Here is a 72,089-nt window from a genome sequence, read left to right as displayed (position 1 = left end):
TATTTCTGTCGTGTGCGTGATTCATATTCAATTCAGCATACGTAGGCTATCTGTCACGTCTGCAAGCTAATCAGGTCGCGTGCTCAATACGGGACATCAGAAAAGCGAGATTCACCCTTGTTATGTCATTGAGGATAAATTTCACGGTCTTCGCGATGCAGCTCAGGTAACTGGTTAATAAATCAGGTTTCTGATTCAATTCTTACAATCAGACATTTATAGGGTCTATTACTTGTTCTTTCTAATCGGGTGTAACAGAATTGAAGAACGTGGAATTCGAAACTAAGGCTCCGCGCAGACTATGTTGTGTCGACTACTTACTACGACTTGTTGTTTCGTTTCGTAGCAGAAAGGAGTCTCGACAAGAAGTTACCAGCGTCTTCGTGGCATCTTACTTTATATTTTGGTGAGGATGTATAGGGTTTTAACTCCGTGAAAAACTTAATTACGAGAGAATAAAAGCAAAATTGTAGGTAAAGTAGGGACACATATTATTACAAACATTTATTTACAAACTATGTATATATGTAATAAGGATTGTAGTGTATGTATGTAATACCTTTAAAAAAAATATGCCTACACACAAGTTTTCGCTATCAACATTTATTACAATACTTTGTCATGACGAAATAAAAGACGTATTTAATCTAGTTAAGAGACGAAACTTCTTGTGATATAAAAAAAAGTTAATAAACTCCTGAACACTCCTCAGCGAAAATACAAACATTTCTTATAACACTTTTGTTTTGGAAGCAAATGTGATATATAGGAGTTTACCATATAAATGCGTTCTAACACAACCAACACGAAGTATATTACAAATAATAAGGATAAAAACTATACCTCCGGTGCTAAATCACGTTTATATGTGGTGCTAGAGGAAAATAAGATGCCTCTAAGAATTTCTATGTAGCGAATTTATCGCACCTTGGGTGCTAAACTTTTCACTATTTCAACTTTTTTATTCAGTCACTATTGCTGAAATATCTATCTGCGACGCTGGACTATATTCTGTTTGACAATAAGGTTATTCCCCGAGCGAAACCCCCGCCAGTGGAATGTAGTTAAGAAGTTCAAGTATATAAACAAGTTTGAGTATACGACACAAATAAATAACATGTACAATAAGTTTGATCGATCATATTTTATTTAATATTATCTTTAGAGTACAACACCACAACTACAATTTATGATAAATTCATTGGAAGGCGTTTACTTTTGATTTTAACGGAGCTGTGACGGCGTTCCTATTATAATTAATGCCAACTGCAAATTCTCAGGAATTTTGTATTTATAAAGTAAAAGTACAAAATACTGGTAGCTTATCAGAAAGGCCTCATCTGCATTTCATCGCCAGTCGCTCCCCACATAAATGAATGGGGTATAGCGGTTTGATTACTATTCATAAAGTGCCGTGTTCAGAGTACATTAAATTGTTTCGTCGCCTAATAGAGCCAGGAGGTACTCCCGGCTGCCAATGCCACGGTGTTGCGCGAAACTTATTTTCCGGTTCCACAGGTTCATATTTACATAACAGATTTCAACATCGCGCTAAAATGGCCGCAGAATTTTACATAAAAGCTTTGCAAAGTATACAAACGGGTAACCAAATTGCATATTCGTGATTACACATAAAGTGACATGGTTATGGTGTTCAAATATATTACGCAAAAAAATCTCGGTTTACTGGATTCAGAAACACGTTTTGCTAATAGTAAATATAAGTTTCACTAAAAAATTATCGTTTGTTGGTGACAGTTAGCCCATGGTTTTAATTTATTGTGCGACAGATCATCTGATACTAATTTTATTTAAATGATGATGATAATCAATATTTTTATGACCATGATTTGAAATGACTTTACCTTACACCGCAAGCAAAGGGACATCGTCACTTATTGACTCTAGGTTAAACAGGTGTGTATGCATAATAATTAGCTAGAGACGTCACACTAAAATGCTTGGATGAACTCTACATGCAAGTCGTAGATAACGCAGACAAGCTTCTCTTGTAAAACGGTGCTAGCAATTTTATTATGCACAAACATTCTCATATTACATAAATTCTAGTGTAAAATAATGCAGATTTGTAAGCAAGTTCGACGTCTGTGTCAACACACACAAAGTGGTAATTTGATGAAGGATAACATCGCTCATTTGCAGCTGCAACGAGTTGTGTCAAAGCGCGCAGTATCTGATGCAGCTCGTTATGCAAATTGCCATGTGATTTCTCCAAGTTACTTAGGTGTCATTACCTGTACGCAAATTTCGTATATCACTCGGTGACTCGGCTTGGGGACTTTATTTATAGCTTATTACCTTATTACCGTCAGCTAAATGACATGGACGTTGAGAAATAATTTAGCGTATCGTTCACGCCTCTCTTTTCGAGTGCGTGAACTTTATGGTCATTATTTTTCTCTTAATTAGCATTATTATTTGCTGATACTACGGAACGACTAATTACATGTATTTCTTACACAGTTATTATTTAAACAGCCTTCAGCTGTGCAGTGGTTGTACATTTTTGTTTAGAAAATAAAATCTGACGTCTTTATATTATAATCAAGTTTAATGCAGCGATAAAATTAAAGTCAGTTAGCTATTGCAATATTAATTGCGTTATACAATCTCGTTTTGACATCTGTGTAATAAACCAAGCACTACACCGGGAGATTCACAGCATGAATGGCAGACGTCCTATAGTCGTATTCATCCTTTTAACTAACAGACCAAATAGTCACTCGGAATCAGTCAGTAGAATTTTACGACCCTCCCTTAATAAAGAGAGCGTTAGAATTCTCAAGTCACCGCTCCTCAGCTTATAAATTAATTTGCCGTAATGTTTAAGTGTATAGGTTAATGAATTTGACGTATTTTTGAGGGGCGGGACCGAGGTAAATTGAAAATTTTTCTTTTATTTTCTCTATAACAATAGAAAAGGGTGTGGCGCATCGAGCGCAATAACAAGGTTTCCACACAAATAGCAACACGTGTGTAGTGTCTAATGGATCGGGCTAGCTCCTCTATCCGACACAGACGGCAACAATTCGACTGATTTAGACGTAAGCTCACGGCGCCCGAATCATGTAGGTAGGTAAGGAGTGTTCAAACACTAATTTAATGTAGACGTTTGAAGAGATACTATACAAACAAGGAATAAATAAAATTAGGAATAAGTGAGATAAACTATTCATTTATACGATCTGAATATTCTGCTTATAACTATCGTGAGTTATTCATGATTCCAATAAATTGTCAAAGTATTGTATATCTTTAATGCTAAGCAATTTTTTCATTAAATGTACTAAGTTAATAGTCAAAATATCATGAGTTGCAATATCAAAATGTGTTAGGGAATTAAGTGCTCGCCTCGCCATTCGGTTCTAAAATGAATTATTTATGTACGTGAACCACAGCAAGTTAATAAATGTATTCAGTTCCACCTCCTACACCTATCAGTCAGTGTTCACTTTAATGTCTATTACCAAATATTTTACTACTAAGTTAGTGTGACCGAAGATAACTCGTGTTTTTAGTATTTTTTTTTTTTTTTATAAAATGATATGAAGATTTTAAATATTTTGCGGGCCATCAGTGGTGCCCTTACCTTATTATATTATGAAGTTATAGAGATAATTTATTCTTTGAGCGCCCTAATCTTTGGAATAACTGCTTCACTTCTGAAAATAATTTTGCCATGATGCCTGAGTGCTATAGGAAATTAGGCTAAAGGCTATCTTGCCCAGAAAATACCTCTAAGCGCCCGAAACTCCGAGCAAAGGGTAGTAGTCCCTACATAAAGTGAAATTAAAGATATTGGTTGGTTGAATAAATAAATGTCCAGTTTTTTGTAAAATGTTTCTAGTTTAAAAATAAGATCATATTGCTGGATCGACGGAATCAGGTCAATGGAAGACCGAAATATCTTATCAAATGAACTCCCATGAACTGGATATAGAGTAGTTTAAAAATATTTGAGTATTTTGCAACTTTTAATCTACACAAGTGTAGCCGTGACTTCTACATTTATGTGAATATGAAATTTAAATGAATTTGGATGATATTTGACACACAGAATGACTATTATTTATTAAAGGTTATTTTTATGCTGGAAAATTGATCAGTGCGTTTTTCATTTTTAGAAAAAACATAGGTAACTATGTACGAAACCGAACATAAGGGGAATCGGAAATAAATGTTCAAAATCAAAATGTATATGCGTTTATTTTCCTTGAATTTTCGAGAGCTTTTGATTTACTACCTTAGTAACAAGGAAATATAACTACGTGTTAAAGGAAGCGCGGATGGTCTTAGAGAGGGTTAAAAATGTCAATGCAAACTTATATTCAGAGTTTCAAATGCAAGTGATAATATTTGGAGTGTGCGATTTCAAAAAAAATATCGTAATACAATTTGAGTTATTTTTAGTCTAACGAAAGCGGCTTATAACCTAATTTGGACTTCTATTTCTGTGTAGAAATAAAGTATCCGTATAATATTTATACAATTTATAAACAAATCCAGCTTGAACATTAACTATTATATTTATTTTATATTAATATATTTATGATATAAATGTACTAAATCACCATTAATTTATTCATGAGAAAATCACTCCAATCTTCTATCTATATATTGATTTCTGCGCAAATCGAAAACTCTAATTTTCTGTAATGGGATAATAACTATAGTGGGCTTCACACTAAGCCTATATGGTATATAGGCTTAGTGTAAAGTGTAGGTAAATAAGTAAATACGAACATTTATAAAATAAACCTTATATCTTATACCACAGAATTTTTATAAACATATTCAACTAAGTGATAATAATAGTTATCTTTATAATTTACTTCGTTTGTATCTAAATTTCAAGAAATTAAATACTTTGAATTTATATAGGTACAACACAAGCTACTTGTGAAATGTTTAGTAAGGGATTTGTTTAAGTTTTTATATAGTCTAAAGGATACTATTTATTACTTCTTTTATCTTATATCTTATTTCTTATCTTACTAATATTATTATAACGAGAAAGTTCCTGAAAATGTTTGGATGTTTGTATGTTTCTTAGAAGCAAACGCAGAAACAACTGAACGGATTTTGATAAAATTTGGCACATAGGTTATGTCCTGGATTAATACATAGGCTATTTTGTCCCGGTAAATTACTGCTTTCGGTAATAATTCATTTAAAATAATTTTATAATTGGAAGGCGATCGATGAATTTTTAAAACAAGATAATATTAATATATGTATTATCTATTGATCTGGTGTTTTCAGAACAAATTTTCATGCTTAATATGGTTCAATACTTCAAAGTTACAAAAAACGCCTGTACATGCCAAGTTTCAAAGTTGAATCTGCATCCGTAATCCAAGTTGCAAATGCTTAACAAGTAGCATAACTACAAGTTGATTTTAAAACCTCCTGATTTTCTGTGTAAGTTTTAAATTTTCAGTGCAGTAGGTATTTAATACTTTTATTTTGATTTTTCACAAACGATTTTTTATTTTTTTATTTTTTATTTTTTAATTTGTTGTAAAATCCAGATGCAACCTACAAATTAAACACAAACATACACTCACGCCTTTTATCCTCAAAGTAGTAGGCAGAGGCGCAACTGATTCACCCACTTTTTGCTTTGCATATACCGTCGCTTAATGTGATAGGAGGCGAGCCTATCGCCATATCGTGTACAAATTCGGAGTCCGAGCTAATACTGAGTATAAAAACCTAATATCAGTTTTTCCGACCCGTGGATCGCACCCGAGATTCACCACTACAGTCGATCCGCCATACAACTACGCCGCCGAGGCAATCATATAAATTTAAATACAATAAAATATAATTTTTAATATTAAAATAATCACTAGAAGCTGTGAATTTGCACAGTTATTTTATGATTATTCGGAATAAAATTGAACCATTATAATTATTTCAAAATCGTGACGTAACTCGATTCGAATTGATGTTGAAACCGCGCCCGTAATATCGGCCGCATTGACATCGGCTACTATTCCATATACAGTTTGAATGCGTTATATTAGATATATGATGGGATGTTCAGAGCGTGTGCGGTCGCAGGATAACCGCAAACATGTCCTACAGCGCGGCGTCGGTGTCACGGTGTCACCGGCCATTTAGCCTAACTGATATCACGATCCCTTTCCTGTAAAATACGCGTTCAAAAACTGTGATATGAATGGAAAAGTTTCTCTTTTAGGTTTTTAATTTTTGTCCCAATATGTGAAAGTAATCACATAATATAACAGTATACTTCACCATGGATTATTTATTTGAGTAATCATTTGTTTATAAGAGATACAATACTGCTTATTAATAGATAAGTATGAGGTTTCCGACGAGCGACGATAGCCTAGTTGGGTATGGAACGGTCTGCCAAGACGAATGTCCGCAGGTTCAAATCCCAAGGGCACACACCTCTGACTTTTCTAAAATCACGTGTGTATTCTTTGTGAATTTATCGTTCGCTTTAACGGTGAAGGAAAACATCGTGAGGAAACCTGCACATCTGAGAAGTTTCTCTACAGGAATTTCGAAGGTGTGTGAAGTCTACCAATCCGCACTAGGCCAGCGTGGTGGACTAAGGCCTAATCCCTCTCAGTAGTAGAGGAGGCCCGTGCTCAGCAGTGGGCAAGTATATAATACAGGGCTGATATTATTATTATTATTTTTTGTATCATGACTGAATCTCGGCTTTATTATTATGAGGTTTCCATAATCCAAAGCAAATTCCGTAACGCGTGGGCAACGTTGCCGCCGTAGGATCCATTATGTTCAGTATATAGGCTTAATAAAGGTCACGTCTAACATGTCCATGTCCCTTCGTTTAGGGATAACCCACTTTCTAGAATTAATATTAACTTGTTAGTTGAAAGTTACATATACTTAGTTATTATATTCTTCAAGATTTTGTTTCTGAATATAAACCGGCAACAGTCTGATGCACTGTACCTACTGATTTGCATTTACTGTTCAAAAGCTAAAATAACACTAGACAATCGACGTGTCAATATATATATAAAAAGTTATTTGACATATATCAATGCAAGTCTTGACAGGAATGTGTGCTGTAAACCTGCTTGCTGCATTTAGATTTATACAGGGTGAGGACGCGTACGCCCGCGGGTCTGCACCATGGTGTTGCGCCGCACAGCCGCCGCAGCCAGCGTGGCCTTTGATTAACGCGACCATTCGGGACGACGCCGCACCCAATAAACATTACTATAACGATCGGTTTAACTACGACTTAGACGCACTGGGACTAGTCGTGTTGAACCATGTTAAGTCCTCAGATATGTAGCCTTAAATAGCTAAAAGCCTTTAAATTATTTACACGTATGGACGAATTCGTGTGAGTACGGCTTAATTATAAATTCAGTGTTTTAGCTGGAAATATACTATGTGGTTCGTGGATTGTGTTAGCAAACAAAATGGTTCAGAGCTGTGTTTGTGACGTAATCTGTATATTTATTGTATTTGTGTTAGATATAATACGTAGGCTGTTATTAGATTACAGCTTACAACATTCTAAGGCGGAGCGGCTAAAGTGTTTTTAAGAAGAATAATATTTACCCAGATGATTTCAGAAAACGACTTAAATGACGTTGAGTATGTTTATAAATTAGTACTTATTTCCAAGGCACAAAAATATCTTTATCCTAAAAAAGGCTTAGCCTATTTCGTTATGTGCTTAAAACTACCGAAAACGCCCATAAACAATAGTAACGCGACTCGAACTTATTCGACTCGAATTACATAGCACTACGACTGGTATTTAATAATATTGTTATAATTACACTAAGAGACAATTAAACATAATACATATTATTATTATTGTAAGGATCGACTCAAGTTTGTTAAGTGTGCATTGAAATACCAATAATATTGGGTACTATCATATCGGCCATTATCATAATGGTAATTGCTAAGTATTGTTACTAAAATAAAGACGCAATCTGGAACAAGGCTTACTAGAGTTGATATATGAATACTTTTTATAGAATAATAAATGTGTGTGAGACAAAAGACTAGGTATTAATATATTAATCCTAGGTTCACATCAATGACATAAGGATTAAAAATAATTACTTGACGCCTATTAATTAATGAGTCATTATTTTCGCAGCATTTAAAAAAATACGTATTCTATTTATTAATACTTATTGTGTATATTCGCAAGCCAATGTTAAAACCAAGCAATCGACAGTAATACGCAATTAAACGGAGTAGATATGCGTATACGTACCTAATAAAACCAAACGGGAGGCGAAACCGCAATTGCTAATCGATGCTAATATACAGATTGGCATTCTATCTCACTAATTTAAAGTAATGTCTCTGTATAGGAAACAAACTTACTTTGATCATGTATAATGGAAACGGGCAAAGAATAATACCCGTGGTACAGACGTTAGTTCAGTAGTTCAGTTCCGGCTACTAAGTTACGATAATATTATAAGTCTATTCTACTTGAGTCGAAACTACAGGGGCTGACGGGCTAATTAAATTGGAAGCTAGTTCACAAACAAAGTGACTCGTTAATGTGATAGTGTCGTTGATGGTCCTACCTGACCCAAAAGTTTCTCTTCCACCTCAAAGGAACTAGAAATTCACCAAAGCCGCATTATGGGAATTGTTTTACAAGTTTTTTACATTTACCAAATTGCTTCCTAATCTCAAAACTAATTACTTTAGTATTATATCTATTAAGCTATATCGTTTATTGATATTGCTGTTCCTAATGATACTGCATTATACAAGGTAGTTGAAGTGGCTATTTTATTTAAAACTGTTTAGCATTATTGTCGACACTAGAGAAAAACTACGATCATACGACGTACATTATAATTGTTATTATCAGAGTATTAATGCAGTTAGTGTTCATAATCACAGGTAATTATTAATCATAATTGCAACTATTTCAAATTTAATTAATACCATCAGAATTATATTTTGCACTAGTTATGAATAAATATTTTATTGTCATATTAGGTAAAGACTTTTGCGATTTTTTATTTATGTAGTACCGATAAAATAGCTTCACCTACTTTAATTTCATTTATTCCGGAAAATGAAAGGATTTTTGGCTTAAGTTTCAGTCGCGCGTATTAATTAATATGCTCATTTGTACATTATAAAAACACTGAGAAACTTTAAAAATGCTTCGATCATTACAGCAAACATTTTATTAAAGAACTTCAATTCCGCTAATTTGCTAACATCTCATGGCTTAAAGAAATTCATTGTAACAACTTAAGGAAAGGGCACGAATAAAAGGTCCCTCCCACAACACCTGTGGTCGGCTGGTCTTCAGACCGTCTGCATCAGCAAATATTTTAAACACGACACACTTCGTGTCCTGCAGACATTTCAAATAAAACACAACCGATTTATTCTTGTAAAATGGTAAAAATATCATTATTTATACAAAAAGCAATGTCCAATGTAAACATCTCATAAATTGAATACATTTATCTTGTTCAGTAGTTGTGTAAATTTCGAATAAAATGAACAATACAAATTGAAGTTTTTATTTAGCATTTTTTTCTATCATGGCATTTGTAGAAGCGTTCGTGAAAGGACCTGTGGCTATTGTTATTATTCGTGTTTAACTTGTAAAATAAAATATGAATGGAATTTCAGCTTCATTCCGTAGCTTTAACATCTGTATTTTTCTTAAGTTTCTAGCTACCTAAAGCTATAGCTGTATTCAGCGGCATGTAACCAAGGATTGACTTTTTAAATGTATGTCTTACAGTACTTACCTATTATAACAAAGGAAATCTGTTAGTCCGGCTACTGTTTTGCCTTTATCGTGCTGCTGATTCATAAGGTATCCGTTATGGTTACTTACATGTTCATTATCATGCTTATTTCAACCAAAACCGAAACTCCGGGGTAGTTAGAATGGGACGGCTAAAACACGGCTAACAGTGGCCAGTCGCAGGCGCAGTATCTTATGCTTATCTTCTAGAAGATGCTCGACACAGCGATGTTCAGCAAGACTCAGCTAGCAATTTGATATCATGGTCCAGATATCAATATAAATCCATCAATAGCCCTTGAGTATAATGTTCAATAAATTTGAAGAGAGCTTATTTCTTCAAGATTTTCTTCATCAGAGCGTTGAATGACTGTCGGTCGTAATATTAATATGGGGATCTCACCCACCTTGGGTATTGCCAAAGGGCATAGACCTTATTATCTCTCTTTCTAAATTCACTAGTTTTTTAGCTGTCAGTCGCAATCGACATTCCTGGAATCTACACTATCCTTTCGGTCGCTCGGACTGGATAAAACGAATGTTGACTTTATTTTAAACAACTGTTGCTGCTTGCGTTGTATACCTGCCTTACCTTAGTAGTGACCAGATTTCGGTTATATTTCGAGCTTTTCTTTTAACTGACGACAATGTCTGTCACAATGATAAATCTATGCAATATATATAAGACTTTTAAATAATTGTTTAAGAAGTTTTAGGCATTTATATTCGTCGTGTACGCTGGTGTCATAATCCCTTCTAATATCATAAGAAGGTAAAGATTGGCAGATCTTCATTTTATTCGCACATCATAGTAAATATTAATTGTGTATTACGTAATACATAGATCTACTTATTGTTATATTAAATACACACATTCAAAAGTGATTTTCACCGGTTTCCCATGGAATCGAAAAAAAAATATTTAAAACTGTTTCTATTTAAAGCTAATTATAATACCAGAAAAAGAACGCAAAAGGAAAAGAAGACATGAATAAAATAAAAAAGAATGTTCAAATGTCTGAGTCATTGTGCGCGTACCTAAGGTATTCGTGTTGAAATTATTGTACGCTTGTTAGCCTCAATTGTACGGACAATTTGCTGTTACAGGCTAAGCTTTTGTGCATCTGTTTGATTCATTTACTTTCGCACTATGTTTGCATCTCGGCTCTACCTGCGTATGTTTCGGCCAGTCCTGGCCCTTTCGTCTTTTATTATCGCTCTTCCCGTATTGTCCCATACGAACCATAAACTTTTATATTCGAAGTGGAAAGTGGCATACATAAGTTTAACAAAGTCGATTGTTAGGAAAAGTGTAATTAAAATCTCTCTAGCCATTTCCCATAACAAACAGACTTATGTTGATATAATATTGAATATCATTGGTTCTTTACAATGTAGGTAAACACATTGAGATAAAAGCTATTGATAATATGTAAGCAGTTACCATTCAAAACGCGAGATACTTACGCGAGATCTAACGGACTATCAGCACAAATAGAGAAGCTACTTTTTTATTTTACATCTCTAAAATGTATCGTATAATTTAAAGTATGTAAGAGATAAATTCCAGTCTCGTTATAATTTTACATATTATTTGCGTTTTATGCTAAGTTCCTCGGTTATTACGACTGATTGGATTGAACACCTATTTCTAAGTTGTAATTAGAAAACATAGCTCATTTTATATGCATTCAATTAGAGTGATAATAGAACAGCAGAGTAAATGTAATTAATAGAATAAATGGAATATCCTCTGTTAGTATCAAATTATGTAACTTTACCCAAAGCAAAAATAAAATGGAACTGCGACTTAGTATTTACCTTAATATTCGTTACGAGCAAAATTTATACCAATTTTTTTGTAAAGTTAACAATTTTACGTATCTCCAACTCCAAGTAGTGCGCTTTACATTTTATTTTATTTTGGTAAAAAAATAGTTATAAAGCATGACATTTTTATAATGCAATATAAGATATTATTGAGATGTTGAACAAAAAGATTAAGCTTTGAATTGGACAGCGTATCTAATCATTACCATTTAGTGTCCTTACATATTATAAAACAGAGTTACCGTCGCGTCGCGCCTGTCTGTCTATCTGAAAACGATAAATTCAAAAACTACCGAAGAGATTTCGATGAGATTTGGTATGAAGATTGTTTGGAGACCCAGGAAAGGACATAGGCTAAAAGGGAAAATAAAATGCTGGACAGCAGCACCCCGTAAAACTTATTCATTCACTCACACTTAAGCAAATAAATATCAATCAAAAAACATTTCCTATTATAACTCACTATTTCTAAATCTAATTTTAAAAAAGAATAAAAAACGTAATAAAATAAACATATTGACCAATTATAATAAAAAACAGAATAAACCGAAAACGACATTAATTTTTATCTCTTATTTTGCCTTTTTGGATACAATTTGAGTTGAAATGAATTGCGAGACGATTTGAACGTAGTGAGCGTGTAAAGAAAAAAGTAAAATTGAAATTAAGTTAATAGTCAGCAGCAGCCGGCGGTAACCACAGCGCTGTAGAGTAGATTCGAGGCTTTGAAACAAACGGCGATCACTTAAGTTGTTCCACACTTCATGCGTAAACGTAATTAAACTTCATTTGTTTACGAATTAAGCCCTTTCAATATCAGATAAGTTACGAAAACAGTTTGCGATCGATGGGAAAGTAGCTCCATTTAATTTGGACAAATAACCATGCTAACAAAATAACAATATGGACGTGTATAGTGTTTTAATCTTTTGTCTTGTCAAGGTTTTAAAAATATTACATTGTATACAGGTCGCTGTTTTCATGACCCACACATAAGAATTAAATGTAGCGTAGGTAGGATACGGGATCGCTGAGTTAGTGCCCCGTCCGCGGCCGGAAACAGGTGCCACCCCGCCTGCCCTCACTAATTTTATATAAATGTTAGTGTCACGGTTCGCTGGACACGTAAATGTGGCCTCTCAATTTGAACTCATTTTACGTTACAATTTTGTCTATATTTTATGGTGGTTTTGTAATCTATAATTAATCATATTAGTGGGTCATAATGCTTAGTATCTGTATCATTAATTACGTTGTAATAGTGTTCATTTATAAATTAATTAATTATTTGTTAATGTGATTAACAAATTAAAGTTTACGACAAAAAAACATAGTTCAATGAAACATCATCTATTAAAACATAGGTAAAATCCAAGCTCTATCTAGACCAAAATATTGTAAACTTAAGTACCCACTTAACTAAACTCTAATTATAGGTTTAGCGTAAGGAATAGCATTTCAGGTCTTGCTTAGTATAAGCCTGTATTGCAAACGATATAAAATTTAATAATTCACAAATGACAAAATATTCATAAATTGGTCACCTGAATCTCAAAAAATATATTTTCTCCGTAACGTAATGTTTTTATCTAAGTATTATCGACTTATTTTACAAAATATTAAACATTTAATGTATGAGCTGTAGAAATCTGTAAAACCTTTTGGCTACATCATTAATGGGTCGCCTTGTGAATAATCACAGCGTTTGAATACATAATATCTTTACAGATGTACTCCTAAACTAGTATTATTTTTCCTATTACACGAAATTTGAATTAAAGCCTCATTTGAATGTTATAAGTAAGTCTATAATAAGTCTTGATGAACAACTTCAAATAGCCCAAGCTCACTGTCAGTATTTATAGTTAGGGTGGGAAGGTATATACCTACATATATATACCTACTACATATCTAGGTAGTACACCCATATCCCGCAAGCTAAACAATTATCTAGTGATACACAACACACAACATCACGCATTTTATCCCCGGAGGGGTATGCAGAGGCGCAACCATGGCACCCACTTTTCGCCAAGTGTGTTCCGTCCCATGACGTGATAGGGGGCGAGCCTATCGCCATATCGGGCACAAATTCCAGACCCCGGGCTGATACTGAGCACAAAAACCCAAATATCACTTTGCCCGACCCGGGATTCGAACCCAGGACCTCAGAGCGCTGCCGTACCGCGCATGCAGCACAACTACGCCACCGAGGCAGTCAATAGTGATAAATTGACATAATATTGGTCCCGAAGACTATTTTTCTACCTACACTACAAAATATTCACCATAAATAAATAAGATATATATCTATTACTTGAAGATGCCACACAAAAGGCAGTCAAGAGTCACGTAAATTTTACGTAACTTCGTATTTTGTCGTGTAATTGACAGCCGGTCTTGAAATTATCACCGTAAAATCTGTACCAAGCCGCCACAGATTCATATAAGGAATTTCATTAGTTCATTAGCGGACATAACAAAAATGCCACAATTACAGCGACAGCTCTTTCGCAACACATTACTGTAGTTTTGATGTCGACAATTGTACACGTTTTGTGTGTGTGCATGTACACATGTACATTAGGTACGTACGAGTATATGCCCCGGCAGCTATTGATTTTTTATTTGGTTGAAGCTGTGGATAATGGACGCTTTTATGCAAATGCAGCATCCGCACTGCATCATATCCCAGCGAGGTGAGCAAGGAAACCAAATAAAAAACACACATTATAAATGCAAAGCCAGTTATAACTATAAACACAGCAATTTTACATTATCATTTTAATATAATGTAAATTTTGTTGGTTATGGCGTTTAAGTAGTCAATAAAAGACGGATCAGATGAAAACATTTTGCAAAATCTCGAAGAATGTGTTCAAATTAAAAATGTATAAACTATCGTGTAAATACGTACTTCGAGTCGACCTTGCGCGTGAATCTTTCTCAGCGTCTTAAATTGCCACTCTATGGTAATGAATCGGCTGTTGCAAACGACGCCTTTATAGTTGTGAGATTTATAAGATTGCCCTTTTGTATACTTAGTTCCTTTTTCAAATATTTATATTTTTATTCGAAATCCAGTAAATACAACATGTTATTTGCGATACTTTTAATTTTCAGCATCAGAATTATATTGTGATTGTGATAATCTTGATTTGAATTGTTATATTACAGATTTAGTGACAGAAACGCTTTTCTACACATTACACAACATACATTTTGTTTAATAATAAATAAAATAAAAATAACATTTAATAGAGCTATTTGGTGTATACGACAATAGGAGACACACGTAATTTATTTAAAACACTCGGAAACCGCGTAAGGCTGGTGAGACAACAGATCAACTGCCAAAACCAGCGGCGGGACCCTCGGATATTACAGTGAGACGTTTAATTTTCTACGTGAAAGGATAAGGCGAGTGGAATGTCCCAAAACATTCTGAAGTTGCTTAAATTGTGTTTCGACCCGTTATAAACACGAGTAGGCTTCATTTGAAGCATTACGCTGAACGCTTGTTATTCGATAAAATAAAGTGCCACAAGCGATTTATGAAATTATAAAGCGTACACTCAAATATTCATATTTCTCTGAGTCAATTACAGTTTATCGGATATAAAATACATTTTTTATTAAAATTTACTTTTTTAAACCTTACTTAGCTGCTCATAGATATTATGCAGTTTGAAGCATTCACCCATTTAAAATATTTAAAATAATTTACCAATTGAAATTTAGAATTAGTCAAAAATTCTCTTAAGGCGATACCTCAAGGTCCATTTTCATACATTTTGTTTCGGCTTTAATCTGGGTAACTAAACAAGTATTGGCAAGTAAAGAATTTAAATTCACGTCTAGTTAGTGATTAGTTCTCGCAGTTGAAAGAAAAACGTAAAAATAATTAATAATCATGGATATTTCGGCCTTTAAAATTTAATATGACGAAATATTAAAGGCCGAAATATCCATGATTATTAATTATTTTTACGTTTTTCTTTCAACTGCGAGAACTAATCACTAACTAGACGTGAATTTAAATTCTTTACTTGCCAATACTTGTTTAGTTACCCAGATTAAAGGCGAAACAAAATGTATGAAAATGGACCTTGAGGTATCGCCTTAAGTTCTATTGAACATAAAATTAAGAGGTTCAATATATTTCTACACTGCTAATCGAGCGTCTAAACAATCTCTAATATTGCAATGTGTCAAAATAATGCCAGAAAGAATTTTTTCAACCCATATCCAATGGACGCTCTATATGCCCCAAAGGTTGTTAATTTTTTTTAGATTCAAATCAATTTATGTTGCACGCTATTATTATTTACTTACAAAAATATTCTTATGCTTTTTATCGCGGGAGAAGACAGAGCCATAACTTGTACGCATTATAAAAAAATTAACAACCAAAATATGTAATGGTAACATTGCATTATAATGATGCCTAATTATTTTTTCCACATGTACTTACCTATTATAAATTTCGAATGGTACTGGGGGGACCATCCTCCGTCATCATTCATCATTCATCATCCATCCGTCATTTACTTTAACTATTACCTTTACATTTTATGAAACCGGTTGTTTAACGTTTTAAAGTACTCAGATTTAGAAATATTCTTGTTATTTTTGTACTTTATTTTAAATATAAAATATAGAATCGTGTTAAGTATCTGCATATTTTAATGTGTATAAATTAATATTTACTATGTCTAAAATGTGATTGTGAGCAAGATTATCTACTGTATATTATGTAAATTCATACATTTCTATTCACCTAATAAAATTTTAAATAAGCTTAATGAATTCGTTATATTTCTTCGTTTGGAAATAATCTCTATCAAATGCAAGTATAAATTACTAATAACTAACACAAATAAAAATGTTTACACTCCAGTTGAATTGTTTCAACTACAGCATGAAATATTAAGAAGTAATATTCTAAAGAATATTTAGAAGAAGCCCAACATTATTGAATATAAATAACAGGATTTTGTTATACAATTGGCTTGTGTCTGTATAAACCTGTGATTTTAAAATATATATTACAATTTAATCTGCCTGCTTTGTGCTGATACCGTTATAAGGTAATCCCCGTTGTGGATGCAGGCTTTCTCGCGTGAGACGCGAACCCAGGATCCGGAAGCTGTGTACAGACTACAGCCGCGTCGGAATACACCCACCATATTTCCGTCTATAAATAACGTAGTTCTCCGCAATCGTGTTTCAGTTTAATCTGAAGCTTAGCTTGCTTTGGCTTTCGCAAAGTGCTTTTTATCCTGACTCAACGAAATAACTAAACGTGACGGAAAGTTCCATTTGACGTGCCACGAGCAGTGATCACTGCTTACACAACACACTGTGACGTCAAAGGCTGCAGATTCGATTCCATTCCGAGAAAAATATGGGATCAGGTAGTTTTAGTTTCATTACTGAATATCGGCTTCTATTGTATAGTTATCTAATAAAGAGAATTATCGAACAAATAACGTATCAGTTGGGTACTTTATATTAACGGCACAAATTTTACAATTTAAAGAAATGACAGGTACGGGTATCATGACAAAATTAATATAATACAGATTAAAAAGGAACAGGTATTATAATTATTTTAAGATTTAATCGGATGACATAGTATAATATTTACTTATATTCAGATTTGAGATATGAATAACAAAAACGAATATAGTATGAATAATGATAGATATCACATAAGAAGACAAACTTAATTCTGATCCAATATTACTTAATATGACTTAGGTACCGCGCTTCTCGCAATTTCGAAATTCAGTCACGTATAGTTTGTTAAAACAGGTACTGAGATATAACTTGGAACTTGTTGTTTGGATTGCTTTGCACGTTAAATCAATTTCAACTACGGACAAGCTATGTCTTACTAATCTATTATTAGTGAAAAGCTTGGTACGTTTACAGAAAACTGAAACATCGCGACATAATCCAATAACGCAGTTCCAACTTTCAACTCGACCATGGCTGAAAAAACATTAAAAGCCACTCCATTCCAGTTTTTTGCCCGAAACGGCTGATAATTCTATTTTGGTGCTATACGCGAGTGATGTTAACTCGAATCGTAAAATGCTATCTTAAAGTACATTTTTGGGCGGCGTGTTGAGTGTAACATTGATTTAATTTTCAACGTTTGAAAATTTTGTTAGTGTTAAACAGATTTTCTTGTTTATTTTATACGCTTAGGTATGTAATTAAGGTACTCTTAATGTTTCAAGAGTTTAATTAAACAAGCTAAACATGCAAAAGGTAATTAAAAATAACTTCACAAGTTCTTACAATATGTAAGGCTTAATTCTATTGAAATAGATAACTTGGAACTTCTTGTGTATTTAGGCTACAAAATACACAAAGTACGCTCCAAACAAATTCGACTAGGTTTCAACAGTAATTATCGCTTAGATAAACACTTCTCTGTTATTATAATGAACATTCATTTCCTCGTAACCAAACTGAGGATTTTCGGTCACAAATGGAGTTTTCACTGTGACTTAATGACCCTACCGCGTCGGTACGGAAATTAATACACCTATCTACCAGGAAGCAAATGACGAGAGTCAACGAATAAACATTCCGGATCAGCTATTGTGACCATTTAATGAATACGCAGAACATCATACTATAACATGAAGAAAATAGGGAATGGTAGGATATTTCTCTATTGCTGTTATTGGTGATGCTCGCGGTTCCGCTCACGTGAAAACCTTTCTAACTTCTCACTATATTATAAATGCGAAAGTTTATGAAAATATTTAGAAAGTATTTGGATGTATGTTAGAAGCAAACGCAGAAACAGATGAACGAATTTTAATGAAATTTAGCACACGGACAGACCATATCCTGAATTAACACATAGGTTGCTTTATATCCCAGTTATTTGTTACTATAGGAAATTATGGGATTTTTAATCTGATTCTTAAAATGGCGCTGGCGTCGTACAGGCGACTCGAGCGATCGCTACAGTGATTGAGGGACTTTTGTAGCGGGAAAGGTTTTAAGCAACAACAAAAAATAGTTAGTCGGATCACCAAAAGCAATTTTTGAATAATGTATATATAATTATAAAATGTAGATAAATATTGCAACTGACTTTTCGAACGATCATCAACTCAGTCCGCACCGTGATAACGAAGGTTGCAAAGTCTTAGAAACGTCCCGTCGCGTCGCGGGAAAATTATTATATAAAATCCGCGATAATATCTGAAACCTAGTTTCATTTCGATGTTTAACATTCGCGTAAATATAAGAAATCAATAGAAAAAATATAATAACATCTATCCGTAAATAAAATATCACTGAACGTGAGGTAATTTGATCTGTAATAATATAAGGTAGTGGCAATAAAAATAGCGTACCTACTTAAATAAACTCTTATTAAAATTATGTTAATATTAAAGCTTCCATTATCTAGCTATTACAAATGTCAGAAAATATTGCATACGAAGTGGCGACATACAATTGCTTACACGTCTAAAAATATTTTTGAAATATCTCGACAAGAAGCATAAAGGTCAAAACGTACTTGAATATTTCCTGTAGACGTTCTTACGCGAATATCGATCATGTTATATACATCTTTAAACTCACTTCCTTCCGTCTTATAAGGCCAAGGGTGTGAGCACATACGTTCATATTTATGCTTTCAATCTACGCAATGTGTGCTGCATCAAGAAACTTTTAACTTATTCACCGTGCAATGGTAAAAGTAAATTGCGGTACATTTTATTTGTTCATTTACACGGTGGAAACGTGATTACATGAATGTAAAGATTACGAATAAACTATTTATTCATTATATTTATTCTATTCTATCTAGTTATTCATTATTTAAAGAAAAGCTACGGATACCATTTTAAGAACTCTTTACTAATAGAAACATTAGTTACATATGATTGCTATAGGTTATTCTTCGTTACGTAAACGGACTATAACCAGACGAAGCAAGGACAAAATCTAGGAACTTATATATAGAAAATTCTATTTCCAGCTAACCTACATTTTCATCCTTTATTTAAATATATTTGCATACAGAGAAAACCATTATTAATGTATGTCTTCTATTTCAGACAGTAGAAATGCTTTGAAATATGTTTTCCCCATGGATGCTGTTGTTGACGACTGTCGGTTTTTCTAGGTGCATGCGGAATTTCTCCTAACAACGAGGTGCGACACACAATGTTCTTTTGTGCTGTTACTGCCTTCATTTTATATGCATGTATGCGCCATTTCATTTGTTGGATAATAATAAAAAGATGCATACATCCCAAAGAGGTGAATAATTATTTTGTATCATAACTTTTCGACCAAAATATTTCATTTTTGTGTACGAAAACATTCATATAGCATTAGATGCAGCAGTCGAACCAATTGCTTCTTCTTATAGCAAACATGCCACTGGGCCACGGGGGATGACAGACATATTATTGTAGTTTGTAGCATGTAAGGCTTTATACGTAGATGTGAATTGTAATTGCGGTAATGTAATTTCTAATAAAGAGTCTAACACCATTCGTCACGTGTCATATTAAAATTCTTCTCTACAATATTGGATATTATGTTCAATTTAATTAACGTTAGGTATATGTTATTATTATGATAAGTAATCTGCAAATACGTATTGAAAAATACTATTATGACTTCCGTATTAAATTCATATATTACGCCACCTAACCGAACACCATGTGACAGCTGAAATCTATTTAAGTCAACATTAAACAATTTAGTAAGTTATAGATCGGATATTTGGACCAAATTTGTGCTCTAATAGTTATTACCGATTGGTAATAAGTAGTTTGATTTGAAATGTCCGTTTGACAAATGTTTCGGCGTCGTTAGATTTGAAATATGGTAATGTGCGCATTAAAAACGTGCAAATCACGATAGGGGAATAAAAGAATTTTACATTGGTCTTTTGTTATTTTACAATAGATTGAGTAACCATCGCATGAGCGCAAAATTTTTGCATGACAATCTTCCTAATGTCCGCTCTATAAAATTTAACAACTCTTTGATTTTAGTCAATATTTTTTATTGACATTAGCCAATGATTGTGTTCGCTATAATACTAATAAGGTTTTGTTCTTAAAATAAACCTTCCGAAACATTTTTAAATTAAACGAAGGTTTAACATAGGAAAATAAAGCAGATGGTCATTGTAGCCCAGAACGAATTTACATCACATTAAAATATTGTCATGTTCTAGAACGTCGTGCTTTTAAAGAATTAGTTTCGCTTGTCATGTTTTTCTATATAAGAATATGTTTCGTAATTGCGTAGTACAGTTGTTAATGATGGCGCGTAAAGACTTGCAAATTACAATCGTTTTTCTGGCTTTGGTCGGTTTGGTGACTTGTGCAGACAATGTTACTACAGCCCCACCGGTAGTCCAAGCTGCCATCACCAGCACATCTTCTGTTACCAGCCAAAAAGGGGTAATGATTTATAAATAACCCTATTTTGATTAACAGCTGCTGTTCACTTTAATTTAATTCGTTACCACGTCCCATTAAGTTTTCTAGCAGATTAGCTTATATTTTTTTAATAAGGGATTTACGTTACAATTAGTAATTTTATAATTAACAGTGTAGGGCAGTATAATTTATAAATATTTATCATGAAACGAAATAAAATGTTTTATATTATATGCTTGCAAAAGTTCGATGGAAGTGGTAGAGCTACACTATTATAAATGTTGTCAATCTCACTTCTTACTAATATAAATGCGAAAGTAAGTGAAAATGTTTGGATGTTTGTTACAAGTAAACGTAAAAACAAACTAAACGGATTTGAGTGAAATTTATTTTCTTATATCGAATAGCATACAGGTTACTTTTGATCCCCGTAATTTATAACCATAGGAAATAGGTACATTATTAAAAAAAAAAAATACATAATAAGGCGCTGGCGTCGTTCAGTACTTTAGTGACCTTTCTAGCGTGAAAGGCATTTGAATCGGGCGATATCGCGAACAATATCTAATATATTATATATAGATCCCTCGATTTTGATTATGTCTCTGTCCCATAAATATTAGCTTACGGAACCCTTACGTTTGCGAGATGAAGACGTTAGACTTGCTATTCATGCTATTAGATAATATTATGTCTATTGCTGGAGTCGCTAAATATCCCCAGTTTGAATACTGATCTTTCAAGACACTAATCCCCTAAATACATTATAGTTGTTTTTTACCATTAGGTTATCCCCTTAAATTTGTTAAAGACTTGTATAAGCATATGGAAAATAAAAATAATTTATGTTTTAACAGGTATTCCTAGATGCCCTGGACATATTTTTAGGTTTCCCGCGATATATAGCTACGGCTTGTAGAAAGGTGCGTAATAATGTTGCTGTTTTTATATATTTTCACTAATGGTTTGCTGAAACAATTATTTTAACCCAATAATATTCATTCCAGAGTGCTGATGTAATAACAGGTTTCGTCGGGACAACAAGACGAAGATAATTTAACTGCTGTATGGTATAAGCAAATGTGTTACGTAATGATTTACAAGTCCACTTACTTAGGGCTGTATTAATAGATGCTGATGCACTGAAGTGCGATGTCAGCTAAGACTCTGTTTGATTTAAGTCAGTATCTTAAGATGGTCCTTATTTAATAAACAGATATCAAGAACATCTCATATCATGACTTAAGTCACAGCATATAAAGGATTTTAACAACTGATTTTTATTTATTAAATAGCGCCGTCTCAGCTGAGAACAAGCACTTAAGTGACAAGATTTGTTTATTAAAGAATTCAATATATTGAATGTCTACTTGAGATCCTACACAAGGATGAGATTGATTTATTAAAACAGCCATAAGTATGCATAAAGAGCTATTTAGGGACCTATATCCATATGCCGTCTAGGCGAATGATAATATAAAAAATAATTTAATATGCCGCTACAGCTATTAAAACTTGTAAATAATTAAGTACATTTAGTAATTGTATAAAATATATTTTGTTGTATATTTGTGTGTGGTTTAATTTTTCCTCCTTTAGAATAAAAAAAGTAGAGTGGTCATAGTAAAATGAAATCTCAATAAATTTATTTTTAACGTAAAAATATTGGGTTCCATTAATATTTTAGAATAAAACACACCGGCCGTATTATTGGTTAACAAAACTTAACCTTGTTTCCATGGTTGTTACCGTAAGTTAACTAACGTAGACCTTTAACTGTTTAGTCAAAGTAATTAACATACCTTTGGGCATCTTGAATAATTTATCTCTGCTTATTACTGCCTTCATTATTTATGCTACGAAGGAAAATGTATTTAAGTATGCACTGTTTCGAATGTCTGACAGTACGATGGGTAATGTGCGGTGTATATTTTTTAAAGTGGTGCTTATCTTCGGATACATTTGGATAGTAACTGCGGAAAATGAAACCACAACTGGTTACAATATGCCTCCCACGGGGCCGGCGCCGAAACCTCCAGGAGTAAGTTAAACAACTATATTACTTTAACAACAAACAACTGCATTATTTAACTCAAAATATGGAAATTTAGAATTGTCCTTTAAGTTAAACTAATGTCACAAAGGAACATTTTGGTAATTTTCATTGTGGTCATCTTTGGGCAACTAGAACCTACTGCTGTATTATAATTTGAAGTCTTCATGTCAATAACTTTGGTAATATAATTTAGATAATAGATAATAATTTAGATATGTTATGTTTGTTTGTCTCAGATACGTGTATTTTCTATAAAAAATCTTAATTTCAGGCAATAGCTAGCTTCGTAAAAATGATAATGGATATACCAATGGGATTAGTAGAAGCTTTTAAGGACGTAAGTTTATCTAATTACTGAAAATTAAAGCAACTTCGTTGAGTTAAGAGGTACAAATGATCTTGAAATTAAGATCTCAATACCATATTATTATCGCTTTAGTTTAGGATTAGGATTTATTACAAAAAATCGATACTTCATTAAATCAAAGAATCGCCTGACCTATTCTTTACGGAGAAATAAAAAATCTGGTCGCGCTCATTTCATTAGCTCGAAAGATCTTGTTTGGACTCATCACTTCAGCTAGCTAGTCCATTGTTTTTTTTAAAACAACCTAGTTTAATATCTTGTTTTTCTTTTTTGTACCATCATATTTTTATATTTTAAACTAGATGACCCGGTGAACTTCGTATCACCTACATACATTTATTATTGTTATTTATTGTGAAACACAATTTTGCCATACAATACGTATGTTATCATTATTTGTCTCTCGCTAGTCGAGAGTACGGTTTGCACGTGAAGTAGCTCGTCGTACATTTGATTAACTTCGACTATCTAAGTCATCTTTTCCGTGGCATTTTGCGACAATAACGATAAATAAAGTTCTCACGCACTGACAAATTGATGATAGATTTTAATAATAGTCTTGAAATTTATTTATTTATTTCCTATTTTTAAGAACCCAGTGACACTTTTAAACTTTATTTATTTCTGAAATGTTTTGTATTTGAACAAAATAAACCAAAGAAATCGGACCTCATATTACAACTATGAAACAGACTTATTTCTGAATACATCTCTATATATGTTACAGTTCTTTATTTCTAAAAAGAGAAAAGACATGAAATGTTTGACAGGTAGGAACATTTTGTATTGAAAACTTATATTGTCGTTTTTAGTATTTTCCGTTGTTTATTATTTATGTTCGTCACCGTTTAATCCATCCCTGGACTTCCACAAATAATTCAAAACCAAAATTAGCCAAATCGGTTCAGCCGTTCTCGAGTTTTAGCGAGACTAACGAACAGCAATTCATTTTTATATATATAGATTACGTGAATTTTTGGTACAATCACATTATTTTAAAAATTTGACATCTGTATGACGTTCATGTAGGCGAGGCCATTCTTTACCACAGGTACTACTGTAATAGGTACGTACCTATATATCGCATAGTAATTCAAAATTTGTTGGCTACTACGATGCCGTAGTTGTATTACTATACGACTGCAGTGCTGTGGTCTCGGGTTCAATCCCCGAGTGCGACCAAGCGTTATTGTTTTTTTTTCTCAGTATCAGTCCGAAGTCAGGATTTTGTGCCCGATATTATAGCGTTACCCCCTTATTCATAGACTTTTTTTATTTAAGGTCGGAGCATTGCTGTGATAACAAGTCTGTTTCTCAATGCTGACAGCATGGCAGTCTTAACAGTGCGTAGACATAAGGCCGTTGTGATTGGCTAATATTGAGATACAACTTGAATCTAGTTGCATGTCAGATAAAAAAACTGAACAAAGACCAAGCAGTCAGATAAACAAAGCTGAGAAACAGACTTGTCATCACAGCAATGCTCCGTCCTTAGACAAATAACTTCTATGAATAAGGGGGTTAGACTCGCCTTCTATAACCTCAGGAGACACATTGCGGATTGTGCGTACTCTGATTGCGCCTCTGCCCTCCTGGGTGTGTGTGTGTGTGTAATTTTAAAATATACTTACTGCTTTCAGGCTGCCGATGGAATAGAAGCACTTGTAGTTGCATTCATGAGAGGCCTGTTATAAGATTTTATTAACACATTAGAAATAAGTAATAGGTACGTAATTTTAGCGAACTAAGTAGTACTATAAAGTTTGGTTGGATGCAAACTATCTTTCTGATGTAGTAAGAACTAGACTAAAATTTAGCTCATCCAAGATTATAGCAGATAGGAGAATCTAATCCGTTCCAGGTATTTGGTTTATACTTTGATAATTGTTTAACGTTCCCCAAATTAATTTAAAATAAAATAATTTTGAACATATACTGTCTACATATTATTATTTTTAATTTAGTTAAGTGGGATTTTCTATGACAACATACAATTTTTCCAACTGCCCAAATTGGATGTGATAGACTCATGATATTTTTTATCTACAACATCGCCTCCAGGTTTTCTTGATGTATTGTATCAAATTAGCATTTTGTTAACATAAAAGTTATTTTGCCTTCTTTTATTTGATGGGTTCTGTTATATACATATTACAATTATTTATTACATAATATTCACCTACAGCAAGCGTCAGCGTTCAGTTAAACCACTATAAGATACGACGAAAAGTGCTCTAGTCACGTATTTTTCTTTTATAATCAATATAATATCCAAAAATCAGTTGTATATGTGAATGAATATTTATAAATAGTAAAATTCTACACATAAAAAAACACGTTAGAGATTTTTAATATCACATTAATATATTTACTATACTTAATCTCGTACCTGTGCGATACAATAGAAATATAGATATAACATCTAAAACAATAACTCGTCGCAAAGCCCTTAAACCATAATCCATTTTGTTTTCTTAATAACAAAAATATATTAATCTGTAACACCGACGACTAGGATTATTGACTGAACACTAAATGAATACATATTATAAACATGGGTATTATCAAAAATGGTTTTCGTAACACACATATTAAATTATAATTTGTGTTTAAACAAAAACCGTATATTGTGGTACCAAATGTTTGTAAGAATCGTTCGTGCTCATAATATAGATTGTACTCACAGTAATTTAGTTTCTTTTAATTTTTTGGACCCTTACATAAACGTTTACATGTAGCAAAATAAATGCGCAATTCTCATTTGAAATACGTCAAATCAACTAAACCATATAATGCAATACGTATCTGTTTGGTAATTTAGAAGGTACTCTGTTGGCTACTCTATAATGTAAGGTTTAGAGTAAACAGGAAAACAAACAGATGACGGTTCTTGCAATTTGTACTGGCGGCACTAAAAATTGCCCGAACATTGGTGTAACATTAAGAAATATAATAAACTTAGTACTATTATGTTTCTAAGATTAATGCACGCTTTGTTAACTCACTGAAAATATTATACAATGAGGAATGATTATGAAAAGAAAAATTAAATATATTTACAATAATGTCTAAAATGGTGGGGTTTGTATAGCGTACCGGCTATATTTTTATGAATAATATTCTAACAAAATATCACATTTTGTACATTACATGACACACAAAATATCACGTGTGTAGTCATTTGACGGCCATCGTTTTTGGTACGAACGATTTTATTAGTACTACATTTGATTTAAATCTGTATGATAAATGAAAAGATACAATACACAGAAATGAGTGAAGTAGATTGAGGAAAACAGATTGGAAAATGTACTAATCAGACAGTAAACAAACAAGAGGAAGAGATCATCGAGTAACATAAAACGAATATAAAGCGACTTGGTAATAGTAATAGAATACACGTACACAATAAACGACAGAGAATCTACTTGACTAGACCGTTGGGTACTGCGACATTAATGTTGACGTAGCTGTTTAGATCGTGAGGCTTCTTTTCGGCGTCGACGTCGAACGTGATGTACGTGGGGTTGGTGACAGCGGTGTTGTGGTTCTTGTTGGTGTCGGTGTGGAACACGTCGTCGACTTCTTCGTCTATGCGCGGACACGTGCCGAGCTGCGGCGACGCTCCCTCCGCCTCAGACTCCGAGCCACTCCTCGCGGGAAGGTTGTTGAGTGTCAACATGGGAGTGAGTTCCGATCCCCCGCTGCTCGCCTCCGAAACCCGTGGGTTGAATTTCCTCGCGTCGAAGTCGAACGTCGTACCTTGCGCCCGAGGGCTGAAGATCTCTCGCTTAGCTGGACTCATTTGAAGATACCCCTCCTCGTCTGAAATGATGTCCAGTATTACCTGACAATCTAGGTAGTTTGTACGATACAAAAATTACAACAATGAACCACTATACTACCGAGGCCGGAACTTTTATCGTTTTAGTACAACATATTAACTCTAAGTGCTTGTGACGTCGCTTTAAAAGAAATTTCCAAAAGCGAAGAAAGATTGATAGGAGACAGATGGTGCAATTTTTATATCCAGTTATTATTGTTAGTAACGACAGTAAACATGATACACAAAAACGACCCGTGCAAAGTTTTTTCAAGACCATATTTACGCACAGAATATTACGTACGTATATTTGATATCCAAAATATCCAGTCACAACGGGGTGTTACTCATTTCGTCTGACAACAGGAAATAAAATTTAAGAATGTTTTGTCTATAATTTTGTTCAACCAACATTTTAGCTTTAAAAGCAAGTCTCGATGGATTTATAATATAATTTTAATCAACCATCACACAAATCCACACGCTTTACTGAACATATTTTTATTCACAATATTATTAAAAGCTAATCTATTGCTGTATGGAATAAAAGTTTGGATACTGATTAGCGGGCTACTTTTTTGTCCACTTCGGCAGCATCGTACTGTTGGTAAAGTTTCACGTAAGTCTATACTCATCTTTATTTTCTTTATTATAAGTTTAATTAACTTATTTAATCATCAGTGCTTAAACTAATTAGTGTATTGGCTGTTAAACCTCAATGTTTTTGATGCAAGGAATAAAGTCACCGAACATTAATCACTTGTAATCCGTAATAACTATGTTTGTCGGAAAAAAGTTTATCAATGAATACCAAAAAAATATTACAATCATTGGGGACATTTTGATAAGACAACATTACGATACACATTTTACCTCTTTTTACTTCAGCGGCTTGAAAATAAAAATAATCCATTTAGATTAATTACGATCGTGTTGGTATAGATCAGGTTTGTATTTCTTGATAACAAACCAAGATAACCCTAAAGAGTTTCTATTTAATTGTAATCAATTCTCCAATCGGTATGTGCTATTTAAAACTCCAAATCATTTCCCTGCTGTCCTCATGCCCTTTGACAGCGTTTTATGAAGTTGTGTCATCAGAGTATGGTCCAATTCTAAAGATCTTATTTGTCGGGTGTTATTGGTTTAACCCTTTAAAGCAGCATCTTTGTGCCACGGCATCACACGTTTGCTTATACAAACTTCCTTTCATGAAATCTTTATGGACTAAAATATACCACCACTATTTTTAAAAATAACTTTATTTTTTTAAAAATAACTGACGTGATTGTAAAGTTTCTACATTTCCACCTATAATTCCATTATGTCAAACTTATCCTTATGGTATCCCACTTTGCCTAATCTTATATAAAAAAAATACATACCAAGTGGTGTTGGCGTCGGCGGGAAGAAACTCCTCGTCATGTTGACGTAGTGGTGTGGGCTCGGTGTCACCAGATTGTTGTAATCTGGCGAACACATCATAGCCAAGTAGTCTTCCTGGCCAACCTGTCTGGCGTTCAAGTCCATGTACGCTGAATTTAAATCTACGTAGTGCTGAAACACATAAATACATATTCATTACGCTTTTTTCTTTCTCTGTTATGGGCAGGGTCACTGGTATCTGAATTTTGCCAATTATAATTGCTAAAACTTGATCGATTATTTTTATTATAATTTATAATACATGGGTTCGTTTTATATTTCAGCGGGTGAACTTACGTTTCGTACGTTATCCTCTAAGAACGTGCCGAGAATCTCTTGCAGCTCAGTGAATGATGGCCGAGCTGTTGGCTTCTGTTGCCAACACCGCATCATCACGTCGTATATACGATCGTCTGCATATGGTGGCTTTTCAAGACGGTTCCTGAAATTTTAACATTTTTGTTTTTTAATTCAGCACCATTACTACTTATTGATAACGTTTAAAGTGTTATCTATTTATTAAAAAGCAAACTCAATAAATAGCACTATGTTTGTTTCGTGAACAAGTTAGAACATGTTCGTTTAACGATTTGAAAATTATGTTTGACTGAATTTGCTGCTTACCCCTCAGAAAGCCACTGCAGTAAGTTCGAAGGGCTTATGTTGGGGTACGGTGTCTTAGCGAGGGAGAACAACTCCCAGAGCACGATCCCGAAGGACCACACGTCCGACTGTGTGGAGAATATCCTGTCGGTCATGCACTCTATTGCCAACCATTTCACCGGTAGCGGACTCTGAAATTTCAAACATCAAAATATGATTTAACAATATAATTTGAGCTATCAGTAGTAGATTTTTGTATATAAGTACAATGAACAATAACTCAACACGTTTTTTGCGATGAATAAGACGCGTTATCGTCACTGGTGAGTGAAACGGTTATGTTAACGGTTTAAGGAGATACCGCTACAACCAATACTATACATTATATAGCCCTCTTAATCCCAAAAAAAACACGACTAGGAAGTCGATGAGTTTTCTGATGATGAGTTTTCTGTTTTCTGGTGATTGATCGCGAGGCTAATGCGTCAATTATGTGTTAGTTTTTGAACCAATCCCAATAAAACGACACGGTTATCTGGTGCTTTTTTCCACATTCTAAGCACACTGAAGTTTGAATTACAAAACGCTGTGTCATTGAGATACTCTCGTCATTTTGTGACAATATTTAGACTGGCTATATCCTTCAACAAAGTTTGAAACAGTTCTACAGCGGCAGCTATCGACAGAACATTAGTATCCACTCTCTGAGATTTACTCAATCTGACTATCTTGTACCTTCATATTTACATTATGTAGTTTGAAATATTGAAAACAAAATATATTACGTCAGTCTTAAATTAAGACTGATTTTAATGTATTGTTAAAATGATATCTTCATTATTGAAATGAATTGGTAGAATGTATAAATCTATTAATATTATAATATATTGCTTACGTTTTCTTTCTTCTGATACTCATCGTTCTTATAAATGCTCCTAGCTAAGCCGAAGTCACAAATCTTCACGATGTTGTCGTCGGCTAGAAGAACATTTCTTGCTGCCAAATCTCCGTGTAGAACCTGAAATTTAAATGTAAAGTACACTTCGTTTTCATATCTAATTATAAGAATATAAAGGCCTTTTTTAATCTGTAGGATTAACGGATCAGAGAAAGAAATATTTTATAACTTGATTAAATGAGTACGTACTTCTATACATATCATTAATAAAAAAATTGCTGTACTAGTGTGTTGGATCTCGAACAACCAATGATGTTTGTCACAATACCTTTCTACTAGCAAGGTATTCCATTCCCCGGGCAATCTGGAACGCCCAGGCGAGAAGATCACGTGACGTGAGAGGCCGCGGAGTGCGGCCGTCGTAACTGTAGTCACTTTCATAGTTCGATCGCCATTCCGGCTGCACGTAGCCTTCCGACACTGGAATTGTAATTTAACAACGATGTTATATTATTTATTTCAATTAGATCGGATAACTTTTACACTAATTAAGTTAATAATAACAATATATAACTACAGTAAAATTTGAAACAGATCAATAATCCACTTAATAACTACATGAAATATGCGGTATCATGAGTTAATTTCACAATAATGCAAACATTCATACTGGATCCCGTTCCAATCAGCCGAAAAAACGTTAAAATCTGGTGCGCTATTAAGGAGAGCATTAAGAGCGTTGAGAGTTCGCGGAATAGGTGATCTAGAACGTGCTACAGATGTTTTATTACTAGTAGTTATTAAGTACTACGTAGCTATTTAATTAATAAACCAATTTTGTTTTATTACTTCATTGACAGTAAGTCGCTTTTACTGCTTCTTTGGTAGGCTAAATCAAGGCATTACAACGTTTCTATTCAGTCATCTTCTATGATTTTAACTATTTTCAGTTCATGAAGAAACCAGTACAACAACAACCAGTAAGACTTACATACAATGAAATAATGACCCTGAAATTTATCAACAGCAGTGAAATAATCATGCTACAATTTATGTACACGTCATGAAAATGGGACACCTTTATGATAGTATACATTACGCGTAATATATGTCACAGACAAATTGTATAATACATGCCGTGCTGTTCGCTAGTTTGATAAATAACGTTCTGTGTTATTAATATGTTTATTATTTGACTGTACTATGCGTCTTCTACGCATGAATCTTATTTTTTATTTTAAGGTTAAAACCATAATATGGAATATCGTGATAGTAAGTATATAAACGTTGCTAAAAAAAAATGGACCGAAAACTATAAAGCATAAAATTATGAGCAGGTAAATTTCCAGCAACATGCAAAAATCTAAACAACTGACTAACTGTATCCGGTCCGTTTATATATCTTCCAGTATACTTAATGTGGATGTTTCTGGTTTAAAATAAATCACGATATTAAATACTATACAAAATTAATATAAAAAAACATATCGGAGCTGCTTCTGATGATTCAGAAAAAAAACTATTTATAACCATAGTTTTAAATATTACTCTCGTTCACTCAAATATAACATCAGCTATAAAACAAAGAAAGGCGCATGAGAAATCAAAGATGATAAATGGTATGAACAACTGCTTCTAAAATAAAAACGATGCTGAACTAAGAATAGTTTCAAACGTTCGACAAACAATATAATACGAGAATGCTTTTAGACGATAATACATGAAACATGCGAAGGAAACGAAAAATCACATTCATATATCCCACATGCATTTTGTGCTGATACCTTGTTTCATTTCCACCGGCCGACTTGGGTTATCTGACAGGAAATAAATTGTAATGTTACCTTTAATTCGCAATTCATTAGTATACTTAAAAAAAACTATTACATTTTTCAATTTTAAAATTATACCTAAATATTGCTATGAATGAACATTTTCGAAAAGATTTAGTAGCGTTCTATCTATATGTTTATTTATATAGATTAAAATTATTGCATAGTGCTTTAAAATTTTTATTTAATTTCCATCAACTATTTGATTGATATCTAATAACATTAATGGCATGTAAAAGTTTTACATTTATTTTTATTTGTAGTTGCCCACTTCTTTCATAGTTATAGATATTAGATTATTTTTATGAATATTACCTTTTCTCGTCGATCTGTTTGTATTTTCCGTGTTCAGGAATGTATGATCTGTTTCTTGGGTATTCGCTGAACTGAAGTAGTCCGATTGTGCGCTGCAGAAAAACAATGCAACATTACTTATAATATGCATAATATTATGTAAATTTACCTTTATCATTAAACGTGTGACGTCTGTATTCTCTTTTATATGAACGTGTTTACTTATCACCTGCTGTTTTAAATAATGAAAATATCACATCAAAAGTGCGATGCAATTTCTTATATTCTCTTTATTTAAAATTGCTTACTGAATTAGTAGGTGTAAACAATTAAACTCCAGTTTTAAGGAGTATCGTTTACACTTACTTTATTTATGCGTGTTTTGACTCCCTTAATTATTATTATTGTATTAACAATAAAATGAATCTAATGATGAATTAATAAAATATCTTACCCCACACTTCCAGTATACGTAAAGCCTCTGTTAATTTTTCCGAGATTCTTTTCAACATTATCAGTAAGTTGATCTATGAATACTTCTCTATGCCTTTGCATATAATTATGTATGTTGCCAAACTTGCAGTATTCTACGATAACAATTAATTCGCCTGAAACAAAACAATTTCATAAATTCATTTTGTAATTATTCTTATAGATCTCCTACCCATTAGGCATCAAAATTTCATTCACAACATTGCATATTGATATACCTAGTTATATTTACACATTTTTAGCTGAAGCTGTCAAACACGAATGAAATTACAGATTACATAATACAGTACATTACAGTTATTTGAACTCATTAGTGTTTACTAATCTGTGTTTTATTTTTCTGCTTAAGTCTGGAATCTCATAGCTAACACAAAACACAAATTATTATTTATTAATCTTTTTTTCATAGTTAAGTTGGTTCTCTTTTCAGTTATTTATAGTAGCGTATTCTATTACTTATTATAAAAATATACTCTATCCACGTTTTAGCTCTGTGATATTGATGTACTTTTAACGAAATATGTAATGTCCTTGAGATCTAAGGTAGAGATTTGAGTTAATATAGTCTTCTAAGCACAAAAGGCTACAACAATTGCAGATTGGTACAAGACAAATTAGTCTACGAAACTTTTGCAATGTGGTTTCAAGGATCAATGGAAATACGATCAGGGATAATGAAGTCATAAAAGTAATCATGTTTTATGAAGACAATTATTGTAGATGAAGAAACATTTTATATTGATACGACAAAATCTAAAGTTCATTCAATACAGAAAGATGAGTTTCCTTCCTTAAAACGGGTTACAGTTTACCTCCACGAAACCTAAAAAGGTAAGCCATGAAGTAGAATCCACTTATATATTATTTATAAAACATGACCTGTGGTTGCTGTTGTTTTCATGCATATGTAAACAGACATTCTCAAAGAGCATTAATTTTCCTGTTCCGTAAAACTACACTACTTGTAAGGAAGGAATTAAATATACGTATCCATTGAGTGAGTAGTACATACCATGTATGTTCCGGGACTTTGCATATTTTTCGAGTTATGAAGTTATTTCCTGATTTTTTTCAATTTTTGACTTACAGAACTTAAAAAAATAAAAAATGCAGTGGCAGTTGTAAATGTATGTGACAAAAAATCATCATATTTTTCTTTTCCGCCGTTGAAATGTACTAATCGATACACTATGGTATAATCCATAAGAATTCCAAACACTTGATGTTTATGGATTAGAAAAAAATATAACCGAATCAATATGAAAGAAAATACTTACGCTTGCCAACATTCTTCGTGCAAGCTCCGAGCAAATTGACGATATTCACGTGTTTACCCAGGTGAACCATTATTTTGAGCTCTGAAGCCAATGCCTTAATGTACATGTTGTCTGCAGTCTTTTTCACCATCTTTACGGCGACTGGTGTTGTTTCCTCTGCATTAATTATACCACGGGCATCGGCTTTATATACCACGCCGAATGCTCCTGCACCTAATTGCTTTCCTGCAATGATTTATACAGTCAAAACTTTGCAATATTACCTTTACAATATACTAGCTTTTTCTCGTGGCATCATCTGCTATTCGTTTTTTCAGAATATTCTGCTTTATAGTTTCTCAGGATAAAATGGAGCCTATTTTTAGATAATCCTCTAGCAATACATGTGTAAAAACTGCATTCAATAACATGCTGCAGACAGACATAAGCTCTAAAAACTCTTAGTCTGGCTTCTGGTTCCTAATAAAGGCCCTTTATTCGAGCAATAGAAGCCAAACCCATAGTTTTATACATATAGTTTTTCTTTAATATCTATAATGAACATACAGCGCCTTGTTACAATTTTATTAATGTACTTAATAATAATAATATCTTGTTTCGAGATTGGTTCTCAGAAACGCCAATCTCAGGCGACAAACATGAAATTTCACAGTTGAAAATGTTAGTTTATAGACCTAGAATCTCATCCACATAGGCATGATTTACGAGAGTCGAATGATTTGTAACTCATATTCATTTATCGTTGAATATAGGTAATCGTGGGCTATAAGACCTATTATATAATATATACCCACCAATGTATGTGAAGGTTTATATGTAAACCATACCATTAAGAAATAAATTATTATAACACAACTCTAAAATTTTGATGATGTGTGACCAGTAGGTATTTAATAAACGAATACAATTAAGATATCGACAAGTTTTATGTTTAATATGAAGCAATCGATGAAAACAACATATGGCAGCCAAATTTTCACCTTGCGTCTGCCTTTAAATATATTATTACATGTTATATTTGTTTGCCAGTGAGATCAGATATTTATCTACTGGAATTTGTCTGTTATGTTACTAATTTGCGGCTACGACAATTCTGCGCGCCAATTTAACCTCTATGTCGTCTGGAGATGGGGCTATCTTAATGGCCAGCCGAGTGGCCGCGAATTACAACAGAACGAAGATTTGTTATTTTTATTCGTTATTCTAGTTTTATTTTAAAAGTGTGGAAATAGTAAACAAGCAATTTTAATAGGTCACAAATGTTCCTTTTCGTTTGGACTCACATTAATTGGTTCAACAGATTCACATTTATATAAAAATATGATTTTAAATAAATTACGTAATAACTAACAAAAAATTCTCAAATGCTAAGTATTTTCGTGACACAAAATATTATATGTGTGTGGTTTAGCGTTATCGTGATCAAAGACTATTCTATTAATATTCTATTCTATTATTCAACTCCAGCCGCTTTCCCTCAACTTCTTGCTTCTTCTTCTCATTTGTTGTTAACAGTAGAGATCTGAATCGATGGTTCTGCCTGGTAGTAAAAGCTCATAATGAACAATGCCCTTCAAATCCCACATACACAGCATCACCTTACTGCGTGTTAACCCAAGTTTTGCCACAGTTTGTAAAGCCTGACCAACCTTTGACCACGACATTTTTCGTACGTTATTGTCGTACGTGATGCACATTTTTTCATCAGTTATCAATCTCTTCAAAAACGGTTTAGTTTTTATTACGTCTCAATAAAGAATCGCAAATGAATTCAGGGTTCATCAGGTTTCTTTCAGTGAGTTCATGTGACACCAAAATATCAAGCTTTATTGTGTATCCAGCTTTTTTCAAATGGGTCAAAACTATTTTATGGTCAATTCTCAGTTCTTCAGCTATATCTTAACTACTGATATGTCGATCTTGCTCCACTTTTTTCAAAATGGCATCAGGCGACAAGAGTACAGCCAAACAGAACGTAGTGCAGCCAAAGATATTTTATTACAACTTTATACATACTATATACAAATATGGTAGCGGCGATAACCTAGTTGGTTGTGGAACGGACTGCCGAGACGAATGTCCGCAGGTTCAAATCCCAAGGGCACATACCTCTGACTTTTCAAAAAATTATGTGTGTATTCTTTGTGAATTATCGCTTGCTTTAACGGTGAAGGAAAACATCGTGAGGAAACCTGCATACCTGAGAAATTCTCTATACAAATTCTCGAAGGTATGTGAAGTCTACCAACCCGCACTAGGCCAGCGTGGTGGATTAAGGCCTAATCCCTCTCAGTAGTAGAGGAGGCCCGTGCTCAACAGTGGGACAGTATATAATACAGGGCTGATATTATATTATATCATTATATGCAAAAAAGACCTTTTCTCCGACCTATTATTATAAGTAGCAGTTACCATTATAAGCTATGTCAAAGTTACCTTATCTAAAAAGACTAACAACCCAAACTAAACTTGACTATTTTTCCTAGATAATAACAGTAATATAGAGGCCAGACCCCATGGTCCGCCCAGGTACAACGATTGATTTTAAAAATATTTTCAAACATTATTATGAAACAATATTGTTCATTCACTAACGTAATGCTTTTATCGCCAGTTTTACTGTTCGCTGTACTATTGAATTAAGCATTACTTAATTAATTCAGATTAATATAACCACTTTCCTGCGAATAATTTATCCAATGAACGATATTGTTCCATAGAGACAAGTTTGTTAAGTAATTGTATTCCTAATTAGAATAGACGTGTATTCTACCATAAATAGGTGTAACTGTGACCACCTTTCTAGGAACAAAATGTTATTATCAAATTACTATTTACATGTTGCACGTTTTCACAATGCAGCGCTCAGAAGTGTGTTACTACTGACTCACTGTTTATCGGATGAATGAAATATTAGTCACTAACTGGTTGACAGAAATAACTCCTTACCAGTGTGTGCATTGTCAGAGCAATACCGGTTCATTTGGCTGTTTATTTACGACTAACTATATTTAACGCAGCCTAAAAAATGTATCATGATAGTTAGGAAAAATATTTATGTTTTTTTTACCTATTTTCCATCTTTCTCAGTTTTTATCAAACGTATACAATAATATGTAGTAACGGAAAGTCTATACGGAAATTTTATATGTACTTAATAGGTAGCTAGGTACATTCGCGTTACATTTATTACAAATATAGCAGTGATTTTATTTATACGAATAACGTATAAGAATAAATTCAAATGAACTGTTGAAAATAGCCTAGTTTATAGATAGTATAGATGTGAACGACCTTTGTTTTTCCATAGTCGTTTGTTTTTCCGTCAATCTGCAGGCGTTATATGTTCTCAGATACTGTCACTTATTTATGTTTATAAAAAAAAATGTACGCATATAGTATACTTACATTTTAGATTATAATTTAATGTGACGTCTATTATATGGTTGCCTGGCAGATATTATATGGCCCTATGTGCAATTATTTTACACTGAGCTGGCCTTAGTTATTCGGGCGCCACGGATGAAATATTTTTTGTCAATTTTGACGAGATTTTTTTAGATTCTAAATGTATTTTTGTAGGCAATAGCATAATGTCGATAATGATTGTCTGTGTCGTCGCCCTAAGCACTCAGCGTGTCCAATCCTAGTAAGAACGTCTCAGGGGAGGAACCAGACCCCCCCTCCGCTCAAGGCAGTGTTGATTTTATATTTAATATAAAGTACAAGCTTTTACTCGCGGTCTCATCTTCGTTACAATACTTTGTCAGACTCACTGTGCATTTAGTCTATTGTGAATTATATGCGTACCAAATGTTAGCCAAATCTAATGCGCTTCCATATTAAAAACTTTAAATTGTAAGAATTATAAAGATAATAACTTAAATTTTACATTATAATTACAAATGTACTTGCAAAATAATAAGAAATATTCTTACCGAGAACTAATTTGTCAGAAGGGAATTCAAATTTCTCATCGTATGGCAATAATTCAGCTTGCTCGTCGATCCCGAGGTCAGGGTTCAAAGACTTTGTAACTCCTTCCTTAAAGTACAATAGACCAGCAGCTGCCAATTCCTTTCTAAACTGTTTTTCCTTCTTTATTTTCCACGTAAGATATACTACTAGTAATATAAGGCAAAAGAATATTACTGCAATGACGCTTAAATACGTTGCGTATGCTTCTCCTGCTGAAACAGAACACATTCTCAAGGAAATTGATCTAGTTAGCGAATCGAATTTTGCGTAAAATGTTAACAAAGGTTTAATCCATTCTAATCGAACCTAAATAATGTTTAGATTGTAAAATAATATGCATCCTAGCTCTTCATGGTTAAATTTAGATGTTTTTTAAGCATTCGTATAATTAAATTTATTTAGAGAACTAAATATTTTAATTTATTAAAATGGTTTACAATGCTTATAATAACACTAATGCAATCTAATGATATTAGCATAGGAAAATATGAACCCAACGCACTTTTCAGTAAAAGCGTGTACGATCGCCTTTCTTCTTCACTATTGCTGATTGCCACACATTCGTATTTGCCCTTCTTCTCATCTTTCATATTTCCCAACACGATTGTCGAATTAAGACTTGTCCGGTTTAATTGGGTTTCGTAAATGATTACTTTACTCGTGTCATTAACCAACAAATCTCCATCCTACAAAAACAAAATGAAAATACATAAAAGTGTGTTAAATGTCATAGTTTTTTTTTGGCATAGGCATCTCTTTTAAAGTTAATTTATCTCGTAAAAACATGTTATATCCATATAATACGTATTATTTTAAATAATTATTACCTTATACCACTCGATTTTTGGAGGAGGCACGGCGTCGGCTTGGCAATGAAATTGGATAGGAATAGATGGGTACAATTCTTCGTTTACATCGTATTCGGGCTCATTTATAGTAGGTGATCGTAACGCTGTACAAAATATAAAAATATGTAAAAAAATGCAAGGAGCCAACCCAGCATCAACAACAAATACACAAAAATAAATATAATTCCATCACAACTAATTATCAGTTGCAGTAAAACTGCCAGGTGACTACAACGTAAAATATTCAAATAAACAGCTTTTGCAATGTTTACGTTTGAATTTGCTTTAACAGAACACAGTGTTAACGCTTCAGACGATCAAATACAGCTGTCGAATTGTTGACTTTTGCAAGGGAAACAAATTATTCGATCATGTTTAGACACAACTTAAATATATTTAAAATCATAGTTGTGCCATCAGAACAAGGCAGTTTATAAATTTATAAAAAATCAAAATATTTTTATTTAAATAAATATCAAGATAAAATCTCTTTTAACCATCAAAGATATCATCATTAAATATAAGGACCTCAGAAAATAAGTGACTAAAAATTGCATTAAAAAGTCGCTACGTAAGACAAGTATAAAGTCACTCTTATTATGCTGATTGCGTTGCATAGCGATCTAAGATAAAGCATTAACTTACCCTCTACTTTAACCTGGATTGTTTGTGTCTTCTCCTCTCCTTTATTTGTAATGCCTCGACATGTATAATTGCCAGAGTGATACACATCAATATCGTCTATTTTCAATATCGCAACATGCGAAAATATGGTGTCTGTATATTGAACTGAAAATATTAAAAATTAGTCATGCGTGCATGTTTACACATATAGGTGTTTAACGCAATAAAAGAATATTTTTGTTACCTATACTTTCTGCTATACTGCCATCGCTTCCTAACCAAGTTACGTTTTGAAAATCGTATATTGACGCCAAACATTTTATAGCAACATTATCATTTTCTGAAAACCACATATCGTTATTTTCTGTAATGCCGAAACCATCATGAATTTCATAAACTATAATCGAAAGGCTTTTCGAAGATTCGCCTTGTGTGTTTTTAGCTTTGCAAGTCAAATTTCCAGATGCAGTCACTGTGGTGTCGAGATATGACGTTCCGTTGTACATATAACTCACAACATTTGTACTCGGCTGAAACGAACAAATGTGTTAAAAACAAAAATAATATGACGTACGAAAAATTAAACAAATTTATATACAATCTACACATTTCAAGGAATCGTAATATGAGTCTCCGTGTCGACGGAAGGTATCATTTTGAATTAAATAGTAATCAATGTATCTATAAACTCTCGTTTACATATTTTATTTCTCGTAGAGTTTATGCTTTAGGAGACATCTCATGTAAAACTATGTTAAAATAACGTCAACCATCAGTTATTCTAGTGTCAGATTACTTTAAGATTTTTATCTTTTGGGGGTAAAAAAACTAAAAACAAAACAACTAATATTTTTCGATACCATTCATTTTCAATGTTTATTTTAAAAGGTTATTTCATACGTCCAAGATGATGTACTGTATAAATTTAAATTTACTAATTTAGACACTGTTTTTATTTGAATAATTTTGTTTTGGGTATGTCAACAATATTTTATGAGCTTTTTGAATCTATTCTACAGACAACTACTACTGAAGACAGCTACTACTACTGACCGTGAAGTTTTGCAGTCAGGAAGGCTGCAAAATATAATAGAATATCAATAAATGCAAACTTACCAATTCAATTTCTTTTTCTCCGTTAGAAAATATCCAAGTTACTTCAGGTAGAGGATAACCGGTAACCTTACAATCCAAACTCACTTGTGTGTTTAACAAAACTTTTTTGATTCCCCCAAAGTAAACGGTCGGTGGCGCTAAAATATTGATGTAAGGTCATACAGTGATCATACTCATTACTGTGGATGTATTAGCGATTGGTACAATATGTATGGACGTTACCTTAGCGCTCTACTTCTAGCTTAGACAGCTCAAAACTTAGCATCAGTACAGGTGATGTGCTCCAGATTTCAAAGAAAATAAATGACTATTGATTTTTTATAAATTGACTTTAATTTCATTATTGATATCAAGTCTATTAAAATATTAAAATTAGGGCTGTTTTATATGAGCAGTAAATACAAGCTCAAAGCTATGGCAATAGCAACCTATACCTACGTTTTTCTCGACACTCAAGTTTATGTATGTTAATGATATGATCTCAATACCCTATTTCAAAAAATTTACTAAAAACGCTTTCCTAAAGGTAAAAATTCAAATTACTTTTACCTTTAGGAACCTTAATCTGTTTATGAGATATTTTTTTAATATCAATCAAACTTTTTTACAATGTAAAGAGTCAAGATTTCATTTAGGAAGTGGTAACTAATTTTCTTTACAGTAAAAAATATATTTGGGTACGTCGCCTGTCAAAAGTTGTAATATGAAAATTATTATTCGAACTTCGTATTTTTAATAGACTTACTTTGAACTCGCACATCGAAAGTAACATTCGATGACTCGTTGAAGTTATTTTGGGCCTTTATGGTGTAGTTTGCGATATCGTGTAGATTTAAATCTTTTATTTTTAAAGTTGCATCATGAGTATCACTGCGTATATCTAAAATATATTTTTCACCTTCAAATATTTCTACGCCGTTCTTAAAACTGCAAAAAAAATATAGAGGTAGAATGTATATCTATACTATATACTCAGTAATACTATAGACTGTGCTACTGCTGGGCACGCATCTCCTCTACTAGTGAAATAATTTAGAGTTTAAACCTTAGTTCTTAATGTTTTTCTTTAAGGCCTCAAACTATTGTAATTAAGAATTGATATGCAAATAACTTTGAAAAGTGAGACAGAGGTGCATGCCGTACAGGTTTAGTTGAAACGTACAGCCTTAGACAGAAGATGTCAAATATTATAATAATTTAAAACTTACAAAGAAAATTTCACGGGAGGATACGCGTTGCATTCACCTTGAAGCGTTAGCGATGGTTGTTTTGTCAATATTATAGGATCCGTATTTCCTTTAACCAGTTTTATGTAAGGTTTGTCTAAAACAAGAAACATAATAATATATTAACATAGCAATTTCAGTGTTCAGGCGCGGCGTGACGCATCACTAATAACTTTTTTTCCTGCTGACGAAGTAGCGCGCGCGCCTACGCACCGCGCTTCAATCATTTCTTCCAGTCTTGGTTGCGTACACCACGACTATGATAAAGATTAATGATTCCAATTATCGGTCCTGAGCCTAGTAACGGAATACTTTTTATCCAAATACAATAAAATATGTGAAGTTTTTTTTATTGCTTTGAATGACGAGACGAGCTTGCCGTTCGTCTGATGGTAAGCGATACGACCGCCCATAAACAGTACAAACACCATCCATCACCTGAAATTACAAAGTTTTGTTTTGTATTCCACTGCGCTCGCCATTTTGGGGCGTGATTGTTAAGTTTTATTATGTCCCGTAGTTACCCTGGCTACAATGTTCTTCAAACCGAAACACAATAGTGCCTACAAATTGCTGCTTGGCGGCAGAAATAGACATTGCATAATACCTACCCAGGCGGACTCTCACATATGAGAAACCTACCACCAGTATAAGATATGAAGTAAATCTATAGTTAAATTTCATTTTTTTGCTTGCATTATTTGTTCACATATAAGATTTTATTTATTAATTATTTAAATCTTACTTTTTCGTTATTGTTGTTTTTACTATCTAAATACCTATTATATATTAGGTTCTTTAGTAATTTCTGATATTTAAGACACAAAATAATGACGGCTTCTTGAGTCAACACTGTTTAACAGTCAACACTGGGTGTAATGTGTTATATAGTACATTGTACAAAAAAATTGACTTGAAATATCAATATGTTTGTTACTTTCTATCTAAGTAGTTAGAAAACACATTATATTATTATGTGCTGTTATACCGATTTAGAAAACTGCTAACGCAATTTCTACTTCCTAGGCATTCTGGGATTAATATCTAATCTCTTAGAATGACGAGTGATGGATGTTTGTAATTCAAAGTATTAGGAGATTATAAGCAGTCGGACACAAATACTTTCTTCGTAAATAATCTCTGTGCCTTTTTTTCTAAAACGATTCTCCTATACTGGGTTGAAATTAATTAATAACAATCAATTATTATTAAACACATAAGTTTAAAAACTACTATTCGACGGAGTCACTCTACTGCACAAGTAGGTATTAAAACATGATAATGATACCAGTAGTATCTCTAGGAGAAAGAAAATCAATTCATTAAAAAAAACAAAAATAAAACATCTATTAAAATTCGCAGCAATTACTTGATACTTATACGCTGGATATAAATAGATAAAAAACGAACTAAGGAAATTATCTGCGAACCAAAAATTAAATAAATATGTACTTACCCACGTATACCTTTTTAAAAGAACTCGTCTTATTACCGCAGCTATTTTTAGACACGCACACATATGTACCAGCATTTGCCTTAGTAGCATTTACCACTGTTAAATTGTAGAATAATATCCCATTTGTAACTTCGTACGAATTCGTATTTATGATTTCCTACAAATATAAGAAATAAATAAAAAACAAAAGACGTTTTAATACAAGACCGGTTAAGATTTTTGCAAATAAAATAAAACATACATTGATTACGTTTCCATTTTCATGATTGATAATCAAATTGACTGACAGAGATGTTGTATACTCAACAGTGCAGTTAATGGTAAAAGTTTCACCTTTAACAAATCTCTTCTCACCACCAATAATTTTTGGGTCTGGCGGAGTCTTCGTAACTGAAAACAACAAATATTAAATGGCTTATCAGTTGAAGTAACTTTGAACGTATGTTACCAAAATAACTATTAACTAGTAGTTATATATTTACATCAATATACATATAAAGCCTCTCTATACCTACTCATACAAATTATTTAAAATTATAATCGATAATTGGCTTACAACAATTAATTAATGTTTTTAGGGGACGCAAAAACGATGGAACTTTTCATTAAATTTTACATTTTTTAAAGTTTTATTTGAACCAATTATGTGATCACCCACGTTATTAAGAACTTTTTACCGCTTAATGAGAAAATATTCAATGTCGCATCGAAAAAAATAATTGAAGCGTTACATGAAAACTAGGAAATATTTTGGACATCTAAAATTACGAAACTATAAAATCCTTGCAAAATTGGCTATGTTTAATTGAAATATGTTCAGAAATTGTAGAAAGAAAGGTAGTACTCGGCGATACTTTTATATTCATAATCATCGACGGTCCCTGGATAAAGTAAGCATGTGGGTGGGGAGTACCATCTCGCCCACCAAAATAGATATAACACAATGTAATTTATTCCCATTGCATCCACATCAATGTGAAAAAAAAACAAGATCTAAAAAATGCCCCCTTTCATTTATTTCCTCGGAAATTATGTAGATGGCAAAATTTTTAATAATGGAGGTAATATACTAAATTACGAATATTTTCTTAATTATTTCAATTCAATGTAAAAATATCGATATCATTTTTCTGTCCCCCTAATACTATGTTATTAAACATACACTACATTAAATCCATTCATTAAGTATAAAATTAAATGTATTATAATTATATTCACGCAAATATTTATGTGCGACTGAATCTAATAAACAAAATATAATAATAATAATTCCATATCACTTAATATAAGAATTACAAGTAAATCTAAAAATAAAAATAGTAAGGAACAAATAACATATACCGAGGGTTTTAAAGAAAATAAATTGTTAGTATATTATTATACATGAACAGGAATGTGGGCATGCATACAGTGTTCACGCAGAGCAACACACCAAAGAAGAAAGAAACCGAAAAGAAAGTAGTGAAGCATCAAGCCAACCACACAGAACATAAAAATTATAAATCCTTCAGTGAATGAAACCATCACACCACGCTACCTTGTTAGGTGACATCAAGATTGTAGCGCTACTTACTACGTATATATTTCCTTTGTTCGCTATCATTTCCACGATGTCCTATGCATTGGAAGGCAGAAGTGCTACATGTCTGTTTGTCAATTAATGTAAACCCAATCTTTGGAGAAAAGGATTTCGATACTCGCATCTTGTTACTCTGCGACGATGTATTATTTCGAAATAAATAATGTATGGTTAGTACGCATATTGGTATATTTAAATAAATAATGTTTTTCAATTTTAGATAAAACATTGTAGAACTTAACCACATTCAAGTTACTTCAGTGTTAAAAAATACTTAAGGTAATGCAAAGTTAAAATTGAAAAACATTTACACCACTTCCACGAAAAAAGCTCTAATTACTTCTTATTCAATTTGCTTTTAAGCAACTAGTAATGATATAGGAGCAAAAATATATATTCCACAACGTTTTCCCGTGTTCGTGGCGTTGGTAATTATAAAAAGGAATAACGACAAATTATTTCATCACCTACGTTTTCGTACGTAAACCTCTTTTGTTATCTTCCTGTCTTGTTTCGCAAATTCGCAAATGAACATGGCTATTATTTCATCCGACAATGTATCACTATCGATTGTAAACCCAAGTTTGGGACTAAACTGATTAATATCTGTAATATCCTGCATATTGAGAATGTTATTAAGTGACAGTACAAAATCATATTAATATATATTAAAACATGCTTTAGTGCCGGCCATGTATTCAGCAATAAGCGTTGGTTAGTTTTTATTCACAAGCCTTGCATGAGACAACGTTGATTTCTCAAATAACGCCATTCATAATATTATGCTGATTAATCCGAACAAATTCTTTATTGTAACGTACTGCACATTACCTCTGACGGTATTTAAGCTCTTGTGCGGCGTGTTGATTAACTTTGCCCCATTAGCCTATAGCATCGATATGTTTTGTTATTTATAGTCATCACATGACCATGCAGATGCATAAAGCAAATTGAACGATTCGCCTGGCGTGAATTAATACTTTGGTATATAAATAATCTAATACGAACTGAACATTTAATACTCTTTTTATGGAAGGATCGCTATTAAGTACATCTTCCACTTCGCTAATACGCATACATACCGACAATAGTTCCACTTTAACATCTGGTGTTGAAGGTCTACATTCAATAACAATCTTAGAACAGCATCTGGCCAAGACCAGCTCTCTCATCGGTGCAAAGATGCTCTCTGTGCCTAAAATATCATCGACCCGATAACTAATCACATAATCAAAGTTAAATATATTACAATTGAATTCAGCATTATGGTAATAAAGTGATCCTCACCCTCAACATAGATGTAAAAGAATGCTGCGTGTTCATTATTACCGGGCTCTTCTATGAGATTATTCAATATATTACTTATATTCAGTGTATTATCGTGACATGCATAGTATCCTATAGCAAATCGGTCAACGTTAAACAAATTTAAAGTAGATTCAAACGGATAGTCAATGTCTGAAGTTGTCACCATGCTTTGTGTCATATTAAATGGTCCATATTTTTCTTCTGGCGGTTCTTGTTGTTTAAATTGTATTTCAGTTTTTCCCTTACATTTTATTGTAAAATTTTGTCCCTTCTGCAATATAAATTCACTTCGACATGGAGATATAAGCGGGCCGATCGATGTTTGTGTATCTGGAAACGATATAACATAATGCTTTCTACACTTTTATTTATCAACATGTAGTTGTCTCGGACCTCACCCAAGGGCATAAAATGCCCAAATAAGCATTTGAATAGAATAATATATATTGAACATATTTTTTTAAGTTGATCATATAATTGTTCGAGGCGATACTAATGAAATTAGGAAATGTACCGATTTGCCATAAACCTCTCCGACAAATTATAATCAATATTGTTCAATGTTCGAAGAAAATAACTCACAATATGGTAATTAATCATGAAGCAAAGACAAACATGGGCGACCTTAACAAGGTTAAGTTTAGTGTAACATTGCACTAATCGAAAGAGCAATATATCACTTCGAGGGAGTATAAGTTCGATGAAACCCTTATAAGTTGACGGGTTTATCATCATGCTAATGGTGCTTGTAATATAAGCTGGAACACCAGTTTGCGACGTCGGCGTCGTGACGAGCCGCGCGTCTATCGAAAACACAGTTAATTAGCCATGTTCGTGTTCAGGGCGTGACTGAGGTGCGGTCAACATTCGGAAAATTAATCCTACCAGTAGGAGCAAATGAACCGCGGCGTCGGTCGCTTGCTGATAACAATTGATCGTATCAACTGCTAGAAAGGGCGGCCAATTAAGTGATTAGGACCCTGCAGCTCTACTTATCAACAAATTAATAGCCGTCTTATCAAGTTAAGTGCAAACGATGACGTCTTTGTAAGGGTATAGTGTTATACTAGCACACATGGACAAATATTTTATATCTCCCATGATAGGTTAATTGATGTCTTAATTTATTTCTTTAGTTCACTAGATTGATTGCTAAAGATGCGTTATTATTTATAGAATCTTTTTAAAGTATTCTATTCCGTCATATTTGTGGTAGCTTTTTTTACACATATTAACGTTATGATAACCTTGTGGATGAATTCTTAATACTTTTGTATTATTGAAAGAAACAAGTCATGACCATAATAACTTTGTACAATATATTATACTTATTACCGCTAATTTTGTCTTTAACGTCCCATAGTCAAATGTTATTTAAATATTTTTAACACTTTAACATAGATCACTTTACAGCATCAACATTTAAAACAATCTAATATTGAACTTGCACGTTGCGCTAATCACGAGTTTTCGACAGACAATGCTCTTCTGGAGATGGGTTAATGTATTTTTATATATTTTTTGGGTTTTTATTAACCTATACTAAAGTAAAATCGCCGAGATGGCTATACGGGAGAGTTGGCCAATAAAAAAATCTCTTTTCCATAAACTAGAAGAAACTAATGAAAGTTCACTTCGTGTACTGCTTTAAAATGACGTTTCGTCCGAACTGAGACTAAAAGAATGCTAAGTAAGGAAAATCAAGGTATCTTACTTACTTTCGTACAGTGCTTAAAGTTTGCATTAAATAGTTGTTGTAGACATGATAAAAATAAGGCAATTTTTTTAGTACAGTGGACAGTTGAAAATAAAATTAACGTTTATTCAACATGGCGCCTGAATTGTCGTATAAAAAAAAATCAAAAGCATTTTTTACAAAAATATTGTGACCCTCCACCCCAAATAATAAGTGTTGATCATATCTGATCGGGGAGAGATGGTCACATAGAATGAGCATATAAAAACAAATTAATGTGAAATTTTAAATATTTATTTATTGGCATAATACTTAAACAGTTCGATTCGACGGGATGTGTCATTGTGTCCAAAAATGTTACTTGTTGTGCCAGGTTTTTGTTACGATTCCCATAAATAAAAAAAGATTTCTAGACACTTAGTAATCTTCCCTATTCTTTATTGTTTCCCTTTAAGGTTGTCAACGTGAATGGTATTTATAAAGTTCATTGAACCTATGAAGTGTTCAGAAATAAATGTCAGGTAAAATAGTGGTTAAACAGTGGATTTACAAACTGACTCTCTCCCGCGCTACTGTGGCCATCTCTCCCAGGAACGTCCTAAAGATAGAGCTAATAGTAACTTGATAAAAACATTGAAAACCACGAGGCTTATTCTGCTATAATCACTTCTTTTTACGAGAGTTCAAACTATTTTAAGTTTCATAAAATATTGATTTATTTTTATTAATTATAATTATAGTTTTAATTTTATTGCCTTCCAAAAAACCACTGCCATCATTTACCTATATTTTTCTTTAGTCAGAGTTACTGTATAGGATCTATAAAGCGAATTTTAAAATTGACGGCTTTTATGTGTTAAAGTTTTTGCAATTACAGTTTTAATCTTCCAGGTTACGTATCAAGCAACCTCAGTAAATGTTCTTTAAAAAGAGAAACAAGACATTCGTTTTATATTCAATATGAGGAATGATTGCCATAGTCAATATAAAAGACTAGAATTAAAACACTCGCATATAACACTCACATACTTGATTCAAAAGACACAACATAACATGCACATTACGATTTGTACATTAAATTTGTCTGTCGGATGAGTAAATTAAGATATCCGAATGTGTATACTGCGAGTACAATTACTATAAAATGAGCTACTTCCTTTCGCTCATAAGCATCAAATTAACTTCCTTGTGGAGATGGACAAATATTGTACAAGGAGAGTAATACAGACTTATAAATTATACACTGCTGCCTAAACGGAATAATGAATATAATTCAAATTAGCTTGCCAACAATAATGATATAAACAGGAGCCGCTGTTTATGTTGCTCAAGTTAGATTGATCGTAAATAAATTGATGAACAGTTTATAGGCTACTAAAAGTATTAGCGTCGATTTAGGAAACATAACCGTACGTCTTTAACGACGATATCTCGTCACGCGAGTCGATTACCAACTTTGTTATGACATGGCAAATCAAACTGTGTGGGTAATAATTTCGATAACGTATCAGTATAATGTACCTAAAAGTAATGTATCCAGACATATGTAACACCACTAATTCCATGGGATTACAGTCCAGAGTATTATTATATTCGAATAAATAATGGACAATATTTTTTACCTGCTCTGGACTTTTGAGCTAGGTGTATGTGTACATACGACATACCTAGGCCCATATAATTGATGAGTAATAATAAACTAATTGCAAGAATATTGAAATCTTTTAAAATAAATAAAAAACTATAGTTCCTCTAATCTATGAAGGAATAAAGAAAAGAACAACAAAAAATAAAAATATTAATTTGTGAATCTGAAACTTATAACATAGGTACATAAAATCACTACATATGGTAAAGCAATCATTTATAAATTATTTTAATTTATTTACATGTGGTTATCACCCATACATATGGCGGCCACATTTTGTAGAATCATGTCATAGGAATATTTAATGTTAAAAACAGGATAACTGGTTAACCGATCAACATTATTGGTCAGTTTTATTGTTTCGGAGCGCACGTTGCAGTCGTACTTTTTAGTTTTCCAATGTTTTTTATTTTCGTAAAAATGCTTTGTATGACTTTTTAGATCATAATAAGTAAATTGCAATAGCAACATTGGTAATACATCGAGAGGACCAAAACCTTCACCCTCTCCTAATTCCCATTATGAGCAGAAAAAACCCAAGAATACCAAATATATTAAATATGTTATCCGTATCTAGACTCTTATTTATAATAATTCAAACAACACATTTCAATGGAGAGTAACTTTAACGTAAAACAAAGCATATCTCTTGACGTCATTCAGTTGAAAATAAAGGCAATGTATTGTATCCTGTTTAAATAATCAAAACAGCGTTACCATGAACTATCACAAGGTTCATAATATACCAGAGAACATGGCTTGTCACGTACATATATCGAACCTCCTAAAATTTTGATTCCTTGCAATTAAAATTTTTGACTAAAAATATAAGGTACAATTAATTTTATATAATATAAAGAAATGTAATAATTAATAGCAAACATTGTGCGCGCATTTGACACGATGTACATCCGAGACAATGTTACCTATGCACTCGGCCTACAACTAGTCTTTTCATCATCGATTAAGGTCCTTTAGATGCAGAGGACTAACCTAACGGCTCACACACGTTCAGTACGCAGCGACATCGGTGTAAACTATTAGCTTATTCCTATTAAAATATGTAGCACGCAACCACATTGCTTGGCGTGAGGTCATACACGTTCATTTAAGGTCACGAGTCTCTTTAATGGGGATACGATGTGCGTCAAAATTTGCAGAGAGGTAATTGTAAATATTTTCGCAAATTAAAGCGGTAAACACGCTAAAAAACATTGGGTAAGATATATATTTTGATATTACTTAAATAGTTTACAAAATTTAGATGATTTTTTAATTGTTTGGGCAGTACTGCTTCATGCTGCTTAAAAGTAATATTAAATAATTAATTAGACAAGATATAGCATAAGAAATACAAGGATAATTAATATTTCAAAATTCATAAAAGTGAAATGTAAATCATAAAAGTGTAATTCTACTACACGAAAGTTGCTTTACGTGTAAACCAAGTGTCGTCACTCCCCTATTTGAAAATACTATCTATCTATACCTTAGAAAAAAAGGTATGGAATAATAAATCGAAATAAAAATAGACACTTTAATTTTAAGCATTTGTATAGAGTTTGTGCGATTTAAATGAACCAAGTTTGAGGTCATAGCGAACAGAACAGCGTTGCCGAACAGCGTGATTCTGCTGCGGCGCGAGGACGGCGCAACATGATGTCTTATTCCAAATACGATAGAGTTTGGTTTGATTCCGCGCAGATTCGTATGGACTTTTATATGCGAACGCCAGAGCACTATAATGCCTATGCGCCGCATCTGTGTAAATCTTCTCGTCATAAGGATTTTGTTTCCAAATTGTTAGGTTTGCGACTAAAATCTTTTTAATAAAAAATTGTACCATCTTCAAAAACTACTAAAAACCAAAAAAATAATTTAACATTACCTATATACTGGATATCAATTTTGGAGTCACCTAATCAATAGTTCTGAGGTAAAATATACGTCGAGGACATCATAGTCGACGACATAATTTTAAAAGTTTTCTGATGTATCTCCGAAGTCAAAGGTCCAACAAAAATAACAACAATTTTCATGAGGCCACACGGGAAGTACCAACTTTCAAATAAAAAAAAATATACAAAATCGGTTCACCCAGTCAAACGTTCTGGGGTAACAAAAATAAAAAAGCAGTGAATTAAGAACCTTCTCCTTTTTTGTTAAAAATCACACGATTTAGTCATAACTCAGTATTGAAAGCAATCTATCATACCTGAACGGTATCTCAGTTAAGGTTTTTAAAAGTTATGGAAGGTATCCTACTAGTATAGGTGAGACAAGATCTGTTATCATTGTTACAAAGATAGATTTGCCGCACCCGGCAGGAGTTGGGACCTTATAATATCTCCTTTGCACTATTACAGAACACGTGCCGACGGGACAAGTATTCATGTGTGCGGATGACGTGGCCGCAATCGTAGGCGACCAATTTTTTAATCAGCTCGAGCGACACGCGGTTGCGAGACCATGTGACGAAGTGATTTAATAAAATTGATTTTTTTTCTGAACTCTATGTTATTCTATTCACTTCTTAAAATCAACTTACCATCTCTCTACTTTGTATATCAATAAGACATACCTTTTTCTTTGTAGCGAAAAAAATCATTTTTTGTGGCTTTGCTACGGAGAAGGAAATTGTCACGTTGCGCTAATAGGCCTTACGACCTGACGTTGACGCTCATGCGGGTAACAAGTCCGTCGAGTATCTCAAATACTACACGAGTATACCGAAACCCCGTGGTGGCTTTCTTTACTACATGCGGAATTTTCAATATATCATTCATCATATCATCATCAGTTAAACATCCCTATAACTATATATAACGTAGAAATGTTCCGTAATTGCCAAAATTCTGGAAAAGACCGTGTCTTTTGTCATTTTATACTTTACGTCTGTGCAGATTAACGACTTCTGCAACAGCTACAAACTACCGAATACCTATTGAACACCGAATAATTCGCATACCATTGAGACTACGCCATAGCCATAGTCATAAAAACGTTGATGTGTTAGACGGGAGTTGTAAATGATTTAACGCTGAATTATTTATGGGTAAAATGGACTAAATGGACTTCTCCTAAGTATAAATAAAGATAGTAAAAACTTCATCATTATTAAAAGTGGGTTTACTAGATTACCATTTGCAATACTGTGTTGACTATTACTACCACCAAGCAATAGTGTGCAAACATTTGTAATGACGCGGCGATAACACACAAATAATGCCTCAATATAGCCTCAATATATGCCTCAACTTTGAACGGTGTTGCTATTGCTTACTAGCATGACGCTAATCACCAAACAAGCAACTTGCTTGTGTTCTCATTTAGTTTCGTAAAAAAACTTCCAAACTTTAATAAGCTTTAATAAGTCTTTTATCATCAACATGTTCGCTCTGTCATTGGGTCGTCTGCACAACTATCGATTTTTACGTAGTTCAAACCACCCGATCGTAAAAGCGTAGATTCAATCAATGAGCTAAGATTTACTTAGGCTCCATTAGTCGCACGTTTTTCAAATGTATTACAACTCTAGCCATAAACTACTTATCATCGATAATTTAACACTTTCTATTGAGCAAGCCACTCAAGAAAAATGAAGAGAGGACATTGATAAATGACTTAGCATAAGTCTTTAAAATTCAGAATACTGTGTTTTTTCTTAGATAGACTTGATAGGTAGCTCGGTACATAAAGTACTAGGCATCTTATGTAAAGGTTTTTTTTCGATATTAATAAGATAGCTTAATATTTGTACTTACTTATCATCGAGAGACCAAGTACTTCCTATAGTAGGTATTTCCTTAAAAGAATATTCATAACTATCTTGTGCTAAATTTAACAAAAAGCCTACTTATTTAGGTACATAGTAGATTCAATCATGAAAGGTTGATTTGAAGAAATTAACTAAGTATCAATATTATATACCGAATCCAAGCCAATAATTCAAAACATTTTCATGTAGAATTTGATCACATTCTTTAAAACAATTATAGTCGCACTTCATTAATACTATTGGTTTTTATACACGTAACCTTGAAGCGAACGTGGTTCTGAGGTCAACATGACAAAAACGAGATGAGGAATTTTATCAATAAAACAATTATACTCTTAGTCCATCCACATAATATTATTGTAAACTCCGACTACGTATGTCATTCTTTTCGGCTACTATCACGTACAGACAATGATATACAAGAACATGGGTTGGTATGCATATTAATGAAATACTACGAATATGCTGTAACTAGATATATATGTATATAGATGTCTTGTTTTGCACGACTCACACGCCGTCACACCGAAACCAGTTTTGCAATTTATATTTATTTTTATAATGTATAAATACGTCGTTGTTTGCTCGAGGTAGATAAGGTAAACTTATAATGTAAATGGTAGAACTAGTAGAATGTAGATATTGTTTTTACGACAGACAGCAATGGTGAAGGGTCTGGAATTCTTTCTAATGATACTTAGATTTGACAGCAATTACGAAAGGGAAGCCAGCAGGAACCAGATTATATGGACTCTTGGCCACTGCCAGCTAGATTGGGATGATAATTTACCGTCTCGCAGAAAACCAACGTAAAACGTTTGATTTTCTGGTACGTGCCAGTGAAATTCTCGGAGTCATCCAAACCTCTCCCCTCCTCAATTCTGTAAGAATTACGTAGCAATAATTAGCGTGATTCTGGAAATGTCGTGGATGTTGATCATTAAACATCAGGTGAATGTATAATTTAATGACCGAGGTTTATGAGTATAGTTCCACATTGCCAAAAATTATAAAAAATATCGTACATTGATCTATTTTAAGATCTGCTTAATATGATACATGTCTAGGACGTATTCTTTCGCATCGTCCCGGTTAAGACGACCTCGTAACTCATCGGATATTTCCCGTCCGCCTCGACTTTGCCTGCTATCACCACCCATTTTAATGCCACAGATATTATTTTTTTCCTTAAAGACCTGATTATAAGTGCAAAGTACGCAGTCCAAATATTATAATGTCGACTGACGTCAATTATGCCCCACAACGGTCGCCAGAATTATCAGCCAGGCTAATATAAATATTTTGACGGTTGACGGTTATTCCACTAACAATATAGGTAACTTTTTTTACGAATCCAAATTTGATTGCTTTGTCAATGTAGAATCTAGTTAAATTTGAATTTTGCCCTATATTGCCCTATACATATAGATTACCAACTTGCACCTACAAAAGTAAGATGTAAAACTAAATCGGGTATCTGAATCAAATTATATCGCTGTCGTGTTGAATCCTCCTACACATACCTATTAGATATATATAGATACAATCTGTCAAAATAAATGTGTGTCACGTGTTTCAGCGCGATTATAGTGTCATGTATATTTTAGAGTATAGTAGATACTCTGGCCATTATCTTATCGGAAATGCATTTATCATAGCTTAAACAAAATATGAGCCCATTTTATTACACTTGTACAATTCTAACACCTAATCACAAACTGCGCGAATACATAAATCAACGTTAATAACAAACTACACAAACAAACGTTATTCCTTACAATGGAATTAGCATGTGATGTAATACTTTGTGCCAAAGGCCAAAATTATCTCCAAAATAAGAATACAGTGTTTCCATCGGAATTATATAGAATAATAATAGATACATATTATTGTGATGACGATGTCACTTTACAAATTACGTCATCTATTTACAAACGACCGCTGGTTTATATTCGTACCATTTGATTCTACTGGTAACTAAAGCCTTCGTGATAATGACTGGTGATAGTAATAAACGAACCTATATTAAAACTGTGACAATAAAAACGCGATTCGAGTAAAACAAATGTGCCAAGGTAAAGGTTTATGATTGCCTTTGACATTTTAGAAACTAAATCGTTTGCAAGCAGACGGGCTACTCTATAAAATGATACAAAGTGTAGTCTATATTAGATTATCTACTTGTCTCGTGTCTGTCGACTTTTCCATTATATATGTGTCTTAGCAGGTTGATCAAGATTAGCTGAAATTTCTTCTTCCTTCTTTTTAAATTAACTCCCAAGAGGAAGGTGTCTTTAAGAATTCTTAATTTGAGAATTAAGAATTCTTAAAGACACCTTCCTCTTTTGGTAAAAATTATATTAGTAATAGTTCGAAAAATCTACAAGTACTAAATAAAATTCTTCACTGACATAAAGATAAAACACAGCTTAACGGTAACTTTAGATGTGTAAAAGATTACAAATGAATACTTTATGGCAAACATTATAATAAATTTGGAAATTCTTTCCGTTGTGTCTCATCAGATCAGACTAGTAAGATAACATTTGTTGAAAATAAACTGATAAACGATTATAATAGATAAATTACCAAATCAATTTAATTCAGAAATATTTTTAACCGACTTCAAAAAAGGAGGGCCTCAAATCGATGTGTACTTATTTGTTTTTTGAAAGAAAATAGTTTTATTATTGGCACAAAATGCAGTTATAACACATAAAGAATTTTTTTTTAAAAGACAATTAGACTAATGTGCCAACAATAGGTTACTCATTCAGCTTTTTGTGTTTGTAACCTCAGAACTCCCGTTATTTTTCAACCGGTTTGGAAAAGTCTTTTTTTTTTAAAGAATATACTGTGATAAGCATATTTTCGTGCAAAATCGATTCAGTAGTTTCATTTTTCAAATAAAATAACGACAATAAATATGTCATCCAAGAAAAGGTGATAGCAAAGTTTTTCTTTCCTGACACTTTTTCAGTTGTTTTTTTGGGTCTATTTTTTACATACATAACGCCTTTTTCCCTTTTCAGCTGTAGACAGAGATGTAACACCTCAGAGCAGTAGGCGTAACGTGTGCGTAATACAATGGTTTTTAATGATTTTTGAAGGCGTATTTTTTTTTATGTTAAGGCTTTTTTATTATCCCTAACAATTGACATTTACTAAAGTGGAAATGAATAAAACTGTCAAAGAAATATAGGCGTTGAGTGAAAAAGTACCTAAAAACAATCTTACAAATGACATTGTCGATTATAATTAGTAATAAAAATCACGATGAATGTGCGATATTGTAATATACTCTTATCTATTGAAATAAATAAGGTTTTTAAAGACGATTTTGTAAGATTATCCCTGGCGTAACAATTAAAATTCTATACTTTATATGATTAACTAGGTCATAACAATTATAAAATACAATACTACAATTAGCCATTTGTAGTATATTATCTGTTTATCACGCATGGAACTCACATAATGGCAAACATTGTGAGAAAACGGATATGTGATACACCACATATGCATAATTATCGATGCGATGAATCACGAATAGGGAGTCCGAAAAATACAAACATTTTTTAACGAGAGCAGATGTGAACATACGTCATGGGAATTTTTGCTACCCAAAACTATGGAGCCAAAATAGTTGCAACTAAAAAGTTAGAAAAACATCAAACATCAGAATGGGAAACCAAACTTCATTAGTGCAGTTAGATCAACCTTGGAGCTCAGATTTATCTCGTCACCGCAAAACTGGCCATTGACCTATACTATTATTGAGCTTAACAAACATATTAAAATCTTTTCATGGCTCCTATAAATCCATAATATTGTCTTACACGTTGTCTTATTGTGTAAGATTTTGTTTTATTAAGCTTGATATCTATACATATATCTATCTATACATAGTTTGTCCCTTTCGTCGAAGTAACTTCAGACATCGCTAATATATAAATTAATTAACATTTCACTTAATTGCCCGTATCTTTATAAAACTATTATAATATATGGTATCTACAGTTCCTTGAATGAATCATGTTTACGACACGTTTCTCGTAAAATATTGTGAATTCATTCGAGACTGCCATTGATGACTCATGGCAGTGCCGCTGGCGCCCCTCCCAGACGGAAGCTGGACACTAGTGAACTACTCGACTGAATAAGAGGTTCCTGACTCAGAATTCAGATCTATTGAAATGTTGCAACTTACTCATTTCTAACCGTGTTTACACTGTAGACTCGTCTAGACACTCAATGTCAATCATTCGACATGGGTCATGTGCTAATAGGTACTGTAACTGATTATATCGCTGCGGATTTTTCGAAGTAACAGTACTTTTTTTGTAGGAAAGAAAACTAAGTTTCTAATTTCATAAATTGATCAACTCTATACAATATTTCAATTATGTAGCAAAATTACTTATCTATAACACTATAAGATACTTTTAAGAGTAATGAAGTTAGGTGCACAAAAGTAAAGATATAAGGTACTACAAAAATAGTTCACTTATTTAAAACAAGTTATAATCGGTTATATAAAAGCTAGCAAGATTTTATTTTTTATCTCTTTCTCGCAGTCTTAGCACGAAAAACTTAGAATCATCAAGGCGAAACTTTCACAATTCGTTAGTTAGATTTTACTTGTAACATGACTGAAAACAATCCAATTTAGTTCACTAGAAAAAGAGATTAGTTCTGACTAACGTTAAACTTTAACTCTACATTATTGTAGAGACAGCCCGAGTCAGCCGTATAAAAATACTATCAAGATTTAAATAATAAAGATCTGGTGCATCATTATAGGTCATAATGTCGGACGAATATCGTTGCGCTAAGAGCAGTACGTCAGCAGTTCCTATATTATACTATTATCTATTCGGTGCTAAGAGCGCGGTTGAAACAGGTGTGGAAAATATTACATCGACACCGGCACTGGTTTGTGTCTGGAAGATAAATGTATTAAACATAGCAATGCTGCTTCCGATAGTACGTGGAACTAGCCGGACTGTACGTAACCGTACTTGATTAGGAAAACAAACGGATTAGAAATCGGTGTGTGTGTCGGTGTTCAAACGCCCTAAACCTTACCCATTCAACGTTATTCCATTTACCAAACTGAACACAGTTTGGTAAATGAAATAACGTTAATTTAATAGGAAAATGCGCTTGTACATAATACGTGTATCTTGCCGGTATAAAAAAGGTAATTTATTAACGTACTATGTAAGTACGACACCTATGCAATCATAACGACTGTTTATCTCTATAGTAACTTCACTTGGTATTCTATCATTGTATCCTTAGATGTAAAACGGACCAGTGGCGAAGCATCGCGACAACCAAGTTCCTGACGACTTCCCTTTTATAATAAACCTATTTGTTTGTCTTAATTTTTGCTTTCTGTTAAATCAAACGCGATATGTTAACTAAGGACTTTTCTTTTCGCGGGTTACCTATTGAAATATTTCACCCTTCACCACTGATACGAACTATGCTGTATCGTGATGTAATCACAATGTGACAAATTATTTAAAGTTTAAATCGTCGGTATCTATGATTTTCATGAATTAATAGGCACAGTACAGGTAAATTATAATGTGTCTGATGCCTAGCAATACCAGGAACTTTATTATCAATGTTAATGACAATAATGTCGATGTTCACTCTAACCCTTCCCTTCTCTTTATATTACGATACATGACATCAGCTGTATTTCAATGGGAAAACAAGGAAACGATTTTCAAAATCGAGTCGAGTAGAAAATCGCTTGAAAACCAGAGTTTTCGACAAACAATCTACAAATGTAACAAAATATATGAAGTATTGCTTCAGTTAATTCTCACTCTTGAATAAATGCGTACATTACGATGATTTCATCTTTTATCCGTGTACCTATTTAATACAAAAACTATTAACAAATATGTCTATTTGTCCATTTATTCGATTGATGATAAATAAGTTTAAAAATAAACTATCAAATCGCCGCAACATAGGCAGGTACCTACACTATTTTTATCAATTTACCTCTTTTTAGCGTCGGGTTTTCTCAATTAATTCTGCTTTGTAATGTTGCCAAGCGAACCATGCAGTAGACATAACAAAGATTTTACGAGCGCCATGACAGACTGAATAACAAAATAAGAACTGAATAGAAGGATTTCACAATGTAAGTCCAATCATTTTCATGACGAGGTAACATTCCATTAGACTCAAAAGCAACATTGTAGGTACCATGAACAATGGTTTGCCCATTTTATTGCCGTTAAAATTAGGTAGCTACGTAGCCACTGGGTGAATGGTTTCAATATTAGTTACAAACCTTTGGTAAGTAATTTTGTGCGTTGTGCTAATAGCGCCCTTATTATTCACAATGCATATTTAGATACGAATCAAGCTCTCTGTACATCCTGCATTAGAACAACCGCGTCTCATGACAGTCCCAGGGAAACGCGAACTCTCATACTGGGTAAGTAGCAAGCTTTAGTAACTAATTAGTGACTGTAATCTATTTTAGAATGCCAACAACGCAGAAGACAGTTCGTAATGGTGTTACTTCATATATTATTAAAAAGAATAGAAATGTTTCTTTGAATCAGTGTGATATAAATTTTTTATCAAGCGACCATAATATAAAATTCTCGTGACGGCTAATTACATTTTTATGTCAATACGAAATATACTTCACATAAAAAAGTCGTACCTCAACAACTTAGTTGATTTCAATGTGGCGAATCGACTTCTTTAAATTAAACGCAAAATATGATGTTACTAATATATTAGGTATTCAACAAAGGTAATCGTATGTAATTGATATTCTACGACTTAATTTTTTACAACATGTCAATGTATATGTTTAAATTTTCAACAAGGATATTTAGAGATAATTTAATGCTATATGCGTTGCTTGTTATGTTATTAGTATTGTATGTAGATACAGAAAACACTTATTTTGATCCTTAAAATTATTTAAAGGCTCACTCGTTTTGTCGATGTGATTATTGTATAAGTATTCTGTTGATTGACTTAAATACTTTTGAGAATATGTATTTTTTATATTAAAATATTTAGCAACTAATATTTAATGTCTTTTCATACCTTTGGGAAATGTAAATTGAAGAATATTTTCAGTATAATTTTAAAACAAAGATTATTCAATATTCTGCGAATCTTCACTATTTTATTAATGAATTTCAACTTCATTAAAAACGGCACATTATTTCTTATTTAATTAGACAAATGTATCGCAGACGTGCGATTCAGTGATATTAAAAATGACATGTCAAATATTCATGTTAAGGCTCTCCTCTGAGTAAACGGCCTTGAGCATTTGTACCATACATTTACGGCGCGGCGCAGCGCACGAATTACGGGTAGGAATATGCCGATTTATGAATAATCCCTTTAAATACGCAATTTTAGGCATTTCTGAAAATTTTTAATATCAAAATATCCTTCATTAAATTGTAGGTATATCTAATATAGTGTTGGTTGCAAATTAAAATATGTATGATTTAATAATGAAACAATATCCACATTATAAAAAGTGTAAACAACCAAAGTAAAAGTACCATATTGCAGAAATGTTGAATATTTTTTCTATATGTATTATCAATTTCGAATATATATCTTCTAAAAATACAGTAAGCCCGTCGTTTTGGTGGGGGTACCACCTTAATAATTATCGCTGCGTTGTCGCAACTCTTACGGCTTTTACTTTAGCTATTGCCTTTAGAGTTCATGACACAGGCTGCCCGCGCCGTGCCGGCCGCAGGCGCAGTATGATTAGGTACTTCTCTTAGAACGTTCCTTTATTTATTTTCGGAGATATAATTTTCGCCACAGTTTGTTTGCTTACGGGCTGCGCAAACGCTCTTAACTTGTTGCCAAAAACACTACTATGAAACTGCCGAACTAACTGTCGGTTTCAACAGTGACACCATTTAAAAGGTACATTATTTTTTAAACATTTAATACAATATCAGATGAGACTCGGAAGTTCTTTAACAGAATATTTTATTGAATAATACGTGAAATAACGTGCGAGTTAAGTGAACATGGTGCCTACCCACTATAGCAGCTGTCGAGAAGGGCCATTGTGTTAAATGTTAAATAAATAGAAACTAATAATTATGTGCTTATAATATCATATCAATTTTACTATCGTCATTATAATGTCTTTATTGATGAAATTTGTTTTTTTCTTATCTATGTCTATTTTTGTATATATTTGTATGATGGTTGTGAATTGTAATACCTTGAAAAGACTTTAGATCACACTGATACAAAGGTGCAAAAAGTATTGTGCGTTACTAGCGAAGAATATTAGAGGTTTTAATTTATATAAACTGTAACCAAAAATGTCCAACATTCAGATAATAACTCGGCATATGCGTTATGGCAACTAAATTGGCGCCTCGTTAACTTTCGTGTTTCCAAAATTCTACCAAAAACATAAGCTGGCCCCTTAGTTTCCATGCAATTTCTACTTTATTAATATGCGGAATGTAAGTTTATATTTCAGATACCTAGGTCCTGAAAGTTAACATAAGACGCCAAGTTAACTGCAAAAGACTAATTATCCACATATTATAGTTTTTGTATTCAAATTGAATAAATTTGAAGGCTGCTAAACCAAAGTATCGAACACTGCTTGTTTATAGTTTTCTGGTAGTTACAAGTGAGTAGTCAACAATCCATTGATGGGTTGCAGAGGTTTTTAGTATAACAGAAAAGTTCTTTCATTGAACATCGAGTACCCAAGTAAATGTTTTTAAAAGATTCTAGATGAGTATTATAGTCATTGTAATTTCCGATATTATTGTCAATCGTTATAATATAAACGATCTTCAAGATCGCTTCTATAGTTGTCAACAAAATATTATCAGCCAAGTAGGAAACTCAATTATATTTTATTTTTCGCACGTTGCAAACAATTCTTGGTAAATACTTGTTTATACCAAAGTCCCTACCTCAGGCGATAGTATTACACATCTCTATATAAGTGTATGTAGTTTAAGTAGCCGAGTTTATTATCAGACGTAGACTCTTGACAATTAGACGTAATATATAAGTTTATGTTGGCATCCCCAGATCAAACATAAAAAATATCAAACCTGAACAATCAGTATCTGCTTTCACGCTCGAGACCAAGATTACAAACCCGGTCACAGCAATATGCATCCAATGAATATAGTTGTTCGGCATTTTCGATTCTTTAACCTTGATTAATTTATTAACGTTAGTGGGTTCTCGAATAATAAATCAACAATTTATTCCATTACACCGAAATTTCAACGAACTGCTATTTGTGAGTGTTCAGCTTCAGTTAAAACAAAGCTATAATGCACATTCCAAAGGTTACGATCACTGTTGCTACGAACACTACAAAATTTTAAAAACACTGCTTCATTTTGATTTCAACCATACGCGCCGTAATTGTAAACATAATATAGATGTTTCCACGCGAATCACATGGTCAAAACTTCACGGGCCACTTTTATTGATTGAATTCCAGAAATACGACACAGGTGCGACATTAAAAACACAACACGCTCAAAAGTAAACTTTTCTAACGCTTATGGCATGGGCACGAAAGAAAATTATAGCAGCTGACGCGACCGTTTCGCGCCGTCAACTCTGCCGGAATGTCAAATACCTATGTAAGTTCGAACGTGCGAGTGGCAGCCCAGCCCGTTCGCGTGTACGGCCTGCGAATACGATAACACTATATTACCACAACCATAGGAGCGAACGAGATAGAAAATACCAATACAGTAACTGTTACTTTACTAGCTTCAATTAAAAAAAACTTCGATTAAAATGGCTTTTGTCTTTCAAAACAGACCGTATGAATAAACACACCAGAGATAATATAACCAATGGGGCAATTTAACCTCTATTTCATTATTAAACGAAAGATTCTGTTCTTAAAGTGAATATAAGTTTATGAAGGCTCTACATATAAAATATAATAGAGTCTCCTCGACGGACAATCCAACACAATTACTATCTCAATTAGATTAAAAAATTTTAGACTGTGGCTAAAAGTTTAATAGTGAGTTATAAAGTATAATCAGAAATACATACTTCAATCGGTAATCCTATAAGACCCAACATCATACTTAGACCCATATATCTACTTACTAAACTGCCTGCCGTAAACTTAGAGCAGATTGATATAGACATCTGATGTTGTTGTAAAGGATAGAGTCAAGCTGGAGACACATTTGTCAATATCATGTATTAGCCTGTTCGAGTAATTCTACTGTTTCTCAGAAACCCATCGTGAATTCTGCTTGCTTGTCTGTTTCGTTTAGTAAACAAGATATTAATTATTAACCCTATCTCGTGTGATTTTCCTTATATTCTTTTTTTAGTGTCGCGTTGGCGTATTTTGGTTCTTCAGGCATTATGGGTGTTTATAGGGTCGTCAGCCGGCTTATGCATTAAAAACCGGACAAGTGCAAGTTGAACTCGTAATGCGGGTTCCTTACACATTTGTAGGCAGGGTATCTAAGTATATAAAACATGACAAAATTAAGTTTGCCTTTCGATCCCTACACGCACATACGGTTATTGCACCAACCGCAAATAACGAGCTTGTGATAGTAAATTAATTTTTCGTATTCATTAAAAACATATTTACGGTTTTTGGATTTTTTTCTTTACATGTGCTGTAAGATATTGCTTCTTGCCAAACTTTATGATTCAAGGTCAACGGGAAGTATCCTATATATTGTTGTGATTCCCTTGTGAAATCGCATTTTTTTTAAAAAATCTGATATAAATAGTCATATCTTTTGATCGCGTTCACTCTAAAGTTTCATTTTTTCACAAGTGAAAGAAACCATAGACCCCTGTATCTATTTAATATTAATTATGACTTATACCTCTGAGCTCCTCTCTGACGGACAACAATGTGATCCTAAAAGGGCTTCTTTTGAGGTACGAAATCGCAACAAATGATTATTTGTTGATCTACCCACCTGTTTGCATGAAATTGCCGAAATAACATTCTTATACATTTAGGTCAGTATATGCAAAAATAAAAAAAATGTGCTTACGTTTTTCTATTCAGCTCGGAATCTGGAATTTGTGCTCGACACGGCGAGAGGCATGCCTCGTATCACATCATGGGATGGAATACATATGGCGGAAAGTGGGTGTACCTGTTGCGCCTCAGCCGAAACCTTCGGGTATATTTATACGATCTTGTATTTTGATCCGTAAACAATATACACTCACACCATTTGGTGTGAGTGTATATTGTTTACGGATCAAAGTAGCAGTACCAGATACTATCAGATCGTTGAGGCTTTTTAATGCATTTTAAAACAAGGGGCAAGATGAGTAACATCCATATTTTCTCGCATTGTCTGATTACCGCAGCGCATACTGCATAAGCGACAATACAATCAGTTTTAAATACATCCGTATTTCCGCGGAATTGGGTCGGATGTTAAGGCGTAATGCCTAAACGCAGTATAATCTTTTATTTCACAGCCCAAAGTGGCAAAGCTAATGGAAATATACGTGATTCCCTTAATAGTTTTAGACCTGTATGTATTTCCTGCACTGAACTAAAGTATTTTGAATACGGTAACTTCAGTACTCGCTTAACACAAATATGATGTGTTTTGTTTGATTTTGCTATATCAAACACAACGTGTTACTCACAGCTTCGCCCGTGTGAAAGATCTTTTTAAGAATAACAGGCTGTGTAGGTACTTACTCTTTCACGATAGACTAGCCTAAGTATAATAATATATTAATTTAGAACACAATCAATATGTACGGTACTGTGACCGAAGGTACCTCAAATAGCCCAGTTTTAAAAAAATCAAGTATAACTTTACAAATATATTTCAAACTTTGTGAGTTTATTCGACTGCAACCACAAACGAAATCTCAAGTATGAATGGATCCAAAAGCAGTGCCATTTCGAAAATAGTTGACATTTTCTCTATAATGCATCGCGACAGTGGCCAAGTCATCGGGCCAAGTTATTATTTTCATGAAGCTTAAACTTTTTTAAAATATAATAAATGTAAGCATACTATATTGCGTCTATTTACTCTTATGTATTATTCTCCCTAACATTTTCTTGTTAAAACTGACATAACAAGTAGTCAGTTTTTTAATTATAAATTCGTAGGGAAATATGTTGTAACATAGTCTGACCAAAAAAAGCCCGGTTCCTAACAATGCCCGCCAGCCATGTCTTTTTATGTTGTAAAAAACATACTATGATTTTTGTTAGTTTTTTATTATTATATAATATTAATCAAATGTAATGATATGTTGTAATTTAATTATAAGGCTTTATATTTTTTTATGAAACGATTTTATGGAGATTTTAAATTATTTGGTTCTTCAGGAGAGTCCCGTTAATTTACTTGATTATACATTATTTTTTATGAATAACAGCAAACTTTTCTAACAAGTAAACATAAGAAGTTGTAAAAAATATTTTACAGTAACAATATTCCGTTTTCGAGCAGGTAATAGAGAACAATTTAGATAACTGTAGACTAGTTATCAAAAGCAGATAATGCAATCGCAAATAAATACACTCTGTAGACAACTTGATATGACATCTCACAAATGGTGCTATCTATGCATTCGTGTTTACACAGCGATAATGATAACGAAAACTGATAATGGATCGGATTTATAATCATTTTTAGTGCAACTCGTGCTGCTGTCAACATTTGCTTCTATATTGTTTTATCTAACCTAGAGTTAGGCACAGCAGTGACTCTACTATGTATATTTATTAAGGTTCATCATTTTAATAGCGTAGTTGTTGAATGTCACCTTCATATTAAGTATTCATATACTAGTTACTTAATTGCTAAGTATTATGCAACATTTATAAATAAAGTCAAAAGATTCTCTGAAGCTATATACATGTCCGGTAGGTTTTTCATAGAACATTTCCAATTCCATTGAAATATTTGATGACAATATAACATATGTCTTCGACTCTCGTCGAAATTACTATGATAACGTATAACTACTTACGTCGAAATTGGTCAGTCTACTGAAAATAGTCATAAATGTTGTGATAACGAAATCGAACTACTAAAGTAACCCCACTAGACACATTAAGCTGGACCTAGAAAAATGTGAGTCGCTAAACATAACACGTAATTAAATCATGCAAGTATAATAGTAGCACCTTTGCGGCACATAGGGCATTCATTCCACAAATTGGTCTAAACAACAATTGTGGTGTGCGGGGAGCCAGCGAGCCAACCGTTCGTAAACTTCGCCCTTGACCTGTCGCGTGTTCATGTTTAAATGTCGCTAGAAAATTTGCTGATAAAGATTTGTTCACACACCACTTCAAACTAGTAAAACCAACTCTGCGTTTTATTTCTTATTAAAATAACAGAAATTTCCATACTTTAGTGTTAACTGAATAGAAATCAGCATTGAGGAAAGGATGAAATTAATACATGTTTGTAGCTGTAGCTGTACCGACCTGCACAAATATTATCTTAAAATACATACATATATGACTTCGAGGAATCTGTAAATAAGTGGGTATTGTTGTGCGGGATTTCTGTTGTAAATTAAAAGATTACCTATTTAGGAACCGAATAATGAGTGCCGGTTTTACAAATCGCATATCAGTTTGTCATATTGTATAAGAATTTTACTAAAATATTTTGGGATTTACTACAACAAAATTTAAAGGTTCTGTACGCGCACATGTACTTACTAACTGCAAATCGATGTATGTGGGGTATGCAGGTAATTATTTAATGTTAATTTACTTAAGTAACTCCACTGGCTGACTAATCAACCAATTACTTTAAGTGGTATTATTAGCAGATTATAATAGATTAGTCTATATTGGCTGATAGAAGGACAAAAGAACATACGTCTTTATAGTACACTATAGACGTAGGTAAACACATCCTTCCATTGCAGGTAAGTAAAATAAAACAAGTTCATCCTTCATTGTAGGTCATTCTTTATTAATAACTAGCTTCCGCCCGCAGCTTCGCTAGCGTGGATTTCGGACTTCAAAAATGGAGGAGGTGCTCAATTTGTCGTGATGTTTTTTTAATGTATGGTGGTATGCAGGTGGTCCGATTGTCCGGTCAGGGTCTGAACTCCTCTAATATTATAGGCAAACCTATGACAATTTCGTTATTATTAGCGTATTTCATGTATAACTTTGGTGTTTCTATACCGATTTCTATGATTCTTTTTTATGGAATATTTAATAATGTTAACTTCTTTAATTAGGGATGACTGAGAGTGTTATAAACGTAAGAGTAGACAAATATAATGAGAAAGCTTCGAACTGCTAAGCTATCGGGAGTTACACATGTTATTGTGAGTCAACCATAAAAGATAGACATATGCTGTCGTGGGATATTTTTTACATAATTTTAAGGAGAACATTTCCGTCATACATGATTTCTGTGTAGCTTTAACCATTAAGGTTGCACACGCGACGGAAGCTCAAAAAATGGAGTAACTTCTCCCGTTTTCCCAACATTTCCCTTCACTGCTCTGCTCCTATTAATTGTAGCGTGATGAAAGTATACTATAACCAGCTCAGGAGTATGAAAAATAATTCTACCAAGTTTCGTTAAAATCTGTCGAGTAGCTTTTGTTTCTATAACGGTTGTACAGACAGACAGACAAAAAATTTACTAATTGCATTTTTGGCATCAGTATCAATCCCTAATCACCCCCTGATAGTTATTTTGGAAATATATTTCATGTACAGAATTGACCTCTCTACAGATTTATTATAAGTATATAGATAGATAATTGATCTCACAGTATATACTAATATGTTAGCAATGAATACTAAGTAAGATCAGGGGTTTAATTTCTGCATAGTTTTTGGAACCGCAGTTGGATTGAGACCATACCATAAAATGTACGTTTTCTCTTGTTGCCAATATGAAGGTATTACGCAATGTGGAATTTACTAATCATTTATTTAAGGATATAACATTTAGATTAGTCATCAATATTATGAAGATATATAGCTTTTTTTAAACGTAACTACTGGACGGATTTATTCTTCCGTAAAGAGAAAAAGCCGTCATAAAGGAACATTAAAGATTTTATTAAAATTATAATAAATCAAATCAATAATTAGGACACGCATTGACCGAGACAGTCAATTGTGAGTATTATATTCCTTAAAATAAAGTTTTGTGTGCGTCTTATATGCAAATCACTTTTTCGGGGCTATACTGACATATAGAAGGAGGCAGTTTATAATAAGAAGACACGAATCTAGGGTCTTTTTACTCCCAAATATAGAATGGTTCTCCCCATAAAAAAAATATGCCTAAATGTACATATTTAAAATAAAACCAATGTAAGTATTAGTTGGGTTTCCGACAAAGGTTTACGAAGCCTGAAATTATTACATTAATAAATTCGTTATTTCATCTGGACGGCATCGCGCTTACCATCAGGTACCTACAGTGAAGTCTCTACCGTGCTAGCATAAAAATATGGGACGAAGACGACGTCTACAAACGAAATAAAAAATAAACGGCATTAGGCACTTGTCAATTTTCAGGTTACAAATTTATCACATTAAATAATGATCTATTTGCACATAATTTACACCGTTTTCTTACAAAATATCGACAAGCGAGGTTCACTCTGAAATTAATCAAATATATCACCGTTCTCTGTTGTTTAAAATAATTTATATTAGCTGCAAAACAACGCTATTACACCATTCATGTTTCACTTTCAAAATGCAACTGAACATCAATCCCTGTTTTATCCATTCCTATAACGACTTATGCCATCTAAATAATTTTGTTCGAACTGAAAAGTGATGCTCTTGTACCTTGTTATACGGCTATTGAACCAGTTCTTTTTATTAGAAAATGGAAAGACTGCGCAGACGGAATAAATAGTGATCGATGTTTTGACACATAAGTGACTACGTATTTTATTTTTATCACCTTTTAAGTTAAATTATAAGCACAAATTTTAATTTATTTACTTCTAATAAATCAGAACCAATTCCAATCATTCGGAGCTAATAATATTGCAATTATAAAAGTACTACACGACAATGGCGTGATACTGCGTTTTTTGTTTTTTTCTTTATTAATTTAGGGACATTTACGCGTAGCGTATGTCAGTCCCATCGTATCCTAATTACATAGTACAAACAAATAAGGTTATAGTTCAGACATGGCTTCGAACAGAATTCGGGCTTGAATGCCGTTTGGCTGACATAAGATTTCATGATACATACCTACATTAGTTTTGCTACAATTTAAAGTGATACTGCGTTGCGCCATTCGTTATACAAGAGATATTTAATGATAACACTCATAATGGCCAGTAATCACACTGGCAATAATGTAGTTAAACCGGCCCACAAGTAGTATTATTTGCCTACTGCTGTATAACGTCGCAATATTCTTGAAAACATAATTTTTTGATTAATATTTACCAGAAAAAAGATAAACATAATTTATAAACGTCATAAATAAATGTAATTATAATAATATAGGTTTAGGTTTAAGAATTATACTATACAGTTCCACAAGCCGCGAACGACGACCTATAATCATTATTGCTATGTGTACTCTTCCATGCTTACCTAGTCAATATAGTCAATAATATCAAAATCCGTTTTAAAGATTAAATAAATAAAATAAATGCAGTAAGATACTTAACATTTGAAAATATTTATGAGAATAACCTATCATTTTTGAAAAAATATTTTTAGAAACGATAAAATGTGAATGTTTTCTGAGTTAAGTATTACTTATATTTTTCATAGAACTTTATCCAAGAGAAAATATCCTGTTTTTGGTGTTTTTATCCAGTTGGGTTTATTATAGCAATATCTTCATATATTTCCGCTTAGACCTGCCTCCGGCCAGATAGTTTGGATATCAACGTCAATTTTGACAGTGTTTTGTTTGTAAGTGCTGCATCGCTAAACAAAACACTTGTTTAATGGTTAAAGGACCGATAAGGTTGTTGGTGTGCGATATACGATATCCACACAAGCTTATCGGGGACAAACATTAATTTGGTTTATTGTTGGGTGCCAGGGTAAGGGTGCGAAGCGGGGTGGAGGGATGTAGTTACGTCAACCAATCTAGGAGTCTGTAATCAAGTCGTACCACACTTCATTATGTATCACACTTTTGATAGCTGCAAAATTTCGGTTTATTTGAATGTATTCTAAGAAAGGCTACGTAATTATGTCAATGTCTGTTGACCATTTAATAGATAAAGACAACATTGTTAAATCTATCTATACTCTATACCTACTTATAATAAATGTGTAGAGAGGTCAATTCTGTACATGAAATACATTTCCAAAATAACTATCAGGGGGTGATTAGGGATCGATACTGATGCCAAAAATGCAATTAGTAAAATTTTTGTCTGTCTGTCTGTCTGTCTGTATAACCGTTATAGAAACAAAAACTACTCGACGGATTTTAACGAAACTTGGTACAATTATTTATCATACCCCTGTGGTGGTTATAGTATACTTTTCATCACGCTACAATTAATAGGAGCAGAGCAGTGAAGGGAAATGTTGGGAAAACGGGAGAAGTTACTCCATTTTTTAAGCTTCCGTCGCGTGTGCAACCTTAATGGTTAAAGCTACACAGAAATCATGTATGACGGAAATGTTCTCCTTAAAATTATGTAAAAATATCCCACCACAGCATATGTCTATCTTTTATGGTTGACTCACAATAACACGTGTAACTCCCGATAGCTTAGCAGTTCGAAGCTTTCTCATTATATTTGTCTACTCTTACGTTTATAACACTCTCAGTCATCCCTAATTAAAGAAGTTAACATTATTAAATATTCCATAAAAAATAATCATAGAAATCGGTATAGAAACACCAACGTTATACATGAGATACGCTAATAATAAGCCATCATACGTGAATACTGGATCATGCTATAAGGATTATTTCTGTATATATATAAGGTCGCGAACGCACAGGCAGGCGGCTTGCTTGGCACCTAGAGGCTAGCGAATCACCTAGCGAGTAGCTTCGTAAAACGAACATTCTCGAACGTTCGCGACCGGCTCCATTTTTGAAGTCCGAAATCCACGCGGGCGAAGCTGCGGGCGGAAGCTAGTTTTAAATAAAGATGTTACTTCATCAATAACACTTATATTTATTTTAACATTTAGGGCATTATAATATTATCTACCGGTTAGTTTTGTCATAATCTAGATTTGATTGAAGATTAACTATTTGTCACCGTCAGTCATGTCATAGTGCCATGGTGTGTAAATTTTCATACTAAAAACCAAAGCCAGTCTAGTCTCTTTTTGTTTTGTATCTGCTTTTATTATTCGACATTGGCAAAATCACCGATAAATAAACGGTGGCAGCCATAATATAAAACAAGAAGATTATAGGATTGACTGTATAATCATCTCGCAAAATGTATCATTCTGTAGAAAGACACAAAGTGACTGTGACACCAATATGGCAATCTATAAATATAGTGGGTTATTAGACATTGCGTTACTAAATGAAATCATATACTATATACTTGGAAGTTCGCTAACCGTAGACGTAAAGTAAAAAGTGTAATTTTCAAATAATACAAACAACAACAAATGGTGTTTTTTTTTATATTACATACCCTAATGGTTCTCTACTATACTACTGCTACTCTAAGAGAAATCGTTGGAGCGCCAACATC

The 72,089-nt window shown here is 33.1% G+C and overlaps 1 protein-coding gene across 6 annotated transcripts; it reads right to left on the bottom strand.

Moving 5' to 3' along the window:
* Positions 1–25,824: 25,824 nt before the first annotated feature.
* LOC115442606 (vascular endothelial growth factor receptor 1) lies at positions 25,825–63,077 on the bottom strand. 6 transcript variants are annotated; one of them, XM_037441198.1, is made up of 24 exons: positions 62,498–63,077; positions 46,242–46,592; positions 46,037–46,149; positions 45,426–45,570; positions 43,617–43,765; positions 43,376–43,532; positions 41,902–42,016; positions 41,439–41,620; positions 40,694–40,830; positions 39,822–40,107; positions 39,599–39,742; positions 38,933–39,057; positions 38,608–38,791; positions 38,066–38,317; positions 34,128–34,352; positions 32,813–32,966; positions 32,380–32,471; positions 32,017–32,049; positions 30,561–30,712; positions 30,230–30,352; positions 29,356–29,525; positions 29,029–29,173; positions 28,692–28,863; positions 25,825–27,308 (listed from the first exon to the last, which is right to left on the bottom strand). In XM_037441198.1, the coding sequence occupies exons 1-24, from the start codon at positions 62,586–62,588 to the stop codon at positions 26,908–26,910; spliced, it is 4,098 nt and encodes a 1,365-aa protein (XP_037297095.1). In that variant the 5' UTR covers positions 62,589–63,077; the 3' UTR covers positions 25,825–26,907. The 6 variants fall into 6 exon arrangements, with proteins under 6 accessions (XP_037297095.1, XP_037297096.1, XP_037297097.1 ...); XM_037441199.1 differs by having other exon boundaries at positions 38,066–38,314; XM_037441200.1 differs by lacking the exon at positions 45,426–45,570 and adding an exon at positions 44,949–45,087.
* Positions 63,078–72,089: the final 9,012 nt, after the last annotated feature.

The sequence above is a fragment of the Manduca sexta genome, chromosome 22 (assembly GCF_014839805.1).
Source record: "Manduca sexta isolate Smith_Timp_Sample1 chromosome 22, JHU_Msex_v1.0, whole genome shotgun sequence".
Classification (NCBI taxonomy): Eukaryota; Metazoa; Arthropoda; class Insecta; order Lepidoptera; family Sphingidae; genus Manduca; species Manduca sexta.
Note: the sequence above shows the minus strand (reverse complement) of the source record. Positions and strands in the feature narration are given on the sequence as shown.

Bases quoted from the DNA above. Each gene is read 5' to 3' on its own strand.
- LOC115442606 (XM_037441198.1), bottom strand. From the start codon at position 62,588: ATGCCGAACAACTATATTCATTGGATGCATATTGCTGTGACCGGGTTT. The intron at 43,766-45,425 runs GTAGGTGATGAA...TGTTGTTTTCAG, and splicing joins AGAGGTTTACGTACGAAAAC to TTACGAAGACTCCGCCAGAC. The intron at 29,526-30,229 runs GTAAGCAATATA...TTGAAATTTCAG, and splicing joins AGTATCAGAAGAAAGAAAAC to AGTCCGCTACCGGTGAAATG.